This window comes from Lepisosteus platostomus, chromosome 5 (assembly GCF_059453375.1).
Source record: "Lepisosteus platostomus isolate fLepPlt1 chromosome 5, fLepPlt1.hap1, whole genome shotgun sequence".
NCBI lineage: Eukaryota > Metazoa > Chordata > Actinopteri > Semionotiformes > Lepisosteidae > Lepisosteus > Lepisosteus platostomus.
Genome location: NC_142615.1, coordinates 54,054,164 through 54,108,958, shown reverse-complemented (window position 1 = coordinate 54,108,958; position 54,795 = coordinate 54,054,164). Strand labels below are relative to the sequence as shown.

Genomic DNA, 54,795 nt, shown 5'->3' with positions numbered 1-54,795 from the left:
AAAACCAGAACCCATGTTAGTTACCAAGTTAAAGACTTTGATGCATAAAATATTTATGCATAATTAAAATATTTATGATGAAGGTGGAAGGTTGTGTACTTTTGTCCACAAGAGCAATCTTTCTTTTATAAAATATACCTACTTTTTAATGTTTAATGATTGACATTCTGTAATACACAGTTTCAAATTATTAAAAATCTAAAGAGTATGCAATTTAAATTCTTAGTTGTAAAAAGACTGTCCCTCAGCAGTGACTGGGATTCGAAACCAGGCGTTTTCTGGTGACAGCTCAAACACTGTATATGAGATGTTAAGCTGTATATGATCTGTAGGTGCCATTGCTCCAGGTGAGGTGTGAACACACAACATCGCCATGACTCTGCTGTGCACACTGACTGATTGTGCCACTGGGGCTTCGCAAGTCGCAATTCAGTCCAAAGACTTTGAACAAACAAATGGTGAAACAGGGTTTCGTCTGTGGATCAATCTCCACATGGGGAAAGGGGACAGTGAAACAGTAAGGAAAATACAAGAGAAGAAACTGAAAGAATTATAATCACTGCAAAATAGGAAGAGATGGCTGGACATGTTAAACAGTTTGGCGGTTAATTTGTGACATTTTTGGTGACAATCAGCACACGGATTTCTCTTCATGTTCTTTAAGATGTGCAGTATATATTTTCAGTATAGATTGGTTACTTCAAAAGTCCAGTAAAGTGACAGTGGAGAGCTATCCGATACACATCTTAAAGAAGACTCCCTGTAAGTCGATTAAACATTTAATTTTCAAGTCAAATCCTTTACATGAAATAGACACCAACAATAGAAGGGGATGAGAAATGTCTTTTATCAAAATAAACCTGCTATTCACAGACCTCGGCCACAACATCTCCCAGGTACTTCTGCAGGATAAGGTCAAGCTCAGCTTTAGCCTGGCGGAAGCACTTGTCCACCTCAGATAAGTCACACCTGGCCATTGTATTTTCGAAGTAGGATTTCAGCGCCTCTTTCACCTCCTCATAGTTGTCCTGCTTCATGATTCCTGTGCCCTGGGAGAACAAGAAAGGTGAATATTCATCATCATCCCTCAACAATTCTCCAAATTGCCTGACTGCAGACACCACCATGAGGAGGAGCTGGAGTGACATAACATCATCAGTAGGCAGTGAGTCAAGAGAGGGGGAGTCATCCCACTGTTATCCTTATCCATGATCAAGAGTCTCACCCCCTGCTTTATGCTGTCCCTAGTGGTGATCTGTAGACAGTGTGTCTTCCACTTCACCCACCTCCTGAGGCAATAATCTTGAATAAACAGAGGGCTGGAGGCCCAGCCCGGCTCCTGTCTCTCTCCCCTTGGGGACGGGAGATTTTCTCAGAACCATGTTGAGGTGAAATGGGAGTGGGATGACGCAGGTGTCTTGTAGAGGTGAGTCGCCCCTGTGTACCTCAGTGTGATTCAAGCAAGGGGGAGGGGTTTAAGGGACTTACCAATCCCGCGTATGCACCCTCTGATTCAAAGTCAGGCAGGACTTCATTGTACAGCGCCAGGCAGTCCAGCTGGATAGATGATATCATGTTCTGAGCCCAGGTCCGCACCCGTATCTCCTCCTCCTGGAGCAGCCCCTCCAGCTCGACCTGCAGGCCCTCCCTGAGCCGCCACAGGGCCACTGGGGTCAGGCCCGGGTGAGCGGGTGTACCAGGGGGTGTGTGAGGGGGCGAGCAATGGGGTATGTGGGCTGCCAAGGAGGAGGTCCATGCCCTGTCCTTCTGCAGATCCCTCTCCGGGCCCTTAGGGTAGTTCCACAGCTGGGTCTCGGTCTCCTGCCTGGTGATTGGCTGGCTGGCCTGAGGGGACAGGGGCACAGAGAGGGCATGAGGAGGACAGAGAGGAAACTGAGAGGGTCTTCTTTAGGAGGACCAAGCCCTGCCCCTGGTCTCCCAGCAATCACAGTCACCATCATTGCAGCTGAAACCAAACTTTCGACAGATGTCACAGACATATCAGGCTCACAGACTTGCAGCTCTCGGCTGCCCAGGGTGAGACGCAGGGGGAGTCTGTTCCCTCTTCCTCTGACAGTCCTATCAGATGACAGCGGCAGACCCGATCCAACCCCACCTTTCCTTTCACACACAGCCACACACAGGCATGACTGTGTCACCATCATCAACACCTCCACCATTATAATCTCCACTATCTTCGTCACCATCATCTTCATCACATTTCTAATAAATGATCTCCACCATCTTCATCACCATATCCTTCTTCATCATGACAATCATCATGTCCACCATCGTCATCATCAACACCTTTCTTTACATAGAGGAGGGTGGGGGTGTGGAACAAGCTGTCTAGCCATGTTGCTAAAGCCAATACTCACGTTCCTGTGGGATCTGCCCCAGGTCTCGGTGTGACACCCTTCTCTCTGCTCGGCCATTCCTCTCTCGACTTGAGCGAGTTTCTCCAGGCGGTGCTGGGGAGGAGAAAACAGAGTTACCGGCCAGTCACACAAACACACATCATCATCATGGGCCAAGATGACCCTACATGACAGTGGCCTGTCGTCCTCGATCCAGAAGCAGTGTCCAGCCCTCAGCTATCCAGCTTCATGATCCCCAACATCCCTGTCGAGACCTGTTGAGGGGCCAGTTCTGCTAGACCAGGGGTCTCAAGCCCAATCACAATCCCTGGAGAGCCAGGTGCATCTCCAGGTTTTCTTTCCAAACAGGGCTAGCCAATTAAACAATTAATCTAATTATTTTCATAAGAAGATGTGGAAATAATGTGTTTAATAATATATTTTGATGTCTCTCACTGTTGAAGACTCAAAATATTCAAGGCATAGTTGGATATTTAAGGTCTGGATAAAGGTACAGTATTAGAATATTTTTTGTTTAATTAAAAAATTAGATCAACTTTGTAACCAAGACCTCTGGGCAGGAAACCAGATGATGCACCAGACCCTCTAGGAATGGAGTTTGAGACATGCTCACCCTCTCTCACACACAACCTCACACACACTCACCCTCTCACTACAAATACTACTACCACTACTACTACTACTACTACTACTAATAATAATAATAATAATAATAATAATAATAATAATAATAATAATAATGCAGACTTGCTTTTCTTGGGGTCTTGGGTCTGGCTCCTGTTTTGGCTGAGTCTCCTGTTACCTCCTTCCTGATCTGGGGATGTCAGACACAGTTCTGTTACAGACACGGGCTGGACTAGACTCACAAGCACAAACACCCACAGACACACACTCCCACACACTAACACACACGCAGATGCACACACTGTCAGGTAGAGTCTTTCTCCTCCTCAAGAGAAGACGACAGAGCCCTGCTGCTGCGATGAGCTTTAATTTCAGGAGGAGGAAGAAGAGGAAGAATCACAATATGAAGAAGACCATCAGTGGACTCACAGCTCTCTGGGTCTGGGGCCTGACTCTCAAACTTGTCTCCAGTCTCTGGTGGGTTTGGACATCTCTGTTCACCTCTGTAGACATCTGTGGACAGGACAGTTCATTTAGACAAACAAGTTCGACCAGACTTCACTCTCATAGTCAATCAATCAATCAATCTATTTTTTTCTTATATTTTGCCTTTTAATCCAGAACATCAAAGCACTTTACAAAACATACCTGGAAAATAGAGTATAAATGTGTAATACTGTAGTTCCTGGAGTAAGTGCTTGGATAATTCAACTACCACTGTTGTTACTTCTGCTGCTACTACTATGACCATGACTACAAATTCTAATACTAATTCTGATATTAATACTACTACTGCTGTCATTACTAGTAATAGTGATAAAAACAGAGCACTCACAGCTCTCTGGACGTTGGTCTGGAATCTAGAAAGTGGTTCCATTCTCAGGCGACTCTGGACCTCAACACCTGTTGATGGGTCACTTCTGTCAGACACACGAGTGGAGCCCAAGCCCACCTACACACACACTCACACACACTGACAGATATACACCCACACAATCACACACATTATCACACACTGACAGACACCCACCCACACATATTCACACACAGACATTACACACACACACAGACACTCACACACACTCACAGACACATTCTTACACTGACAGACACACACACATACACTACACCCACTCACAGACACACATTCACAGACACACACACAGACACAACACACACTCACAGACACAACATACATTTATACACACAATCAGACACTCACACACCTACTCGCACACATTCACAGACACACACATAGACTACAAATACTTATAGACACACACCAACACACACACACAGACAAAAACACACACACTCATAACTACAAATACAGTATAACTAACACTAACACAAATGCCACTAACATTAAAACAGTAACACTATCACTAAGAGTTACACTATCATTATCACTGACACAAACTACTAATACACTACTAATACTAATAATAACAGTAATACTATCACTAAAACTAACATGACTACTGGTGTAAATACTCTAACAGTAACTCTATAATTATAACTAATATTAGCATGAATGACTAGCATCAAAACTATCAGAAGCGCAATCACTATTAATACTGACATGAACACTAGCATTAATATTAAAGCTACCGATTGTACTCTCACTAATATTAAATATGAATACACTCGCATTAGTATTAGTCCGTGACGTCAAACCACTCTTTGTGACGAAGGCGAGACACCTAGCCGGACACAGTGATGTGGCACGTGTCGCCGTGGTAACCATACTTATAATTTGTAAACAGTGGAAAAATGCATTTAAACTGTTACCTACACAAATTTATCAACTTGGAATATAATTTTCAAGCTCTAGAATACAATTTCTAAACAATCATTTGAATAATCATTCTTTAATTTGGGATTAAACAATATGAACACTAAACGCACTATGGTATTTGATCGATACAGGCTGTATTGACTGTTTTATAGATATTTAAATAATTTAAAGAAAGAAAAAAATCAGTACTCACCAATCGGTGAAGTTAATCGATGATTCTAAGGTTTTTTAGTTGAATTAATAGGTTGTCGATAGATAAGTGATCAATATCTCTCCTTAGTGCGCTCCGCGCTCCTCCCGCGGTCTCGCTCTCTGATCCTGGCGCTCTGGCTGGTGTCTGTGACGTCACAGCGTTCTTTCTGACAGAGCATAGCGAGTCTCCGCTGTCCGGAGCCCGGGGGGTTTTTCTTACAGATATACTGTAACATCTCCAAAAGAAAAAACACCAGGCTGTGAAGAGAGGCGATTCATAACAGCTTGAGAAGGAGACCGACAAACCGAGGAATACAATTTATTAAACAAAAAAATAGTTTACTTCACAGATTAATGCGTTGTATAGCATACTCCCGTAGAGCAGAACAGAAAGGGCACAAATCCCTGTAAAAAGCTTTTCTGTTCTGTGGAGATTCGTTTTACACGAATCTCCACAGAACAGAAGCCAGGAGGATCAGACTCCTGATCCTGGAGGTTGAAGAGTATCTCCTGGTTTTATTTCCACTCGAGCTCTCAGTTCCTCAGCCAGTTTGGTGATTTAATTAACTGTATAAGACTCCGTGAGAGACGTGTGGGAGACGCTGTATCCCAGGGCTGGTGTGGAATCACACACAGACAGGTCTTCTGTGTGATTTGAGTCCCACTGCTCAGAGGTACAGACTGGTCAACTGGTCACTATTGTAGACAAGACCATCGGTCTGCTGCTGCTGATAATCATATTACGCTTATAAGAGTAGCAATACTGCTGTTCATTAAATTAGTAAAAATAATAATAAGAGATAAACACATATTGCTCAATTTTCAGTCAAACACTTCTGACAGAGGGTTGGAGGCTGACTTACAGTAAAGACAATGAATCAGGGCAGTAATACTGAGGGGCTGGAGGTTCTGGAAAGGGTTAATAGAAGCTTCTTGATTCTGATCTGGAACAGAGCCCACAGCGGCCAGATTAGTGACCCCTGAGCCCAGTTCACAGAGAGGAGAACCAGGAGCTCTTCTCTGTCTCTAAGAGGCTGTGAGGAAGGAGAAAAGGGGGAGATGTGACCTGAGTCCAGGCTGTTCTGTCTGATATTATTCATGTAGCAGCACTGATTGTCTGAATGTCCTCTGGTTCTGGATTGTCAGGATAAAGAGAAGGATGGAGATGAGCTTCTGTTTGTTCAGGAGGTAGGAATTTGGGTAAAGTACTGAGTGACCCAGAGCTCTGTGTGTGTCTGAGCTGTGAATCTGACTGAGAGGAGAAAAATATTTTTGTTTTATTCTGCCTCTGAGAAGTCTTTTCCTTTGCCAAGCAATGTTCCATCCCCTTCAGATACTCTGCACAGACTATCAGAGTAAGCAGAGAGGAGAGAGAGAGATGGACAGATAAGAGCACACACTGCGAGAGAGACAGGAAGGGGGAGAGAGAGGAGAAGGAGCAGGAAGACAGTGCAGGTGTTCAACCACACTGTGACCACAGGAGACAGGAGGCTTTTCTCAGCTGCTGAGGAGCTCAGTGCTCATGGCCACTCAGGCTCAGAGGCTCTGGCAGCAGTCAGGTCTGAGGGCTTCTGCTCATACTGACACTGGAGCTCTGAGAGTCACCTTCCTTTTTGACAGGAACAGCCCCTCCTGTTCAGCCCTGAGAGACACCATGAGAGAGCTGTGTGGGGAGAGGACCAGTCACCCTGTAGAGCTCTGAACACTGGACTCTCCTGTGTCTCCCTGTGCAGCACTAGAGCTCTGAACACTGGGCTCTCCTGTGTCTCCCTGTGCAGCACTGGAGCTCTGAATATTGGGCTCCCCGTGTGTCTCCCTGTACAGCTCAGCTCTCAGCTGCCTCATCACACTGACACCCACAGCCTCACAGTACAGCCTGGTTTCCTGTGCTGGAAGAGCTCGGAGGAGCAAAAACCACAGACTCACTGCAGAGTCTGACCTGAGGCTCCAGTGAAGCTCTGCCTTAAATCACCGTTGTATTAACAAGGACTGAACTTTTTTTTATTATTTTGTTGCTTTTTCTAATTTGAAACTGACTCCTGCTCTGTGGCTCCTGCTGCTGCAGCTATTATGGTGAAGCTGTAACACAAGAACTCTGCTATATTGAACAGGTGAGTTTAAATACAGCATAACTGCTAATACTACTACTGCTACCACAACTGCTGCTGCCACTGATACTACTGCTACTACTAATACTTTACTGCTCCTCCTAGTGCTGCTCCTACTACCTATAATAATAAGGAAGAGGATGTGAGCAGTGCCCTCACACTGTTCAGACTGGGGGTGTATCAGTGTATCAGTATCAGTTCAGCTCCACTGTGCTGTTAGAGAGTCTCAGTCATGCAGTCGGCTCCACACAGAGAGACACTGGGGCCACAGCTGGAGGGGTTGGAACATCTGTGTGGACTGGAGCTGCGCAGGGACAGACTCAGGGTCTGAGGGAGAGCTGCTGTCCAACAGGCTCAGTACATAAGGGACAATCACTGCTGAGCTTTTCTTTCTTTTTCATTTAAATTATTGATCACAGTCACAGGACAGCCAGTTCTTATTCAGTCCACCTTGTCTCCGTATTCCTGTGCTGACCTGAATGACCTCACTGCCACCTTGATCCCAGGCTCTCCTCACACTGCCCTTGACCAGGACCAGAAGACATTACTGTCTGGAGACACAACAACTCTGTGACTCACTGCAGGACACCAGTCACTGGACACTGCCTTACACAGACAAAAAGACAGGACCTCGTTCTAGACACTTCCTGATACAGACTGCAAGAATTACAGGACCATATATACATAATTGATTATCTTGATACTGATTTAAAAATATAATACTTGTCTACAATTTTTTTTAGTTTAATATCTGATCTCTTCCTGCCCCTGCAGCACCTACAGCCCTGCTGTCTGTATCTGTATCTGTGTTTCCTCCAGTGAGACACAGAGCCGCTCCTGTCTCTCCTCTCCTCCGCACTGCTGGGAGTGTCTTCAGGGAGAGGAAACAGTGATGTGTTTCTGATATATATGGAGAAGACTGAAAGGGCCCTGTGTGATTGGCCGTCCCGCCTGTGTGAGAGGTTCCTGCTGTCAGTCTGAAAAGGCAGTGCTGTGTGTGATTGGCGGGGCGGGGGGCTGTGTTGTTACTGGGGGTCTGGGGTGCGGAGCAGCAGCTCAGTTGCCCTGTGGGCTCAGGGGTGAAGACAGGGGTCTCAGCTGCGCTCTGTCCTGATGACAATGGAAGGCTGCCTGTCCATCTTCTCTCTCGCTGTCCTGGTGCTGCACAGCTCAGCCAGTAAGTGTTGAGTCTTCTTCTGTTCAGACACACAACAACTGAAATTAAAGTTTGGATGAAAAAAGGATAAAAAGTATTTTGAAATGAGATTGCCTTGAAAAATATTAATGTTCTATTATAACTTCTATAGAAAAATATGGGCTTAGATATGTTAATGTTTTATTTTAAATTCAGGTTTCTGGGTATTTGTCCAAATTTATTATAACTGCATTTTAGGGGTTCTATGAGTCAGGAAGAATTAATTGCTAGTGTTGAAAAGCTAATTCATGAATAATAATTTTACCTCATCTGATTTGCTGACATAAAACTAAAGTTTTAAGTGGAAAAACACAAATCTAAATTGAAAATGAGCTTGGGTTGAAAAATGTTAACATTCTTTTTAAAATTAAGCTTTCTGTGTAACAAAATTGTCATAATTGTTTATTTCTGAGTATGTGAATAATAAAAAAGCAGTACTAATAAAATAATTCCTTATAGCTCACACTTCAGTTGATATCTACTGTATAATTGTCTGTAAACATTATTTTAAGATGTTGCCATCAGTGTTATAAACATTCATGAGCTATTACACACCCTGAGGACAGGGCTGGGGATACAGGACGGGGTTCTGTTACTTACAAGTTATCAATCTACAGCAGAGGCTGGTTATCATCGGACTTTATTGATACTTTCTAAAATATTTGATATATAAAATATATATACTATCTATATAAAGTATTTACAACTCCTAATCTGTCACCGTAAAAATAAAAATATGTAAGCTATTTCTTAGACATAGAAAAAAATGAAGACAAAAAAGTATCTATAATAGTATAATATTGTGATTTGGAAATAACGAACACTGTGATTTTTAGTATTTTTATTGTTATTTTATTAATTAAAATCAATATTTATTATTTTATTATTACAGACTAATGTATGAATAGAAATCAGTGTGTTATTAATGACTGAAGTATCATTAAGACTGACATTTTATTATTAGGGAATGGTGTTTTCATAGAAATAATTAAAAGCCTGATGCATTAATAGAGGTAAGTGTATTGTTAAATACTAGTACATTTCTGAGACATATATTATTATTACAGTCTGATGTATTAATAGCATTGTGTAATTAAAGACTGGAATTTTATTGAGATTTTAATATTAAAATAATATTTTAATATTACAGAGTGATGTATTCATAGAAATATGTGTAATTATAGACCAAAGTATTATTGAGTCTGATAGACTGATAATTATTATTACATACTGATATATTCATAGTGATAAGCGTGTTATTAACTAACAGGAGGATTATTGAGACACTGGTATTTTATTATTAAATACTAATGTATTAATAGGTATACAGTAAGTTTACACTGGATTTTTAATGGTGCCAATGTATCGCTTGTGTGTTCAGACAGTCCAGGTTTCTGTCATTAAGCCCTGCGAGATTCAGTTACCGTAAAACCATGTATTTAATTTTGGTGTTATAAGAAATGTTGTTCCATTATGATAGGTAATTATGGGTTACCCATCTGCAGTTTAAAGATATACAATTGGGTTCTGAAAATGTAAAACACTGAAGCCATAGGACAATTGGCTCTTGTAGTTTTTAAAGTTAAAATAAAATTGATGTTATCATTATCTGGTTCCTATAGACCAAGTTTGCTGTGTTTGACATTGAGCAGGACAGGCTGATAATGGTTACATTCTGTATTGCTTTATCAAACAGAAAATGCAGAATTTAAGATCAATTGTGAGAATTATTATTATTATTATTGGGAAATATTGACTGAGGTGTAACAGCAATAATTTAACAGCTAAAGGACATTGTGACATTACAACAAGAATTTAAAAACTATAGGAAGTTGTGTTATGTTTATACAGGATTTGAGTGCTACTTCACAACTAAATTATTTGTTTTATGTTCTTAGTTGTTGTCTTAGTTACAAAATGATGGAATATTTGTTTGTATATTGTGAAGGTTTAATAAGATGTTTATTTGTTTATTGGAGGTATATAATCAAATACACATATTTAAGTATGGATAATACAAATTAAATTAATCATTACTTTATCACACAATAACACATAAACTAAGCCTTGAAATATTAAATAGGCAAGCACTTAGAGATTCATAACCCAGCAGTTGAGTTTTGAGCAGTTTCTCAGGAAACCACAATAATACAATAAGTGTCAGTATCTGTGTCTGTGTTAAACCTATCCTGTATTTGTGAAAAATAATGTGCTTCAATATAATTTAATTAGTCAAGCATGTGTTAAATATATATATTGACAGGTAAAGGCTAGAAAGAGACAATGAGAATATACCCTTAACATACTGTACATTTTAGAACAACATGTGAAGCACCTGTAAACCACTGACCACTGTAGTGATCCCAGACGTGTCAGTCATTCCAGGCACGATGCACTATAGTGGCCACAGCTCCCAGAAACACATGTTCGAACCCTCTGAAGTCATGCAGTCATTGCAGTTACTTTCCTCTACAGTGAAAGCAGCTCACAGAGTCCCAGTCATTAAAAACACTGTCCACTGTAGTGACCACAGCTTTCGGAAACACACAGACACAAATTGCTTATCTGAAGTCATACACCCTCCACTGCAGTGACCATATGTCCCAGAATCCCAGGGACAAAGTCAATGCAGACACTGACCACTGTCTTGATCACTATACTGAATAGTTTAATTTTAATTATTTTTCCTAAAAAGAATCCATTTGCCTTGCACTTAAATATTTTTATTACAAGATCTTATTAAAGGTGATAAAAGGTCTGACATGATTTGTCTTGATTTCAGCCTTTACATTAACAAAAGCTGAAATTTCAATAAGGGTGTATAGACTTTTGATATTCACTGTGTGCATACAAGTCCAAGCCCTCTGAAGTCATGCAGTCTTTACAGCCACTGTCCACTGTCATGACCACATATCCCAGAAAAATACAGAAACACAAGTACCAGTCTATTGAAGTCATAAAGTCATTTAAGTCACAGATCACTTAAGTGACTGCAGTTCTCAAGGTAGTATCCAGGATAGGCCTGACACATACAGGTGTGAACATCAGGGTGTCGATGTTTGTGTGACCGCTTTGTGAAATAGAGTGGGTTATCTCTAGTGGAGACTGAGTGATCTCCAGTGGACAGTGGTTGATCTCCAGTGAAAAGTGAGTGATCTATTCCAGTGGAAAGTGAATGAATCTTTCCTATGGCTCTTTCAGTCTGGTTTGACAGACTCATGTCTATTGTGTCAGAGTAGAGAGACTGTATTGCACTGATTCACAATTCAAGACTGCAGCTTCTCTTCTCTGTTCTAAATGACCTTTTCTCTGAGTTGGACACTTTGTTTAATGATATTGTGTGCATGTTTGTTGTAAAGTGCAAAAAAAGAAAGAGTGAAAATTGCAAATTTCCTTTTGGACACCTTGAAGAGCTGTAAAAATAGAGAAAACAAGCTCTTTCTAGTCACATTGTAGCAATATTCTAGGTACTGATTTCTTCAAGACCCGGTGTTATTTAGTTTTTATTGATTGATTCATTAGTCGAACATTTTTCAAAAGGTGGGTATTTTTTTTTGTGAGATGAGATGGGAATTTGAGAATTAATCTGTAATTTATGTTTTGGTAATGTATCTGATTGTGTTATAGTATTGAATATATAAAGAAAAGCATAGAAAATTATTTTCCTCTTATTTTGGTTGAGTATGTTTGTTGACTGAGGAACTAATGTTTTACTGAATGTATTATTGTGAATTGTTAAACAAACATGGAGACTAGAGTTAAACCCCTCCCCTCTCTCTGCAGGCAGTGCTGATGTGAGGCTGGTGAATGGTGCCAGTGCCTGTGAGGGGAGAGTGGAGGTGTATCACGAGGGACAGTGGGGGACAGTGTGTGATGATGAATGGGATCTTGATGATGCTGCAGTGGTGTGCAGACAGCTGGGCTGTGGATCAGCTGTTTCAGCACCAGGAAAAGCTCACTTTGGAGCAGGGTCTGGAAACATCTGGCATTTGAGCTGTAGAGGCTCAGAGGCTGCAGTGAAGTTCTGTGGCTCTCCAACATCAGCAAATTCAGCCTGTGGTCATAATGAAGATTCGGGCATCATTTGTTCAGGTATGGCAAGCTAATTTAACTTGACTTAAACTGTTTAAAATATGTATTTTCTCAAATATAATAAGATCAGTAAATAGAGGGTGCTATCATTCTGAAGATTCAGTGGGTATTTGCTCAGGTAGGATGAGCCATTTCATGTTTACCCAAAATGCGTAAATAAATATGATAACAGATATGATTAAGAATTTTACAATTTCCTTTAATTAGTATCATAATTATCAATAGATCACAATTGTGTTTACATGCAATATAACTGAGACTTTACGTTTGCTGGGTTCTTAAACTTTTAATGTCATTTTTACTGATAGATTGTGTTCAGTACACTAAAAAGAGGAAGAATGTGATATATAACTCTCAACGGTTTGGTTGCTGAATATCTTTTATACAGAATAATTTAACTAGAATAATAAAAAATGTCAGTGCCCAGGTCAGACAGTCCTGCTCCAGCAGTGCCAGGCTGTGACAGTCCTGGTCTTGTCCAGAGTGTCTGTCAGTGCCCAGGTCAGACAGTCCTGCTCCAGCAGTGCCAGGCTGTGACAGTCCTGGTCTTGTCCTAAGTGTCTGTCAGTGCCCAGGTCAGACAGTCCTGCTCTAGTAATGCCAGGCTGTGACAGTCCTGGTCTTGCCCAGTGTGTGTGTCAGTGCCCAGGTCAGACAGTCCTGCTCCAGCAGTGCCAGGCTATGACAGTCCTGGTCTTGTCCAGAGTATCTGTCAGTGCCCAGGTCAGACAGTCCTGCTCCACCAATGCCAGGCTGTGACAGTCCTGGTCTTGTCCAGAGTGTGTGTCAGTGCCCAGGTCAGACAGTCCTGCTCCAGCAGTGTCAGGCTGTGACAGTCCTGGTCTTGTCCAGAGTGTCTGTCAGTGCCCAGGTCAGACAGTCCTGCTCCTGCAGTGCCAGGCTGTGACAGTCCTGGTCTTGCCCAGAGTGTGTGTCAGTGCCCAGGTCAGACAGTCCTGCTCCAGCAGTGCCAGACTGTGACAGTCCTGGTCTTGTCCAGAGTGTGTGTCAGTGCCCAGGTCAGACAGTCCTGCTCCAGCAGTGCTAGGCTGTGACAGTCCTGGTCTTGTCCAGAGTGTGTGTCAGTGCCCAGGTCAGACAGTCCTGCTCCAGCAGTGCCAGGCTGTGACTGTCCTGGTCTTGTCCAGAGTGTCTGTCAGTGCCCAGGTCAGACAGTCCTGCTCCAGCAGTGCCAGACTGTGACAGTCCTGGTCTTGCCCAGAGTGTGTGTCAGTGCCCAGGTCTGACTGTCCTGTTCCTGCAGTGCCAGGCTGTGACAGTCCTGGTCTTGTCCTGAGTGTCTGTCAGTGCCCAGGTCAGACAGTCCTGCTCCAGCAGTGCCAGGCTGTGACAGTCCTGGTCTTGTCCAGAGTGTCTGTCAGTGCCCAAGTCAGACAGTCCTGCTCTAGCAGTGCCAGGCTATGACAGTACTGGTCTTGTCCAGAGTATCTGTCAGTGCCCAGGTCAGACAGTCCTGCTCCAGTAATGCCAGGCTGTGAAAGTCCTAGTCTTGTCCTGAGTGTCTGTCAGTGCCCAGGTCAGACAGTCCTGCTCCAGCAGTGCCAGGCTGTGACAGTCCTGGTCATCTCCAGAGTATCTGTCAGTGCCCAGGTCAGACTGTCCTGCTCCAGCAGTGCCAGGATGTGAGATCTCTGTTCCTTGGGTTTATAACGTCTGGAGTAACGCTGCTCTTCTTTTGTGAATTAGATGATAATGATCAGCCATTTCTTCTGTAGTTATTAATTTCATACCTCTGGCTCCACTGAATTGGAAGAAGCAGAATTCATGGATGGATTTGTTATCAGTTTCTGTTTTGATTGATTTCACAGCAGTCTGTGTGCAACATGTAGCACTACTGTCAGCGCTGTAGTAATAGTTATGGGCATGTTGAGCAGCTGGAATGATAGTGATAATTTGGGTACTTTGTAATGTTCCACAGACTGATCAATTTGGTGTCTGTGAGTTTTATTTGCCCCAGTGTACAGCTAATAATGCACTGAGTTTCTTCAGAGACACATTTTAGAGAACAGGTGGAGGTGGAGGTGGAGATTGGTGATTTAGCCTCTTTGATCTTAATATACATCTAAAATTATTTGATTAACATATATCTACATTATTTCTGGAAGAAATTAATCAATTTTACATTCAGTTAAAACATTCAGCCACAAAATATTTTTTGGTTTAACTATTTGACGTTGACCTTTCAGATTTTCTTCCAACACTCCTCTCTTTCATTTAATTTTTATATCCTATTATCTATATTCTTATTGAAAGCACTTTGCATTATTGTACAATTGATTGTTATAGTATATGCATTTATAAAATGTAATTTTCTACGCCAAATTGTAGGTGTAAATCTGTTTATGAATGGAACAATAAGAAGTCAAGATTTAAATTGAGAATCTATTATATTTATTTTTTCACATGAAGTTGGTTTATTTTCATAGGGTAGTAAGTTTAATTCTCACAGGCACCAGGTTCAGTGACAGTGAGCAATGAGCTGCACTGTGAGAGATTACCTGCTCAGACTGACAGCCTGTAGTTCTCTATTGCAGGTTTTGTGAGGCTGGTGAATGGACACAGTCTCTGCTCTGGGAGAGTGGAGGTGAATCTCAAGAACACCTGGACCTCAGTGTGCGACTCTGACTTTGACTGGCAGGATGCAGAGGTTGTCTGTCGGGAGCTGGACTGTGGGGCTCCTGCAGTGATACACAGAGGCGCTCATTTCCGACAGGGCCAGGGTGCAGTCAAGTCAAAGCAGTTCCAGTGTAGAGGACAAGAGTCCAAGCTACAGCACTGCCCCACTGCAGCCAGGCCAGAGCAGAGCTGCTCCCAGAGTAGAGCTGTGAGTCTGACTTGTACAGGTAAAAGAGTCACATCACTGTCCTTCATGGAAACAATTGTTATAGAGTCGTAAATGATACGTATTTTGATTGGGTGATCTCTGAAGTAGACTGAGTGATCTCCAGGGGAGAGTGGGTGATCTCCTGAGGAGTGTCGAGTGGGGCAGCACGCAATCGGCATGTTCTAGGCAGGGTCCCAAGCACACACCCCACACACCAGACTTAATTTAAAACATGATTTGTTAGCTGGAACTTACAGTATATGACCTGGACCTGGCACAGTAGACATAGGAGCTTGTTGTTTTTGAGGATGTCGGTTGGCTGTGTTGGTGTTCCGATTGGCACCCGGTGTGGAACTGCTAGGGGAAGAAAATAACACAGGTGGTTCAGCGTAAGAACTGAGGGGATGGTGCTTTCTGCCTGGGCTGTCTTGTGAAACGTGTATCTACAGCCTGTGCAATGGCGAAAACTGCCCTTCAGCCTTGAGGCTGGGAAAACGAATCAGCCTAGGCTGTGCCAAAGCCTGTTTTAATAGCAGCAGCCTACCCTTCAGCCCACTCAGACTGTGTGGGAAAAAAGTACAGTTAGCAGGTAGTAGGTAGATTTTTCAATTGTAACAAAGCTCCTCACCAATGAAGCTAGGAAAAGTAAGATAAACAGCCAGTGTGATGGCAAGGACTGTTACAGAAATATCAACGCTATTCTTCAGGCCTAAGACTGGAATTGTAGAGATAAAAATATAAGTAAAAACCTTCATCTTGGGGACGGTTTATTAATACTTTATTTCAATATGTGCCAGGCTGAGGCAATTATTGGGGAATTTTTCTGTCTTCTCCAAGTCCATCCTGGTTTTATGTGGCCTAGAGCAGGGTGCTAATTTTCTCCTATGAGCTGCACATCGTTATCTTACGTATGGGGAAAACTTGGAAAAATGAGTCCCCAGGGAAAGTAGCACCCTTTGAGGAAACAATCCCTTATGGCATCACAATATCTGTCCTTATTCTATGCCTGCTATTGGTTTCTCACTCACTATGTGCTGGATCTTATAGTTTTTTTCACTGTATTGGTACTTTAATTTGTTGTATTTCTTGTGGCCTGCTGTGGTGTCATGCTGGTGAAGTTCTCTCCTATCTGCAGGATACACAGGGTTCAGGCTGGCGAACGGCTCTGACTCCTGCTCTGGCCGAGTGGAGTTACAGTGGCTCTTCAAGGACTGGGGGACAGTGTGTGACCTGTACTGGGACCTGAGAGATGCCAGGGCTCTCTGCCAGCAGCTGGGCTGTGGAGAGGCTGTAGCAGCACCAGGACAGGCCTGGTTTGGACAGGGCAGTGGACCAGTAAGGGCTGATGTGTTTGAGTGCAAGGGCAATGAGAGCCGTCTCTCACACTGCGCTGTCTCTTCATGGGGGAGAGCAGTGTGCTCTCATGGACAGGACGCAGGAGTCATCTGCTCCGGTGAGAATCGTGTATTTAAAACACAGTGACACTCCCTCTGCTTGCACACAGAAGCACACTGTTTTCATGATTGAATATCTGCTCTGTTACACACTCCCAGTTATGTAAGAGATGCAAAGATGAAAACACATATTCCTTAAAACGTGAGGGTGTTTTAAACATGTCATATCTATCTCAAATATTCCCTCAAGGTGTTATTAGGTTGTTATTTTCTTTCTGATGGATAGATGCACAAATACACTGAGGACTAAAGCTCAGTTTTATATTTATGTTGATATCAATGCTCTAAAAGATTAAAGAAAGTTCTGTACCTCAGTATCCTGTAATTAACATCTGACCTGCTTAATTAGTTTAATTAATAGAGCCCAATTAAACAGGAGCCTGAAAAGAAAGTGAGTCTCAGAAAGTCAAAGTTTACAGATGTTATGTGCAGTTGAGCCCCACACACAGCTGACATTCCACTGGTGAAACATCACACCTGTGGACAGAAATGAGCTCCTTTCTTCTCTTTTACAGACTCAAATATGACCAGAGATTCACCTGGAGCAGGTAAAGAGAGAATGAGGACTGTCTTAATCACATCAGTGCTGTTTTATTTGTAGTTTCATTTCTGGTGTTAAATTGCTCCTCTCACACAAGGTTAACAGTCTGATTTCTCTCTCTCTGTTTGTTTCACAGACTTCCTTTCTTCAGCTCTTCCCTCTTCCAAAACACCAGGTATGAATAAGCCCCTGTTCTGTATCTCCAGGGCTCTCAGTGTGTGCTGATGTCTCTGTTGCTCAGTGGAATCCCAGATCAGTCAGTGAGGCAACAGCTGTGTGTGTGCAGTTTTTTCTGTGTGTCACAAACACACTCGGGTCTTTGGGATCTACAGGAAACACATCTATCTGAATAATGCAATTTGACACTGGTGGAGCTATTGTCTCTATGCCCAACAGTGGGTCAGAAAAAATAACTAATCTGGTATATTGTTTATGAACAATGTGGAATATGTTAAACTTACTGTATATATTAAATATATATATATAATATTATATATATATACTGCTTATGAACAATTTGTTACAGTAAGTGTATATATTAAATTAATCAAAAGTCAAGAAACACTGTACTTGAACTGTATCTGCTGTGCCTAGTGGGCCAACTTGTAACAGGAGGTCATGGTGATCTCTTAGAACTCCTGATCTCTGACCCCTGACCTCTAATTTTCTGGTCCTAGATCAGCTATCCCTTAGGCTGGTTGGGAGAGGAGATGATTGTGCTGGGAGGCTGGAGGTATATCACAATGGTTCCTGGGGGACAGTCTGCGATGACTCCTGGGACCTGGCAGACTCTCAGGTGGTATGCAGACAGCTCCAGTGTGGGATGGCCCTCAGTGCCCCAGTGCCGGCCTCCTTCAGCCAGGGAACTGGACCCATCTGGCTGGACGAGGTGGGCTGTCTGGGGAACGAGTCGTCTCTGTGGGAGTGTCCCTCAGCAGGGTGGGGACAGCACGACTGTGGACACAAGGAGGATGTGAGAATCCTGTGTTCAGGTAGGGGAGATAATTAAAATTACAATGATTCAGATAATTTAATCCCACATTGTGGATATGGCTTGCATCTAGAGTGCCTAGATATGTTTGACTTGTGAGGATGTGAGAATCTTGTGTTCAGTAAGTTAGTTAAGTAAAATAATCCATATTCTTAAATTCCACGTTGTGGATATGGTTTGCATCTGGAGTGCTTAAATACATCTTGTTGAGGAAAAGACTGAGCTGGATGCAGAATTAATTTTAAAATAAATATTTATATTTATGATACAGTTGTGAATGCACATATTCACATCCCAGCAAAAATAAATAAAGAGAGAAAGAAGATAAATTCACCTCCATTTTAATGGGTATATATTAATCTCAGTCCTCCAGTAAAATCTAGGGTCCAAACTTTAAACTTCTCACATCAATAAGACCTGTTGTCTGTTTGGGTGTATTTGTCTTGGCCATGATCTTTCATGATTTTCTGCTTCAAATGTTTCATTTTGATTTGTTCCAAGAATGGCTTCTGGTCGGATCCTGATGAACCACTTGGTGTTAAATGTCACCCTGAGCCTCGTTTTCTCCACTCACAGCGCTGCACTGCTCACCCTGAGCCACGCATTCTACTTTCATGCCTCAGTCTCTTAGTTGTGCTGCTGCTGAATAGCCAAGCTGATCAGAATTACATTTTGGGTCAGAACCTGATCATGTAATGGGATTTTAAAGCTCTGTGTGATGAACTGTCCAGGTTCTGAATGAACAGAACCACACACTCCTGTCACCTTCATGTCAGCTGTGTTATTGTACAGCTGTCCTTGTTTCATTACGTGAGTCAGTTATAACTGGATTAGTACAGGAAATGAGACTGGTTGCTGTTCACATTGTTTGCTGGTTGTTTCTTACCAGTTCAGATTGAAACGTTGGGCTGTCTTGTCAGGGTTTGTTGCCTTTGACTTTCCCTGCTGTCTTGACAGATCACACTCTCCTGAGACTGTCTGCAGGCTGTTCAGGACAGGCAGAGGTTTACTACAATGGCACCTGGGGCAGCATCTGTGCCAACAGCATGACAGACATCACAGTTGCAGTGATCTGTAAACAGCTTGGCTGTGGAGACAAGGGCACTGTCAGAGAGACAAACTCCAGGCTGAGCCCTGATCCCAAATGGCTGGACTTTGTCTCCTGCCGCAAACACGACTCCACCCTGTGGCAGTGTCCCTCCTCCCCCTGGGGTCAGAATGACTGCACAGACCGAGAAGTGGCTAACATCACCTGCTCAGGTACAGAGGGAAGAGTAATGCTCTGTAAATTAGTGTTTTGCCATATTTAGAACAGACAAAAGCTTTAAACTGAATTCTTAGTAATTTATATCCAAACATGTATAAAATTAAATAATTATTATTAATCTTTGAAGGTCCTAGAAAAGAAGCTGACAGAAGCACTCCAGCCCCTCAGGAAGAGCAGCCTCAGCAGCACTGCCCAGGTGAGTTCAGTGTGTAAAACAGTCAGAGACACTGCAGCCCTGAGCTGAGGAACAGTAACCATACAGCTCTCTTCTAGAGCCACTCAATACCTCGCTAACCTCTACTACAGTCACTGAGCTGAAGACACTCAGTAACCTCTCTGCTCTCATCTGCAGTCACAGATCTAATGACACTCAGTAACCTCACTGTTGTCTTTCAGTCCCATTGGCTCTGCGCCTGGCAGGAGACACTAACTGCTCTGGCCGGGTGGAGCTGCTGTACGAGGGCTCCTGGGGGACAGTCTGTGACGACTCCTGGGACCTGCAGGATGCCCAGGTGGTCTGCAGACAACTGGGCTGTGGAGATGCAGTGAGAGCAGTTGGAAATGCTGAATTCGGAAAAGGCAGTGGCACCATCTGGCCATATAAGGTGAACTGCAGGGGCAGTGAGCACCACCTATGTGACTGCTGGCACTTTCCTCTGAATGAGGCCAACTGTGGACACAAGGAAAATGCTGGGGTTGTCTGTGTAGGTGAGGGAGTCTTGGTTTCAAAGGGCTTGACATCTCTGGGTAATAGCATTATCTAAATGATAGTTCATCTTTGCTTTTGTTTTCATTTTATCAGTATTACCTCTATATTTAATCTGACTGAGCAGGTTAATGAAAGTGAACGCTAATTTGACCTAAAATACGCTGCCCTCTTTATTATACTTTAGCTGAATGACACCGGCCAGAATCCATCAATGCTCTTGAGAGGCTTACCCTGTCAGACCCTGTCAGGTTTATTTGCCTTTAAAATGTATCTGAAAGCCTTAACAAAGGAAATAAATTAATCCTCAATTTTTTCTTCTTCGCATTTGCCAAAGGCAACAGTCAATCCAGGAGTGAGATCAAGTACATAAAATAGTTAATTTTATTTTTCCTTATTTCGTAATTGATTTATCCTCATTGTTAAATTATTGTGCTGCTTCAGGTTCTCACTGTAGATGCTGGGCTTGTTTCTCCTTCCTGCTGTGTGAAGCTCAGTGTGTCACTGGCAGAGGATGTCACCACCTCATTGTTTCTTTTGAGGCACAAACTACCACCTGTGAGACAGTGCCAGGCCAAGGTTATTTCATCCACGCTGAGAACCTGGCTCTGAACCTACCATGCTCATCCTGGATCATCACTTTCTTTGGCAGGTGTACAGACACAGCTCCCAGCAGGCCTGTCTATCAGTGCAGTGGTCCTCCTGCTGTTGGGGCCTCTGTTCTTCGTGCTGCTGTTACTGTTAGTGGGGCAGCTGATCCAGAACAGGAAGCTGAGGAAAGGTAGAGAAATAACAAACCTGAACCATGTTTATCCTGGAAATAGAACTAATCAAAACTGTGGATAGAAAATACAGCACTGTATTATTAAAGCAAATTTTGAGATTAAATGGATAAATTAGGTACTGAACACTCTAGAACAGTTAGAAGCAATTCCTGCACTAGAAAAACTCGTTAAACCTAAAATCACCACAGAAGAAAAAAATATTTATATTGACAAAATCGTAAAAAAGAAACATAAATAAAATTTTACTTAGAGTTCTAAGCACAGCTCTTAGATGGTGGTTCAGTGTCTTTCCACTTAATCAGCCACATTACAGAAGATAAAATTAAAAGGAGGAAGGTAAATATCTGTTGTTGAACACAAATACAGCTGCAATTTTCTGTTTTCTTTCCCCAAAGCCTCAGCAAAGACACAGTTTTTCAGGGGGCATGAAGCTCTTTATGAGGAAATAGAGTACAAACTGGCCAGAGAGGGAACCTACAGCGCTCCCAGGATAGGTGAGTGGACAGAGTCTTCAGACATGATTGGTCCCAGCAGAGGGTCTGTATAGCCCTTCATAGCAAAGACTGTCAAATACAGACACATACTGCATATGCAGAGGGCAATCACCTCAATATCACAAACTACTCAATTCTAGATGTAAATTAATTAAACAATTCAGTTTTGAAGTGCTAAGTCTCTTGCTGCTCCTTCCTTTCAGTCACACATCTCTCACACTAGTAATTCCATAGCCACGCTCTCGAAACGAGCAGAGGAAAGAGTCAGGACAAACCCAGTACAGCATGTAAAGTACAGCCATGACCTCATGTCATGCTGATATGAGGTTTTAGTTTGCTTACAGTGAGCAAAAATAGCTCCTGACCTGCATTATCAGTCCCAAACTCCCAGTGGGTAAAGTAAACAGAAGACAGTGCGGCTGCTGTCTGACTGCAGGTAATATTGATCTGTCCTCCTGTTCACAGAGACATTCCTCTCTGCCAAGTTGCCCTCTGGATACAATGACATGGAGGACAGTGAGGGAGACCCAGTACCAGGTAAGAGGGGGTGGAGTCACAGGTGTCAGTATGGGAATGGGGGATCTTCAGTCCAGTACTCACTCTCATCTCAAACCATTTAGAGAACTCCTGTAGAAAATCCTGAATCTTTCAAATATAACCACATGCGTTTGATAGCTTATAACTTCTGCTCTTTGGTGTTGCCTCAGCAGATCACAGAGGCTGAGCAAAACTAGACCTGGTCAATACTGGGATGGAGACATTTAAGGGAAAGTCAAGATGCTTCTCTAATAGTGTTGATTGAGCAGGAGATGGAGCCTCGAGTCCAAAGTTCAGTAGAAGTGTCCCAGTATGATGACTGGGGAGTAGTATGCTATGCAGTAGAAATTGTCTTTCAAATTAAATTATACACAACAAATAATTTAAAATTGCACTTTACAATAACCAAATAAAAAACAAGTTTTAGTTACAGTACTTTTTAGTTCACATAAACATCAAAGTGTTATGAAAGACTAAAGTTATTGCAGCACTGTGGTCAAGTAAGTCAGAGTCCTAAAGTGTAAATTCTTTGTCTATCTGTGTGATGCAGGAGAGTTGATGTCCTCTGTGAAAGAAGAGGCCCCACAGTACTATGATGATGCTATAACTATACTTCAGAGTCCAGATGCTTTGTCAGGTGGGTTATTTTAGTCCAGTGCAATGGGGAAACTCTGCACCCATCCCAGTGAGTCTGACTCTCTCTACTCTCTTAGTTTGAGCACAGCCTCTGATTACTAAGTCTGTGTGTTATTCTGCACCCGTTATATGAATCTGACTCTCTCTGTGTGATCTCAGCCCTGCATACTCAGTCTGTGTTATTGTGCTGTCCGGCTCCCTTTCTGATATCTCACAATGCGCACAACACCACTCTCTGTCCAAATACAGCTATCATTCACTGTTCAAAATCTAGGCATAGTTTTAAATTAACTACAGAAGTGAATAATAGTGGAAATCATGTTCCTTGATCTCCTGTATTTAAAGTCTGGTGTTTTAGTTCTAGCAAGATGTTCAGTTAATCAGTGGGTTCTGAGGAACTCCAGCATGTTCTGATGTGTGACAGTGAATCTGTGCTCTGTGTTCTTCAGATGAGCTGATGTACCCTGTGACAAAAGAGATCCCAGAGTACTATGATGATGCTGTAACTGTGCCCTTGAGCCTAGATACCTTGTCAGGTGGGTTATTTCAGTCCAATCACATGGGGAAACCTTGCACCAAACCCAGTGAGTCTGACTTTTTTTCTCCCTCTGTGCACTGCACAGCACATCACACTGAGTCTGAAGTATTCTCTGGGTTATTCTGCTGCTGGTGTCCAGCTCCCCTTCATATATTTCACAAGGGTTCACAGCATTGTGCTCTCTGTCCTGATACAGGCTGCACTGTTTCCATCTCAATAAATAATAAAAAACTAGAATTAGTTTGAAATGTAATATATACTGAAGTTCCCTAATTGTCTGTATTTAAAATCTGATGTGAGACAGTAAAACTGTCTCTGTGTTTCAGGAGACCTGATGTCCTCTATGGAAGAAGAGGCCCCAGATTGCTATGATGATGCCATCACTGTGCCCCAGAGTCCAGACACTGTGTCAGGTGGGTTATTACAAATAAGACTCAGTAGTATCAGCCTGCATAAGCCTTTGTCATTAGAAATGAGTCTCGGACTAATTTCACACCAGAAAATAAACACTAACTGGAAGAGAGGTCTCTTATTGGACCTGCTCTTCTGTTTACAGGGAGACTCCTTTCTGATGAGACACCCTCTGGATACAGTGATGTGGGGGACAGTGAGGGAGACCCCACTTCAGGGAAAGGGGGCTACAGACAGGGGGCTCAGTGTGGGTGAGGTAGTTCAGGGATGGGGATTATCCCGAGTAATCCATCTGCAGAGATCAATATTAGCCAATAAAGCTGTCAGGTGTCACGGACGTCCAAAGGGACTAACCGTGGGGAGCAGGAGAGCGGAAAAAGACCCATATGCGTGGCGGCGAGACGGGAAAAAGGCCCGGGCTCATTAGTGCAAAGAGTTCAGGAATGCCGTATAGAAACCTATGCCCTCAGGGAGCGGACGTGGGGCGCCCTGGTGCTAGGCGGGTATCAGGACATCCGAACCTCAATGCTGAGCGAGGACAGAGTGCAAGACCCGGAAATATATAACCCAAGGGAAAGAGAGGGACAGGAAGGACAGCAGACCGGAAACTAGGGACAGGACAGAGAAGGAGCGCCCCCTGGCTGCAGAGGGCGTGACATCAGGGAACCTACAGGTAGAATTGGAGGATCCTCATGCGTGACCGGAATCCCACAGAACGCAGAGTAGCAAAGAGATGATCCGAAAGACGAAATCCAAAGGCTGGGTCGATAAGGGAGGCAAAGGGTCCAGTAATGAGAGATATCCAAAACAATCCAAAAGTCAAAATCCAGAAGGCGAGGTCAAGAGGCGTAAGCAGAAGATCCGTAACAGGAGATCAGTCAAAAGGCTTGGAAACGCGCACTGGAGAATACTACAAGAGGCTTCTCATTGAATCCCGTTTCGTGAGAGCCTGGGGTCCTGCTGCATCTGGCTCCTTTATGCTTTAAGTTTCCTGTTCCTGATTCCCTGCCCCGCCAGTCCCGACCCGGTTCTGGTTTTTAATTACTTTGGATGGATCACCTGGTCTTGGACTCTGCCTCCCGTATTGGATTTCCCTTTTGGATTTATGCTTGGATTGTTCTCCCCAGACTCACTTCCCCTGGACACCTGCTCACCTTGGACACGCCCCCCTGTCTCCTGACCAACTCCTGCATGATATTTTTCCCTATTGTTTCTTCACCTTCCGGATCAACCACATAGGGCCTGGAAAGAACTGTTCCTGACAAAAGCTGTTAGATCCCATAGATCAGAGTCTCATTGAAGCCCACCTACTGACACACCCAGCCAGTCAGATGATTTAAATTAATCAGCTGCTGATCAATAATGAGCGAGTGAGATCTTGGCAGAAAAAAGCTTTAGTTTCTTTATGAAGTTAATTAGTGAGTGATCAGGTGTTCATGGGAATGCAATGGTGTCTGCATGCCTCTGTGTGCTTTGTGACATCTCTGTTCAAATACTGTACATCCGTACTTTACTGCCCTGTTGTCCCTCAACATCTTAATTTAGAATCTAGGATTAATTTTAAATTTATGAAAGAAATGAATAGGAGAGGAAATCAGGTTCCCCGATCTCCTGTACTTAAGAGTCTGGTGTTTTAGTCGCAATGTGATGTTTAGTTAATCAGTGTGTTCTGATGAGCTTCAGCAGTCCTGCGCTTTAGATGAGTCAATGCTCTGATGAGTGACAGTAAAGCTGAGCTCTGTGTGCTTCAGGAGAGCTGATGTCCTCTGTCAAGGAAGAGGCTATAGAGTACTATGATGATGCCATCACTGTGCCCCAGAGTCCAGACACTGTGTCAGGTGAGTTATTATAAATAAGATTCAGTAGTACACCCTGTACCAGCCTGCACTAACCTTTGTCATTAGAAATTATTCTCGGCTTAATGTCATATCTGCAAATAAACACTACCTAGAAGAGAAAAGGTCTCTGACAGGCCAGTCTGTGTCAGAATGACAGAGCCATTACTGACCTGCTCTTCTGTTCACAGGGAGACTCCTCTCTGATGAGACACCCTCTGGGTACAGTGATGTGTTTAGCAGTGAGGAAGACCCCACTTCAGGTAAAAGGGGCTACACCCAGGGGGCTCAGTGTGGGTTAGGTAGTTCAGGGATGGGGAAGATGACCCCCCGTAATCCATCTCTGTTGCACTCTCATCCAAGACAGGGGGGAATCAGGCATTTTGCAGTAGCAGTGGCTTCACTCTTGTCCTACAAGGATCAATAACAGCCAATAAAGGTGGAGAGACATGAATGGTACAAGGTTAGATTTCAAAGATCAGAGTCTCAAGAAAACACACCTACTGTCACACCCAGCAAGTCTGATTATTTAAAATAATCAGCTGTTGATCAATGAAGAGGGAGTGAGATCTTGGCAGAACAAAGCTTTAGATTCCCAAAGACCAGGAATTCTGTTCTCTGACTGCAGAGAGAATTACTAGGTTCAGAAATTATTAGGTCTTCATTACTGTGATTTTAGAGACTTAGTACTTCATAAGCATAAGTGAAATCTGCACTGAATCATCAATTCTTTTCAAAAAGATAACATTTTATTTGAAAAACTATTGAAAAAACTATTCTGTATACTATAACTGTTAGTCCGCTAAAAGCCATTGATATCACACCAGATCACTCCTCAGATATGTTCTATTATGGTTGTTGTTTGTTCTGCATGTTATTGTTATATCATAAAATTGCATATTGTTTATTTAGATTGGTTCATAAAAGTCACCAAGTACTCTTTCAATTTACTGTTACAGTTTCCTATTGTTACAGCAAGTTTTAAACATCCACTGTACTATTGTGACTATGGAAGTGTTCTTTTTAAATGTTGCCTCAAGCCAGGTGTATCTACTGTACATGTTTTGTTCTCAGGGGCTTGTTTGCTGAGATGTAGGCATGTGAGATTCAGTGATCAAATCAACTATAAAGTTTACTTTTGTTTAGTTATGTTAAGATTTGGGTAAGTGAAGTAATCAACAGTCCTGTAAAGACAGAAGGGGAGAGGTACTTTTCCAGATCAACCAGAAAGACCAGATTGGAGATTAGTATTTGAACCTCATTAAGAGAGATTGCCATTCTGTTGTTTTTAGAAACTTTAAATTATTATTTAGAGATTCCCTTGGCTAAAAACAGCATCTACTGGTGAGTTGGAGCATATTTAGAACAGGGAGATAGGTTACCATTCAATTTGTAGCATACAGATTCACAAGAAAAAATTTAACTGTAGATTTTGTTCTGTTTGATTTAAAAAAATCAGCGATATCTCTTCTTTTGGCCTGTGTAGGTGTTCTGTAAAAGTTGAGTACTTGGTAGCAGTTTGGAGTTTTTCTGGATGGTTAGGATGTAGGTCTCTAAAACGCCTTAGTAAATTTGTAAATACATTTGTACATGTGTGCTGTATATTTATGCCATGTATTGTCATTGCTAGCAAATATTTGTTTAACTAATTGTGCCTGAAATACTTATTTTTTTCTCCCAAAGAACAAAGAATCCATGTGCCCCATAAGCCTGGGTATATTATTGGCAAAATCCTTACAAGTTGGGGATCATGATTATTGTAGTAATACTGATTCTTTCAATTATAAATTTATCTACTGAGTCATTTCTGATGTTCACCTTTTTATAATCCCTATTTGTAGCACTATTATTTTAGTAACTGAATCATTTGACAAACCATATTTGTCAAGGGCTGATTTAATTAAAACATTAATTTTGTGACACTATCTATTTTCAGCATTGTTAATAAACAATTACTTCTTATAGAGAAATCACACATTTACAATTTTGCAATACAAACTGTACCCATGACTAAAAAGTCATGAATTCAATTCTAATGACCTCCTAAACCACAAATATCAGCTAAAAGTCTTCCCTATCCATCAGCCTGTCCACTGCCTGTCCCTGACTCTGTGTCTCTGTGTCAGGTGTCCCCCACACTGGCCCTAGAGTGGACAGGGTCCTGCCCACACTGCCCTCTGAAGAAGGAGCCCCTGCCCCTGACAGGACTGACTATGATGATGTTGGGGATGAGTCTCAGGGAGAGGATGGGTGCTGTGAGACTGATGGGGCTGTCTGGGAGAAGCTCCTCCTGCAGGTCTAGACACAGATGAGCTTCATCAACAGAGTCACACAGTCTTACAGCAGCTCTGAGCACTGAGACTGTCTGAGACTGTCTGTGGCCTGAGTCCACGTCTCTCCACTATTTACACGTTGACACGGTCTGTGACCTGAGTCCACTTTACTCCACTGTTTCCGTACTGTCCTCAGTGTCTGTGTCTACAGTACCTGCAGCTTGTGTTTTAGAAAAGGGAGGCTTTAACATCCCATTTCTGCTCAGTCTTTCTTTTTTATAATTTCATGTTTCAGAAATTAGAAGAAAAAAAAACATTCATTGATGTACAATTCTGAATGTACCACTTTTTTGATGGGAATTTTTTTTAAATAAATTATATTAAAGTTTTGTTTTACAATAAACTTTTTAGAAATTTTATTTGCTTGTAATTTTTAAAGTATGGAATTAAAAGTATCAGTTAAAAAATTAAGGAGCCCTTGGCCACTCTCAATGATAAAATCGAACCCAGAAGAAGAGGAAACTTCAATGTTTGTTTCTTACAGATAACTACAGCCACAAAAGCATCTGGATTCAAATGAAAGGAACACAGGAAAGATAAATGTTTACTCAAACAATAAACACTTTGACAGGTGTGACAAACTGACATTAAAAAAAATCATCATGAAAGAATAGGCGTCTGAGCTCACTTCCTAAAATAATATTAGAATGTTTTTGGACTGTGGGAGGAAACTGATGCACCTGGAGGAAACTCATGCAAACATGGAGACAACATACAAACTCCACACAGATAGAACAACAGGTCAGGAATGAAACACAGAGCTCCAGCACTGCATGGTAGCAAACTTAACCACATTGTCACCTGTAAAATAAGTATACTTGCATAACGGGAAGATATTGTGTAAAACAATGTTTCATATATTTTCACTATGAACCCTTAAGAACTCATTTAACCTTTTGTCTGCTGTAAATGTTAGGATGCCTGCTTTTTGGGGGGGGGGGGGGGAATTTTCCAAATTAACAAGTAATTATTAACATTTCCAAATATAAACACAATGATAATAAAATATACATATATATTTCTTAAAGATGTGAGTTCTACAATACTGTTACAGTATTGTACTGAATGTTATAGTCTGAAGAATCACCAAAGAACAATGTATCGATTTGGAAAAAGTAAAGTTATTCCATGCTGAAAAGAGAAGAAAGGAAACACGACGTTTCATATCATCTTCCTTTTATAACTAACCTCATAAGATCCCTCAACTCCAAATCTTTCCAGTTTCTCATTTCAGAGAAGGATAAGAAACTCAATCATCCTCTACAGAGAAAAAACATCAACACCCCTACCACCTCCACCAATCCTAACCTTGTTGTTGCTATACCTCCTGACCTTTCCCTTTCACAGGATGAGCAATCTCTTCCCAGCAAAGGCCTCAGTCCCCAAGAAGCTGGACATCCCATAAACCCAAGTCGACCTCAACCTCTCTTACCGAAAGATTATTTTTGCTGACTGCACCTGAAGCAGGCTCCACAAAATTGTGTTTTCTTTCTTCTCTTTTCAAAATGGAATAAAACTCATCATTTGCCAATGTATTCTCTCATGCAATGTTCAGAGGGTAATATTTTAATAAATTGTACAGTAAAATTTCCTGAAGGTCAGGATTTTGATAGTCTGCTACATTGTCTCTCACACCTCGGTGTGTAAGATAATTTTATAATCAGGAGGGAGGGCCATAGTAATAAGCAGAAAGTACAATCACCTTTTTCCAGTGTAAGTTCATGTTATTGTGAGTTTTTAAAATTATTTTCTGGTTTTCTGAAATATATTCCATAGAAAAGTGTAATTCAGACAATCGCTATTTATTTTGATATTCCCTTTCACTGAGGATGTCTACAGGATGTCACTGAGGATGTCTTCATCAATTTCCCTACGGGATTAATAAAGTATTATCTATCTATCTACAGTATTCCATCCGGATTAGTACTGACCAAAGAGAGCAATCTACAGGCGAAAGGCGATATAACGTCACTGCAGCAGCATTTAAGGTGGAACGAAAAACATAAAGATGCTAGTGAATAAGAAGCCAACTTCAGCCTCGTTGCAAACAGCAGGTATGAAAAGAGTCAAGGTTCTGTAGAGAAATTCAATCATTTCTTTTGCAGAGATGTTTACTATAAAGAGATGAGTTTCTCTGGGCAGACTCAAACCACCAACCTGTCAGATAACAGCCAAACATGCTAACCAATTGCACCAATGTGACTCTGACATTTTAATTATCTCCATTTGCAGGTTTTTGATTAAAGAAAAAAACTCACTGCCATTTTTTCCAACATCATAAGCAAGATTTGTATTTCATTTTTCACAAGCTGTATGAATTTCTTGAAAAACAAGCTGTTCAACAAAGGAAATGAATATTTGCATTAAACTAAATTAAGTGGTATGTGATTGTCCGTGATGATCAATTCTGTTTGACAAGGCAGGAACTCCTGTTTAGCAGGTAGGAACTTTAACCAACTAAGCCACAGCACCAGCAGATTACTGCCCTTTTACAGACACTTGGACACACCGCTCTAAGAGATCTGCGTTCTTTGTGTGCTGAGCTCTTTTGTGCTGAGAAGATTGCTCTTTTCAGTCTTGGTATGCTTTCTTTTCTCTTTTGCTCCTGTATTAGAGCAGTAATATTTCTATCAGTGGCTGAACAAGGTATGAGGCTGGTATGAACATGTAGGCTGACAGCAGGGACACGTGGCCCACAAGCAGTGCCAGTATCAGTATCAGACAAGGCTGCAGTATATTGTGTTGGGAGCTGCAATAACCTTCCTCTGGAGACAGGTGCGCCTGCATTAATACAGCTCTTTCAAGTGGAAAGAACAGACAAAGTCCACAGTTACTCTCAGTTGATAAAGATATAGACAATGCTGCTCCAGGTAAAATTTGAACTCTCAACTTCAGGATGACTCTACTATGCACTGCTGTGCACTGCTGTATAAGCACCACTGGAGCTGCACAAGTTGCTCTCCTCATACAGACTGACGCCACACAAACACAGGGTGAAAAAGAGGTTTCGGCTGTGGATTCATCTCCACATGGGGTAATGGATAGTAAAATAGCAAGGAAAATACAAGAGAAAAAACGAAAAGAATTGTGCTCACTGCACAATTTGGAGGGAAAGAGGCGATCGGACAGGTAGAACAACTTGTGTGGCTAATTTGTAGCAACATTTGTTGTCTCAATTAGCACACAGAGGTCTCTTCATGTGCCTTAAATTACACAATTTGTGTGATCATTGTATGAGATTGGTTTCTTTAAAAGACCAGTAAATTGACAGTGCAGAGCTAGCCGATGCATACCTTCATGAAGACTCTATCTAAGGCGATACTATATAACAGTCTGGAGATATTACAATGTTTGAGGGGACATCATTCCAGATAGAACTTGTGGTGTCAACTGCTGCTGCTTTTACTATTAATACTATTAGTTCTACTACTACTGCTAACATTACTACTAATCATGATGAAAGCAGTGGACTCACAGCTCTCCGGACACTGGCCCGGACTCTAGAAACTGGTGCCACTCGCAAGTGGCTCTGGACCTCAGTCATCTCTGTCCACTTTTGCTGATGGGTCAGTTCTGCCAGACACACCACTCACATACACACACTCACAGACACAACACACACATGGACACTCACAGGTACACACCCTCACACCCACTCACAGACACCACAAACACACACACACACTAACACACCTCAAACACTCACTGGTACAGTAGCAGTAGCACTATAATTATCACTAATATTAACATGAATACTACATTAATACTAAAACTAACAGTAGCTCAATCATCACTTGAAAATTAGCATTGATACTAAAACTGTTACAGTTTCATTAATACTAACAAGAATACTAGAGTGGTATAAAGCAACACCTTTCATCAAACGTTTTGACAGGTACCAAGCCCCCTTTTCAGCCAACAGGAGGCCGCTATGAGCAGATGTCCCACCCCCTTTTCAGACAATGGTGCGTTGTTATAGGTGGATGTCCCGCCCCCAATCCAATGGTTCATCGTTATGAGTGTTGTTGTCCTGCCTTTCCCCCGAGCGGTCCTGAGCCTCAGGGTCCAAATGACCACCACCACTGTCCCCTGGATTTATAAATAAGTGTATGAAAATGCGTATTAGCGACGAGGGTTGGAAGGTGATCATGACTGCCGCGGCTTTGAGCGAGCTGTATTATAACCCTAGGGAATCGGGAGTTATGGCGGCGTGGGGAGTCTGGTGAGGGCCGCGAGTTCCCGGGGTGTGAGTGCCAGCCGTGGCTGGGTGTCAGACTGGCTGTCTGTGATAGCATGTCTAAAAAAAAAAAACATTAAGCACGCAAGCACACACAAACATTGACCGAGTAAAGTCACGGAAAGAACTCTCAGGACAAATAGCATGTGAACCACTTTATTTCATTCGCAGTTTTTCAAATACAGAAACATCCCAGTATACACTTTTGAACATTTCACACACGTTATAGACTTCTGGTTGCAATTGCCAATTAAATGTTGGTGTGGCAAATTAGTTCGGTACATGTAGCTATTACCCCAACATTGCTCAGAAACTCAGCAGCATCTGAAAAAGCGTTCATAACGCCCTTTCTCTCGCCATTTATATAGCTCTGAACACCGAACTGGGCGACTCTGTCGCAAATAAATTTGCCTTCGTGATCAGAGGGACGGTGTTACCACAGGTTCTATGTAAAATATGTTGTATTTTGGAATACACACTGCTGAAACCGCCAGGCTTCAGTTTCTGATCTGAAAACAGCAGAATCGCAGTCATTTCACTCATGTTCTTTACAAACGCATCTATGTCTTTAACAAATTTATGGGCATTAGCAATCGGTTCATTGATTTTCATTTCAAGCTTTGCAGAAAGAAGAGTGTAAATCACTCTTTGTAAGAATGCAGATGTATACATTCAAAATTCTTCATTCTTCGGACGATGGCTCACCCGTGTCTGTAAAACAGAGTGAAAGGTCTATTCACATTGCGAATACTTCACAGCCCTGGTTTTACATACTGTCGATATTTTTCTCTTCTGTTAAAATAAGTATAATGTTTCTTTTGCAACGCATCAAAAGTCATGTCTAGTATTTTTCCATCTACATTTTCAAGTAAGGAGTGTGCATAGTTGTATGGTGATCGGTTGTCAATTATATTTCTTAGCAAGTGCTTTATACCCTGCTCAGTATCCTGTGTAATAATATATGTACCCAGGCCCCTGGCAATGTACAGAACAGCTGATAAAATTCGGACTAAACTGAGAGACATATAAATTTCCAACGCAGCAATCGACACATCATCGTACGCATCGGCGTACCCGATAGCAAGGTATGTGTGACCCCACTGACCTGGATGATTAATCAAACAGGCCGCACTTTCATCAACCAGAACCCCCTTTAAACAGTGGTGGAAGATGCAACATACTACCGCCTTTACAATCTGATCCATAGCATTGGGCTCATTAGGGCCATTGTACATAAGAATATAATATAAATACACCAAGGGATTGGGTTGAGTTCCCATCACAAAAAAAACTGCGAACCTGCACTACAGCGACCACAGTACAGTATGGAGACCAAGACCTTTTACGGGAAGAGACGGGGTGCTTCCGCCGCCCCAGCTTCCAAAGAGCGAAGGGTAAGCAAATACAGCAGACTTCATCTGAAATACGGAATTACAGCGCATATTACAAGGTATTATTGCTGTATTGAATTATACATTCTATTATAAATATTTCTTCGCAGCCTGTTCTTCAGGAAAACACCACACACGCGAAACGATCTTCGAAGACTACCAGGACAGTTAAAAAGAAAGCGGTAAGACGGATGAAAAGAAAAGTTTATTTTGATAGCTGTTCCACAACTGCTGAATACTACTGTGTGACTTTATTTCTTACATGGATTCTGTTATTTTGCCACAGGCTGTGGGTCTCTGCTCTTGGCTACTGGCCAGGGTGCCAACCTGTAGAAGCAGCACCTGTATGGAGACTTTCAGCAGCAGTACGACATTACTGGGGAGGATTGGGAGGTTAGAGACACTCCTGAAGATGCAGAAGCCAGAGACAGTATGTTAAAATGTTAGGGCAGGTCTCCAAACTGACCCTCATCTCCTGATAAGTGCCTCTCCCCACCATGCAGGTTGCAGTGCATGGCGGAAGGCGTATCTCAACACAGCTCTCTGCCCCCCCCAGAGCACACACCACCTCAGGACACTCCATCCTGGCCTCTATTCTCACCACCACCCAGGACTTGGCTGATGCTGTCCCCACTGTCTATCTCCCCTCAGGAGAGCACTGTCTATCTCCCCACAGGAAGCACTGTTTACACAGCGGAATTCACTGTTGCCCATCAGCCAAGAGAAGGAGGGGGGGGGGGGGTTGTACTTGCAGTGCATCGGTATAGATGGGAAAGCGAGAGCCGACAGCTACGCCGCTACGCCGCTACGCCACCCTTTTGTTTTGAAATCTTGTGACTTTTGAAATTTACTGGGGGTGGACCACATCAGTAAATTTCGATGGGTCCAGAGGCAAAAGTGTCTTGCCTTGCAATCTCCAGGAAACCATTAGTAGCATGGTGAATCGGAGATTCTCAACACTTACTTTGTGCGATTGGAAAAGAATATGTGATCGGATCAACGAAATGCTTCGAAGAAGGAGGCGCTCTTTTCCTCTACTTTAACAGTCTGTCCAGAAACAAAACATTCCTGTTAAACAAGAGTGTGGCATTACTTTTTGTCAATGAAAAAGTGTGTGTTTGTGTGTCTCTCTCTCTGCTGGCGCACAGGGGGGTGCTGTACCAGCTGTACAGAAAAATAAAGTGCCCTTTTTCATTCAACGAGTGTCTTAGTCACTGTGTCCGTCCTATATAATAATGCCACAAAGTTATAAATGCCCCTTAGGATACCATTATCTTACTGTGGTATTATTGCGTTATGACATGCCAAGCACACTGCATTTCCGTGGCGTACCCCGGTCGGTTTGAAGAGCTGCATCTGTATACACCCACACACATTCACACACAGACACTACACAGACACACATTCACAGACACACACGTAGACACAACACAGACTCACAGACACCACACACTCACAGACATACACATAGACAGAACAAACACCACACATATTTGTACGCACAATCAGACACTCACACAAATACTCCCACACATTCACAGACTCAAATAGACACTGCAAATACTTACAGACACACACCCACACACTCACAAACACCATACTCTCACAAACACACTCAACATACACTCATAACTACAAATACACTATAACTAACACTAACACAAATGCCACTAACATTACAACAGTAAGACTATCACTAAGATTTACACTATCATCATCACCACTAAAACTGACACAAACTACTACTATACTACTAATACTAATAATAACAGTAATGCTATCACTAAAACTAACATGACTACTAGTGTAAATACCCTAAAAGTAACTCTATAATTATCACTAAAATTAACATAAATACTAGCATTAAAACTATCATCATTAATACTCACATGAACACTGGCATTAATATTAAAACTACAAGTTGTACTCTCACTAATATTAACATGAATACACTAGCATTAGTACTAGTTGCTGTCCGTGACGTCACACAGCTCTTTGTGACAAGTCGAGACCTAGCTGGGCACAGTGACGTGGCACATGTTGCCGTGGTTACCATACTTATGATTTGTAAACAGTGGAAAAATGCATTTAAACTGTTGCCTACACAAATTTATCAACTAGGATACAATTCCTAAATAATAATTTGAATAATAATTCTTACATTTCGGATTGAACATTATTAACACTAAACGCACCATGGTAATTGATCGATACATGCTGTTTTGACTGTTTTCTAGATATTTAAAACAGGGTCAAGAATGGGAAAAGAATCAGTAGTCACCAATCAGTAAGGTTAATCGATTATTCTACGGTCCTTCAGTTGAATTAATTGGTTGTCGATAGATAAGTGATCAATAACTCTCCTCCGTGCACCCCGCGCGCCTCCCGCGGTTGCTCTCTGATCCCGGCTGGTGTCTGTGACGTCACAGCGCTCTTTCTGACAGAGCAGAGCGCGTCTCCGCTGGAGGAGACTCCTGTCCGGAGCCCGGGAGGCTTTTCTTATAGATATAACATCTCCTCCACAAAAAAAAAAACACTGGGCTGTTTTGAGAGGCGATTTATAATAGCTGGAGAATGAGAGCGACAAACCGAGGAATTAAATTCATTTAACAGAAAACATATATAACTTTACAGACTAATGCGTTGTATAGCTTACTCCCGTAGAGCAGAAGAGAAAGAGCACAAGCCCCTGTAATAAGCGCTTTAAAGCGTACTGAGCGCATTTAAGCGTTTTACACGAAACTCCACAGAATAGAAGCCAGGAGGATCAGACTCCTGATCCTGGAGGTAGAAGTCATCTCCTGGTTTTATTTCCACTCGAGCTCTCAGTTCATCAGCCAGTTTGATGATTTCATTAACTGTATAACTGTTATCAGACACTGTACTGTATATTTATAATACTCTATCTGAGAGATGTGTGGGAGACGCTGAATCCCAGGGCTGGTGTGGAATCACACACAGACAGGTCTTCTGTGTGATCTGAGTCCCACTGCTCAGAGGTACAGACTGGTCAACTGGTCACTATTGTAGACACGACCATCAGTCTGCTGCTGCTGATAATCATATTACACTTATAAGAGTAGCAATACTGCTGTTCATTAAATCAGTAAAAATAATAATAAGTAGATAATCACATATTGCTCAATTTTCAGTAAAACACTTCTGACAGAGGGTTGGAGGCTGACTTACAGTCATTCAGGGCAGTAATACTGAAGGGCTGGAGGTCCTGGAAAGGGTAAATAGAAACTTCTTGCTTCTGACCTGGAACAGAGCCCACTGTGGAGAACCAGAAGCTCTTCTCTGTCTCTAAGAGGCTGTGAGGAAGGTGAAAAGGGGGAGATGTCCAGGCTGTTCTGTCTGATATTATTCATGTAGCAGCACTGATTGTCTGAATGTTCTCTGGTTCTGAATTGTCAGGATAAAGAGAAGTATGGAGATGAGCTTCTGTCTGTTCAGGAGGTAGGAGTTTGTGTAAAGTACTGAGGGTCCCAGAGCTCTGTGTGTGAGTCTGAGCTGTGAATCTGACTGAGAGGAGATAAAGATTTTTTTTATTCTGCCTCTGAGAAGTCTTTTCCTTTGCCAAGCAATGTTACATCCCCTTGAGATACTCTGCACAGACTGTCAGAGTGAGAGAAGAGAGAGAGATGGACAGATAAGAGCACAAACAGCAAGAGAGACAGGAAGGGAGAGAGAGAGGAGAAGGAGCAGGAAGACAGTGCAGGTGTTCAACCACACTGTGACCACAGGAGACAGGAGGCTTTTCTCAGTGCTCATGGCCACTCAGGCTCAGAGGCTCTGGCAGCAGTCAGGTCTGAGAGCTTCTCCTCATACTGACACTGGAGCTCTGAGAGTCAGCCTCCATTCTGACAAGAACAGCCCCTCCTGTTCAGCCCTGAGAGACACCCTGAGAGAGCTGTTAGAGCCCTGAGACAGCTGTGTGGGTAGAAGACCTGTCACCCTGTAGAGCTCTGAACACTGGGCTATTCCTAATACTGCAGTTATGAAGGTGAAGCTATAACACAGGAGCTCTGTTATATTGAACAGGAGAGATTATATACAGCATAACTGCTAATACTACTACAGCTATTACTACTGCTGGTACCACAACTGCTGCTGCCACTGATACTACTGCTACCTACTATTACTATTAATAACTTCTATTAATATTTTACAGCTCCTTCTTCTGCTACTACTACCTGTAAGAATAAGGAGGAGGAGGTGAGCTGTGTTCTCACTGTGTTCAGCCTGGTGGTGTATCAGTTCAGCTCCACTGTGTTGTTAGAGTGTCAGTCACACAGTCAGCTCCACACACTGGGGCCACAGCTGGTGGGGCTGGAACATCTGTGTGGACTGGAGCTGCACAGGAACAGACTCGGGGTCTGGGGGACTCAACTGAAAGAGCTGCTGTCCACCAGGCTCAGTACAGAAGGGACAGTCACTGCTGGGCTTTTCTTTCCTTTTCATTAAAATTATTGATCTCTGATCACAGCCACAGGATAGCCAGTTCTTATTCAGTCCACCTCTGTATTCCTCTGCTAAGTGAGTGACCTCACTACCCCCTTGAGGACAGGTTCTCCTCACACTGTCCCTGACCAGGACCAGAAGACACTGCTGTCTGGAGGGACAGCAACCTTTTTGTTACTCACAGCAAGACACCAGTCACTGGACACTGCCTGACACTGACATGCAAATTGTATTTACCTTTTTTTGTTGAACATAATTAGTTAACTTGATAATTAATTAAAGTTACGTAATGGTGCAATTTATTTTTATCTGATCCTTTCTTGCCCCTGTAGCACCTGCAGCCCTGCTGTCTGTATCTGTATCTGTGTTTCCTCCAGTGAGACACAGAGCTGCTCCTGTCTCTCCTCTCCTCCGCGCTGCTGGGAGTGTCTTCAGGGAGAGGAAACAGTGATGTGTCTCTGATATATATGGAGAAGACTGAAAGGGCCCTGTGTGATTGGTGTCCCGCCTGTGTGAGAGGTTCCTGCTGTCAGTCTGAAAAGGCAGTGCTGTGTGTGATTGGCGGGGCGGGGGGCTGTGTTGTTACTGGGGGTCTGGGGTGCGGAGCAGCAGCTCAGTTGCCCTGTGGTCTCAGGGTGAAGACAGGGGTCTCAGCTGCGCTCTGTCCTGATGACAATGGAGAGCTGCCTGTCCATCTTCTCTCTTGCTTTCCTGGTGCTTCACAGCTCAGCCAGTAAGTGACCAGTCTTCTCCTGTCCAGACAGACAGACAACAACTGGAATTAAATTAATTAGATGTTTTATGTAAATGTAGCATTAAGTGGGTTGAACAATTTTTAATGTTTATTTTACATTCAGCTTTGTGGGTATTCATCAAAAATAAGACTTGGGCTCAGGATCAGGGTTGTGAGGTATTGTTCCCAATATACTGTTTGTATAAAAACTGTAAGTAATATTTAGATCAAAAGGAGTCCAGATCCAAAAAAAAACTATTTTATTTTGGACTCAGTCTTGTTTATCACGGATTGTATTCTGGGTTTCTTAGTTAAGATAATTTATAGCCTAAAAATATATTAGTCTTTAAAAAATAGCAGTGACAATTCTCTTCTGAGAAAGTGGGGCTCAGCATCCGGGTGTTTATAGACTCCTCAGTTGTTACTGATTACTGTAAAAAAATAATTAATCTGTAGATGAAAAGGAGCGGAAAGTAATGTGAACATGAACAATGATTTTACTGTTTTATTTTATTAATTGCGGCATTATGTGTTTTTTATTATTGACTGTTTTCTTTGTCTGTTAGTAGGGAAAATATTAAATTGTCTGAAACAACATTGGTCTGTTCTTTAAAAAACTTAACAGAAGTGATAATAATCACATCTCTGCTAAGAGACGGGGGCTCAGGATCATGGTGTTTAGAGACTAATCAGTCACGTTGATTAACTGTATAGCAACTGGAATTAATCTGTACATGAAATTAAGCCCAGGTTGAGAGATTTACTGTTTTATTTTAAACTCAGTTTTGTGTGGTATTTATCACTAATTGTTTTTCTGGGTCTGTTTACAAAGAAAATATTTAATTGCTTAGAATAATTTACTCTTTTCTCTTGAGATCGGGATAAGGAGGTTTAAAGACTAAACAGTCTTCTTGATAAACTGTTGAAAACTATAATTAAACCATACTCCTGATGATATCTCTCAATGGCACATTTACATAAAGTAATGAAAAAATGTAATATTTTCATTTTTAATTTTACTTAGTGGCTGTTTATTAACATTATTATTTTCTAATCTAGCAAGTCAATTTTAGTTTCTCTGCTGATTCTCCTGAAAGTCAGAATCAGGCTGTTCACAGACTCATCAGATGGCTTGATTAACTGCAGAAAAACTGTAATTAAACGCAAAATCTATAAGGAGAGCAAAATATTGTGAAAATGAGCCTGGGTTAATATAATTTTCTATTTTATTTTAAATATGGTTTTGTGAAAATGTATCAGATATTATTATAAATGATTATTTTGTGGTTCTATAAGTAATTACAGAAATTGTATTGTCTACAACTATTTTAGATTTTTTAAAAATAATAAATGCTCATTTGCTGATGTACATGTTCTTCATCATAATTATCCCATAAACCCTAAAAAAGTGGAAATGAGCTCTGAGATTGGTAATCTTTTATTTTTATTCTGTTTTGTGGTAACTTAATAATATATATTTTTTCAGGGAGTCAGGAACAATTTTTTTTGTAAAGGCAGCAGTGTTAATAATAGTGCCTCTGTTAATGATCTTCAGAGACACTGGGAGTCAGGATCATGGTGTTTAGAGACTCAACAATCACTCTGATTAACTTCAGAAAAAAAAACTGCAATTAATCTTCTGATGAAAGGGAGAGATGTTACAATTTTTAATATATTTTAATAGAGCTTTGTGGCAATTAATTAGAAATTGTTTAAGTGATAAGTTATAGCAAAATCATAATTATGGCATAAATATCTAAATAAAAAGTATGTAAAGTTAATGCATTTTTTAAAATACATTAAATGTTTAGCCTGGGGAATTACTACAGACAGGTGTATTATCAGGGATAAAGGCTTGCTAACAGACTGAAGTATTTATTGAGACAGGAATGATTTTATAATTATTTACATGTATATAATTATTACAGCCTGGGACACCATTGGAGGTAAAAATGTGTTATTAAAGACTGAGGTATTTTTGAGACTTACATTTTTAGATTAAAGAACTATTAAACTATTAAAGTTTGGGACACCGTTGGAGGTAAATGTGTTATTATAAAACTGGAGAACTCTGGAGTCAGGGATATTTTTAAATTTACAAATGATTACAGTGTTTTCAAAAACAGAAAAATATCCTGTGAACAAGGAAATAAGTATTTTTTTTCCCTCTCCTCTTTCTGCAGGCAGTTCTGATGTGAGGCTGGTGAATGGAGCCAGTCCCTGTGAGGGGACTGTGGAGATTCACTATAAAGGAGAGTGGGGGACAGTTGGCAGTAATTGGTGGGATCTCAAAGATGCTGCTGTCGTGTGCAGACAGCTGGGCTGTGGATCTGCTGTTTCAGCACCAGGAGGAGCTCACTTTGGGCCAGGGTCTGGATCAGTCCTGCTGAGCTGGGTCGAATGCAGCGGGTCAGAGTCTGCACTGAGGGACTGTAGAAAAGATGAAGTGAAACAGTACAACTACCCTCATGAAGACTCTGGAGTGAGATGTTCAGGTAGATAAGACATGTCTTTGATGCTGGAATGAGGTGGTCAGGCAGGAGACATGGAGCCTCTCCAGTCTCCAGCACTGAGGACATTTAAAACTCCTCCAAAGATCTAGACCCAATCCTCATGATCCATCTGTCCATCCTTCCATTCCCACTGCTCCTGTCCTACTGAGAGCTGTGGCAAAAATAAGTCAATTTAATTGCCAAATCGGCACTTAGGGTTGTAAGGAATGTTTTGCAGTGCACTTTAAAAATAACAGAGTTACAAAGTGGAGAATGAGAAATTATAAATAACATACACGTGTTACAATACAAATGCTACATTACAGTGAATCCACAAATGTGCCAATAAATCTGTTAATAACTTTTATACAGTAACAGTGTTGAGTTGCAAGTGTGAATAGCCTAAGGATAGGTGTTCTTCTAGATCCGATACACCTGAGTCTTCTTCCTACGGGAAGGAGCTCAAACAGGGGAGAAGCTGCGTGGGAGTGGTAGTTAATAATCTTCAACAATCTTCAATAATCCCCAGGGTCACTGTGTACAGAACAGATCTACAAACAAGATCTCATTCTCAGATTATGAATTTGGAAAACTGCAACCAATTAACCTGTCCTGAACAAATCAAAATCTTGAGAAAACAACAAATATCAGATTTGTCTGTCAAGGGCTTCAGAAAAAATGATTTCTGAAAATCCCTTCAAATTTGTTAAAAATTCAGTATGGCCACCAAAATCAAAATCTACATTATATTTGTATTCCTATTGTTACAGTGTTGTTGAGGAAAATAAATCTGGCTTTTTCTGATGTATTTACAAATTTCAGAATAATAGCCAGCACTGTATGAGACAGGGTTATTTAAAAAATATTAAAACCAATCACATCTAAGATCATTTAAACACTACAGAATATTTAAGCACTATAGAACCTTGATAGCCAGGTCTGCCTGTGTCCAGTTTCTCTGGCCAGGCTGTGGTCACTCTGTTCTGTTATCTGTTACTCTGTTCTCTTATTGCAGCTCATCAAGGGGTCAGACTGATTAGGGTGTTATTGTTCTCTGTTATTGTTCTGATATTCCAGCTCATCGAGGGGTCAGGCTGGTTGGAGGCAGTGATCTCTGCTCTGGAAGAGTGGAAGCGCAACATGGAGAGACCTGGGGTTCAGTGTGTGACTCTGATTTCGATTGGCAGGAAGCAGAAGTTGTCTGTCGACAGCTAGACTGTGGGGCTCCCTCACAAGTCCTTAAAGGGGACCAGTTCAGGAAGGGGGAAGCAGATGTCCATTCTGAGGTGTTCCAGTGCCAGGGCAATGAATCTCAGATTTTCTTCTGTCCAAAGTCCACAAAAACACAGGGCTGCACCCATGAGAACTATGTGGGACTGAAGTGTTTTGGTAAGAGCAGGATCATGTCTTTTATCCCACAGAGTTTTGGAAAGAAACAGACCCCTCCTATCACAGCGTCACTGCTGTCTAAACACTGGTCATCAGAGTGTCCTTCCCAGCAGTCTTTGCCATAGTGGTGCCATAGTGGTGCTCCACTGACCTCAGTGTTGATACAGTAGCCACCATGGTTTGGCCATGATGCTCTTCAAAAGAGCCTTCTGATTCACAATTATGTGTTAGCGAGTTATTTCAATAATTCATAAGGTCAAGATTGTAAATATACGTGACGGGTAGTCAGCATGAGTAACTAATTGAGGCGAATCAGCAAGCAGTTAATACAGTTCCGGATCATTTAAATTCCAGCTTGTAAGCAGGTGTATGAGGTATCTGAAGAGAAGGAGAACACCCGGTCTCTCCAAGAGACTGGTCTGCTTTGTTTTTCTGTTGTTTCTTTGCTTGAACTCGAAAATGAAAAAAAGTGTAATCAATTTGATGAAAAAAACACAAGTGAACCATCACAATGGATTTGAAGGTGAAGTTGAGAGTTATAGCCTGTTGTTTTGTTGTGAAGCTGGGTTTCTGCTCTCTCCCCTGTCCCGTGTGCAGTTTTTTTTCACTGTATTGGTACTTTAATTTGTTGTATTTCTTGTGGCCTGCTGTGGTGTCATGCTGGTGAAGTTCTCTCCTATCTGCAGGATACACAGGTTTCAGGCTGGCGAACGGCTCGGACTTCTGCTCTGGCCGAGTGGAGTTACAGTGGCTCTTCAGGGACTGGGGGACAGTGTGTGACCTGTACTGGGACCTGAGAGATGCCAGGGCTCTCTGCCAGCAGCTGGACTGTGGGGAGGCTGTAGCAGCACCAGGACAGGCCTGGTTTGGACAGGGCAGTGGACCAGTAAGGGCTGATGTGTTTGAGTGCCGGGGCAATGAAAGCCGTCTCTCACACTGTGCTGTCTCTTCATGGGGCAGAGCAGGGTGCTCTCATGGACAGGACGCAGGAGTCATCTGCTCTGGTGAGAATCGGGTGTTTAAAACACAGTGACACTCCCTCTACTTACACACAGCAGCATACTATTACAGTACTGAGTACATTTAATTAGTTCTTTAACCCAAGAACTAATTAACCAAGAGGCTGAAGAAAAAGCAAGAGTCAGATAGTGAAGATTCATAAATGTTGTTTCATAGCCCCACACACAGCTGACACTCCACTAGTGAAACATCACTCCTGTGGACAGAAATGAGAAAAAAATATATTCCTTAAATCATGTGAGGGGTTAATTGGTTGTCATTTTTGTTCAGACGGTTAGATACACTGAGGACCAAAATCAGTTTTATATTTATATTGAGATCACTGATGATCCTAAAAGATGAAAGAAAGTCCTGGACATCAGTGTCCTGTAATTAACACCTGACCTGTTTAATTAGTTTAATTTATATAATAATAACATTAAATATAATAATTAGAGCCCAATTAAACAGGAGGCTGAAGAGTCAGAAAGTGAAGGTTTACAGATGTTATGTACAGCTTAGCCCCCCACACAGCTGAAATTATCTCCTTCCATCTCTTTTACAGCCTCAAAAAACAACAGAATTTCACCTCGAGCAGGTGAAGACTGTCTTTATCACATTAGTGCTGTTTTAAGTGTAGTTTTATTACTGGTGTTAAATTGCTCATCTGACACAGAGCCCACACTCTGATTTTTTCTCTGTGTGTTTGACAGGTTTCCCGTCTTCAACTGTTCCTTCCTCACTAACACCAGGTATGAACTGGCTCTTGTTCTGTATCTACAGGGCTCTCTGTGTTGACGTCTCTATTGCTCAGTTCTATCCTAGGCTAAGCTTCAAGGCAGCAGGTGTGTGTGAGCAGTTTGCACTGTCTCACACACACAGTCTGGGTCTTTGGGATCTACAGCAAAACATGTGAAGCTATTGTCTCTGTGCCCAACAGTGGATCACAACAGTAACACATATGGCATAGTGCTGATGATCAGCATGGAGCCTGTTACAAGTATTGGATATATTAAATTACTCAAAAATAAAAAAAACACTGTACTTGTACTATATCTGGTGTGCTTGTGCTTGTACTGTATCTGCTGTCCCCAGTGTCAAGAGGTGATGTTCAACTTCTAACAGTAGACTGTCTCTACCTAGAGGTCATCATTGTGATCTCTTAGTACTGCACTGACTTCTGACCCCTGACCTCTGACTCTCTGCTCCTAGACCAGCTGTCCCTCAGGCTGGTTGGAGCAGAAGGCGACTGTGCTGGGAGGCTGGAGGTTTATCACAATGGCTCCTGGGGTACAGTCTGTGATGACTCATGGGACCTGGCAGACTCTCAGGTGGTATGCAGACAGCTCCAGTGTGGGACGGCCCTCAGTGCCCCAGTGCCGGCCTCCTTCAGCCAGGGAACTGGACCCATCTGGCTGGACGAGGTGGGCTGTCTGGGGAATGAGTCATCCCTGGGAGAGTGTCCCTCAGCATGGTGGGGACAGCATGACTGTGGACACAAGGAGGACGTGAGAATCCTGTGTTCAGGTAGGGAAGTTAACTACAATTATTCTACAGTTACAAGGATCCAGATTCTTTAATCCCACATTGTTAGAACCATATGACTTTCACCTGGAGTGTCTTGATTGTTTTACTGATATAACAAGCTGGATTTAGGATTTTAAAATGAACGTCTGTATTTCAGACACATTTGTCACATTTGTTCACACATTGTTGTGAAATAAACAGATAAAGAAATTCAGGCACTGAAACTACTAGCTTCAGAAACTTCCCTCCACCAGCAACTGAATATGTTGAGTGAACAACTCATAATCTCTGTCCTCTATGATGTCTAGGACTCAAACTGTAAACTCCCCCATCAATGTGACCTGTTGTCCTTAATCCTCAAATGTTTCATCTTGATTTGGTCCAGGAGTCTTTTTCTATTGGTGTTGAATGTCAAGCCAATCTGCAAGTTCTCTTTTCACAGCGCTACCTCAGACACCCTGACTTGTGTTGCTGCTGAATGGCCAAGGTGATCGGAATGATGCTGATGATTTGCAACATTTAATTAAGCTTACAGTCACTTAATTGTTCCACATCGTTTCTCATCTTAGATAGCACTCCATTTATGCTGTCCAGGTGCTGAAATCAACATTGTACTCCTTGTACCTTTTTGTCAGCTGTGAGCTGTCATTGCATGAATCCTGAATTACTGGAAGTACACAGCAACTGGTACTGTTTATTGGTCCTATTGTTTGCCTGTTGTTTCTTACCAGTTAAGAATGAAACTCAGGATTCGTTTCCTTTGACTTTCCCTGCTGTCTTGACAGATCACACTCTACTGAGACTGTCTGCAGGCTGTTCAGGACAGGCAGAGGTTTACTACAATGGCACCTGGGGCAGTGTGTGTCAGAATGGCATGACTGACTCCACAGCTGCAGTGATCTGTAAACAGCTGGGCTGTGGAGACAAGGGCACCGTCAGAGAGACAAACTCCAGGCTGAGCCCAGACCCCAAATGGCTGGACTTTGTCTCCTGTCGCAAACATGACTCCACCCTGTGGCAGTGTTCCTCCTCCCCCTGGGGTCAGAATGACTGCACAGACCAAGAAGTGGCTAATATCACCTGCTCAGGTAGAGAGTGAAGAGTGATGCTGCCTTCCTCTTAAACAGCTCTGCAGTGATTGTCTTTATCTCGAGCAACTCTGTGGATTAGTGTTTTGCCAAGTTCAGAACATAATAAGAGCTTTCAATTGAATTATTATAAATTTATATCCAAACATGTATAAAAATGAAAGCAATGTCATTGTTATTCATTTTATAATAATAATGTTTTTATATGACTATTAATTCTTGAAGGTCCTAGAAAAGAAGCTGACAGAAGCACTCCAGCCCCTCAGGAAGAGCAGCCTCAGCTGTACTGCCCAGGTGAGTTCAGTGTGTAAAACAGTCAGAGACACTGCAGCCCTGAGCTGAGGTACAGTAACCATACAGCTCTCTTCTAGAGCCACTCAATACCTCACTAACCTCTACTACAGTCACTGAGCTGAAGACACTCAGTAACCTCTCTGCTCTCGTCTACAGTCACAGATCTAATGACACTCGGTAACCTTTCTGTTGACTTTCAGTCCCACTGGCTCTGCGCCTGGTTGGAGACACTAACTGCTCTGGCCGGGTGGAGCTGCGGTATGAGGGCTCCTGGGGGACAGTCTGTGACGACTCCTGGGACCTGCAGGATGCCCAGGTGGTCTGCAGACAGCTGGGCTGTGGGGACGCAGTGAGTGCAGCAATAGAGGCCTCATTCGGACCAGGGAGTGGCACCATCTGGCTGGACGAGGTGAACTGCAGGGACAGTGAGCTTCACCTGTGGGACTGCTGTCACTCTGGACTGAATCAGAGCGACTGTCGACACAAGGAGGATGCAGGGGTTACCTGTACAGGTGAGGGGAGTCTTAGCACTGTAGATGAACAAAGTAGCAGATCGATGGAGAAGATACACTGTTACACATATTTTATCACTGCCTAATATCTAACTGAACCAGCTAAGATCATCAGTCACAAGATTAGGATGTTTTGTAGCCCTGTGTATGTGTCTTTAATTCAGAACAAGACACCTTTCATCCTGCAATCCTACATTTGACCTCAAGGAACAAATGTAAAGATTTTTTTTTATTAAGACCACTGTGGATTCAACCTGCTGTAAAACCAAAGGCAATATATTGACAGCTCTCCTATCTCTTTTACAGGTTTGTCAGAGACAACAGCCAGTCCAGCAACAGCTACAGGTGAACAGAAATCTTCCTTGTCATTGATAACTCCTGTCTTTCTGTCACTTCAGATTCCCAGTGTAGCTGTAGTGTCTCCTCTCCTCCCTCATTGTGAAGATCAGTGTTTTCAGTTTCCCAGTGTAGATCTAGTGCTAGTGTCCTCTCTTTCATCACTGATTTACTGACAGTCCTGGTGGTTTAGATTTGGAATTCTTAACTATTCTTCGTTGATCTTGGGTTCACCCTGAAGCCATGATAGCCCCATATGGGAACATGAGGAGAACAGGACATTCCATCTGTCGAAGCATATATGAGCCCAAGAGCACCTCTCCTGATCCCTGTTCATCCATTGTCTCCCCCTCTTTCAGGCAGAACCAGGACAACACCCCAGACACAGCCGCTGGGAGGCCTGTCTGCCTCGCCCCTGGTCCTCCTGCTGCTGGGGGCTCTGCTCTTCGTGGTGCTGGCTCTGTTAGTGGGGCAGCTGATCCAGAACAGGAAGCTGAGGAAAGGTAGGGAGGGAACTCTCCATCCACATAGTGACCTCTAGTGGTCAGTTCTGTCACTCACATGGAACTTATATTTACATAATTACCTTGAGGAATAATTCAATTCAATTCAATTCAACTTTATTGTCATTAAACTTACACAGGTGCATAGTATAATGAAAAGTGTTTCTCATTAGTCACTCAGGTGCAGTATATAAATAGGACAGAAGATGAGACAATAGACAGTTACACAATAAGACAGTTACACAATAGCAATAATAGTAACATGTAATAACATAACATAAATAACATGTAATCAAGTAATCGAAAACTGTGCAAAATTCCGCAGAGAAAATTTAACAGGACAAAAACAGTGCAAGGTAATTCTTGGAACAGTGCAAAAAAATAGTGTGGTTAAAAGCAGTATGGTTAATTAATATTGAATATTATTATGCCTGTTACAATTTTACTGGGCTATCGAGGGGACAGTACAATTTTGGCTTACGTGTGTGTGGTGGTGTAGGAGTACAGTGGTTGTGGGTACAGGAGGATGTTAGGAGAGATCATAATAAGGTGGAAGGGAGTGGGGGCGTCACCAACTTGACAGCTCTGGGGAAGAAGGTATTTTGGAGTCTAGTTGTGTGCAACTGGAGTGACCGGAACCTTCTGCCAGATGGTAGGGGAACAAACAAGTTATGACCGGGGTGAGTGGGGTCAGACATAATTTTGGTGGCTTTTTTCAGACTCCTGGTGTTGTATATTTCCTGGATGGATGGTAAGGCACTGCCGACGATGTGTTGGGCAGTTTTGACCACCCGCTGTAGTGCCTTACGGTCGGATGCGGTGCAGTTGCCGTACCAGACTGTGATGCAGGTGGTCAGTATGCTCTCCACCGTACATCTGTAGAAGTTGGTGAGGATCAGTGGGTGTAGGTGTATTTTCTTCAGCCTTCTCAGGAAGTACAGCCGCTGTTGTGCCTTCTTGATGAGACTGGAGGTGTTCAGTGTCCATGTAAGGTCCTTAGAGATGTGAACGCCTAGGAATTTGAAGTTATTCACCATCTCCACCGCAGACCCTTCTATGTAGATGGGGGAGTGAACTTTTCCTTGTCTTCTGAAGTCAACAATCAGCTCTTTGGTTTTGCTGATGTTGAGACATAGGTTGTTGGTTCGGCACCAGTCTGCGAGTTGTTTTATCTCCTCTCTGTAGGCAGCCTCATCGTTGTCAGTGATCAGGCCCACGACTGTGGTATCGTCTGCATACTTGGTGATGGTGTTTGTGCTGAACTTAGCAGTACAGTCGTGGGTGAACAGGGAGTAAAGCAGTGGGCTGAGCACACAGCCTTGAGGGGCACCTGCTATGCCCTGGTAGAGACCTGGTAGAGAAAACCATTTAAAGTTTAAAAAAGATTATCAACAATTACAGATGGAGATATCAGGAAATTTGCAAATCCAGAAGCATAACATTTATGTGCTGTAATGTCCAAAGAAGGTTTAGTAGTCAATGTTTGATCTTGTACTCCTCTCCCTGCATGTTAACCCTGAGTGTCTATTTTCTCACACAGCCCTATCTAAGGGAGCACTCGCATCCTATCATGATGCCGTTTACGAGGAAATAGAGTACAAACTGTCCAGAGAGGGAACCTACAGCGCCCCCAGGAGAGGTGAGTGGAGAGAGTCTTCAGGAGTGATTAGTCTCCATCTTCTGAGGAAGATCTGAGGACTTAACACTTGTAGAAAATCTCACCATACTGGTTTTAAATCTGTAGAGTTTTCTTTCTCAACTGCTGTCAAAGTAAGTGAAGAAAAGCATCATAAACTCTGTGTTTCTGTTGACAACCTGGCTTCTCTCCCAGTAAGAGACAGTGCTGACTGACTGTAGGATTGTTTTTTCTCAACTGGTGTCAAAGTAACTGACACCACAGTTCACAGTTCCTGATCTGCCTTAAACACACAAACTCTGAGATACTGTTCACACCCTGGCTTCTTCCACAGCCAGTGGAAGACAATGAGTCTGCTCTCTGACTGCAGGTAATATTGATCTGTTCTCCTGTTCACAGGGAGATTCCTCTCTGACGAGCTGCCCTCTGGATACGATGATGTGGAGGACAGTGAGGGAGACCCAGTACCAGGTGAGGGGAGATGGAGTCAGGGGGCTCAGTGTGGGAGTGAGGAGGTCTTCAGTCCAGTACTCACTCTCACCTCAAACCAGGATGCCATTTAGAGAACTTATGTAGAAAATCCTGAATTATATAAATATAACCACACGTGTTTCTTCAGTGTTGCCTCACACTAGCCTTATCTCAGCAAATCATAGATGCCGAGCAAAACTAGACCTGGTCAATACTGGGGTGCTCTCATTGGTTTTGATAGAAAAGGAGACTGCGGAACAGCATGCTGTAAAAACGGTCTTTCAGATCAGATTAATCAGCGACCCTAGAGTTTTGGCTTAACTATACACCACAAAACATTTAAAATCACACTTTCCAATTACTTTGCAGCTCTATGGTCAAAGTAAGTCTGAGTCCTGAAGTGTAAATTCTCTGTCTCTCTGTGTGGTTCAGGAGACTCAATAACCTCTCTGAAAGAAGAGATCCCAGAGTACTATGATGATGCTGTAACTGTACCTCAGAGTCCAGATGCCTTGTCAGGTGGGTTATTTCAGTCCAATCACATGGGGAAACTCTGCACCAATCCCACAGAGTCTGAATCTCTCTACTCTTTCTTGGATCTAAGCCTCTGAATACGGAGTCTGTACTATTCTGTACCAGTTACATGAATCTGACTCTCTCTCTGTGATCTCAGCCCTGCACACTCAGTCTGGGTCACTGCTGCCAGTGTCCGGCTCCTCTTCAGTATCTCATAGGGTTCACATCACCACCCTCACTGTGCAAATACAGCCAAACTTTCTCTGCCCTGTTTTCCTTCAACATCTTAATTGAAAATCTAGGAATTGTTTTACATTTATTACAGTTGTGAATAGGACTGGAAATCAGGTTCCCCCTGATCTCCTGTACTTAGAGCCTGGAGTTTTAGATCCTGTGTGATGTTCAGTTAATCAGTGTGTTCTGATGAGCTCCAGCAGTCCTGTGCTCTAGATAACTCAGTGTGCTGATGTGTGACAGTGAAGCTGTGCTCTGTGTGCTTTAGGAAAGCTGATGTCCTCTGTGAAAGAAGAGGCCCCTGAGTACTATGATGATGCCATCACTGTGCCCCAGAGTCCAGACACTGTGTCAGGTGAGTTATTATAAATAAGACTAAGGAGTACCCCCTGTACCAGCCCACAGTAGCCTTTGTCATTAGAAATTAGTCTCAACCTAATTTCATATCTGCAAATAAACACTACCTAGAAGAGAAGAGGTCTCTGACAGGCCAGTCTGTGTCAGAATGACAGAGCCATTCCTGACCTGCTCTTCTGTTCACAGGGAGACTCCTCTCTGATGAGACACCCTCTGGGTACAGTGATGTGTTCAGCAGTGAGGAAGACCCCACTTCAGGTAAAAGGGGCTACAGCCAGGGGGCTCAGTGTGGGTTAGGTAGTTCAGGGATGGGAAAGATAACCTCCAGTAATCCATCTCTGTTGTCATCCAAGACAGGGGGGAATCAGGCATTTTGCAGTAGCGGTAGCTTCACTCTGTCATGTCCTACAAGGATCAATAACAGCCAATAAAGACTGAGTGACCTGAATTGTACAAAGTTAGATCACAAAGATCACAGTGTCACTGAAACCCACCTACTGACACACCTAGCCAATCAGATTTAAATTGATTTAAATTGATCAGCAGCTGATTAATGATGAGGGAATGAGGTCTGGGCAGAATAAAGCTTTAGATTCCCCAAGACCAGGAATTCTGTTCTCTGACTGCAGAGAGAATTACTGGGCTCAGAAATTACTAGGTCTTCCTCACTGTGGTTTTAGAGCATTGATAGTTCATAAGTATAAGTGAATTCTACACTGGATCATCAATTCTTCCAAAAAGATACAATTTAATTAAAAAAACCTATTAAATGCTTTTGAGTACAATATTGTAACATCTATTCTGTATACTATAACTGTTAGCCCACTAATAGCCATTGATATCAAAGCAGAGTACTTCTCAGATACAGTATGTTCTATTATGCTTCTTGTTTGTTATGCAAATTATGATTATATCAATAAATTGTATATTGTCTGGTTAGAATACATGTGTGAAACTATAGATTATTATGTTTGATTAGTTCCTAAAAGTCTACAAGTACTCTCAAAATATACTGCTATAATTTCTGATTGTTACAGAAAATTAAAATCCCCATTCACTACACTATTGTGACTATGTAAGTGTTTTAAAAAATCTAGGTACACCTGGGTAATGTCATCAATTCCAATTCCAATTACAGTACATGGCTAGGGGCTGCAAAGCAAGGAGATGTTTGCTGAGATGCTGAGGTGTGAGATTCAGAGATCAAAGCAACCATAAAGTTCTGGGTAAATGATTGTCAATCAACTGTCCAGGAATGATAGAAGGCGAGAGCTACTTCTTGCTTCTACTACTTGTCCAGATCAACTGGAAAGATCAGACTGGAGTTTAGTCTTTGACCCTCATAAAGAGAGCTTGCCTTTCTGTTGTTTTTAGAAACTTTTATTTCTTTTTTATATAATCCCTTAGTTAAAGAGTGCCTCTCCTGGCTAGTGGGAGCATCTTTAGAACAGGGAGATAGGTTCCCATTCATTTTGTAGCAATTGGGTTCACAAAGAAAGAGATTTAACTGTAGGTTGTAATGTCTTTGGTTTAGAAGGTTTGGTTTATCTCTTTCTTTTATGTAGGTGTTCTGTAAAAGCTGAATACTTGGTAGCAGTTTGAGGATTTTCTGGGTGTTTAGGATGTAGGTGTCTAAAACACCTTGTTAGCAAATTTGTAATTGCGTGTTGTATGTTTATGTTGTGTGTAGTGTTGTTAACAAATATTTAACTAATTGTCTCAACTATTACTTTTTTTCAATAAAGCTGTTCCAAAGAACAAATCTCTTATGTGCCTTTAACTATACCAAATGCTTGGGTATATTCTTGGCAAAATCTTTAAAAGTTGGGGGTTATGATTAATGTATTTTTTAATTTATCTACTCAGTCATTTTTTATATTCACAATTTTCATAATCCTAATATGTAACAATATTATTTCAATAACTGGCTCATTTGACAAATCATGAGTCTGTCTCTCTGTCAGGTGTCCTCCAGCCTGGCCCTGGAGTTGACAGGGTCCTGTCCACACTGCCCTCTGAAGAAGGAGCCCCTGCCCCTGATAGGACTGACTACGATGATGTTGGGGATGACTCTCAGGGAGAGGATGGGCACTGTGAGACTGACAGAGCTGTCTGGGAGAACCTCCTCCAGCAGGTCTAGACACAGAAGAGCTTCACCAACAGTCACACAGTCTTACAACAGTTCTGAGCACTGAGACTGTCTGTGACCTGAGTCCACTTCACTCCAGTGCTTCCACACTGACACTGTCTGTCACCTGAGAGCTCTGACCAGTGAGTCACTGTCCTCATTGACTTTGTCTACAGGACCTGCAGTTTGTGTTTTAAAACAGGGAGACCTTAAAGTTCCCTATTCCATTCAGTCTTTTTTCTTGTACAATATGATAGGTTTCTGAAATAAAACTATTAATTGATATAGAATTCTGAATGTAACATTTCTGATGTGCAGAAATGTATAGACATTTTCTTAACATTTCCTTTTTAAAAATAAACTTTTTAAAACCATTTTGTCATTCATTTGTAATTTCTTAATTTTGTACAATTAAAGACTTTTAATTAAATATATAAGGAACCTTTGGCCACTCACAATGATAAAATCAACCCCAGAAGGAGAGAATGCCTAAATGTTTGTGATCAATTCATAAGTATGATTTAATCCACACAAGGAACAAAAGGCACTGTCGACAGAGCCAGATACAACACAACCAAAGAGACAACCTGGCTGTTATTTACATTCCCTTCAAATCAAAAGGTTAAGATAGATAGATACTTTATTGATCCCATGAGAAGAAATTGCATCTATCTATCTAAGACTCCTTGTCCTGCCTTCAGGAGCTGCTCAATTTAAAACACAGCATCCCACAGCACTAGAGACACCCCAATATTCACTTTATACTGCACCTCAAACCATAGGTATTTTATAGCACCCAAATTGACCAGTACAGAGCACTAGATACAGTAAAACATCTTCATATTTAAAAGAAATGTGAGTGTTTTGCACATTTCAAGCTACACCAAGTAAACATTTGAGGACCTAAGTCAATATCACCTGGAATGATCAATAATGACCAACATCGGCAACTTCCAAGAAAATCATTTTCACTCATTGAATTTGATCTTCATACTCACCTTGCATTCTTAGCTATAATACTTCAAAATTACACTGCAGATTTGGTGGAAAACTTCACAAATCTGTACAATTGTATTTTAATATCTTGGTATATGTACCTTCATTTTAATATACATGTAAGCATAAATGCTGTTCAGTATATTGTACTTTTGTTGTACTTTTTAAAACATTTTACCTGAGGACGCAAGGGGACTGTTATATCTTGTGATACATGCAAGACATCTGTAAAAGAAGGTGAAATTTTAATAAAATTGGTGATTAAAAGAAAACCACAACTTGTATGATATTATCCCTCGATATCGAAGATCAATTGAAGGATTTGAAGAAACTATCAAAGAAACAACAGCAATAGCAGATGATTTGGGTTTTGAACCAATGATTACACCTCAATAATCAATTTGTCCTAAAAAAATGAAGAGACAGGCATGTTTTGAGCCTCATAATGATCCTCTTCTGGATCCACAAGAAACGTGTTTTGGATGTACTTATAACTTCCATCGAAGAGAGATCTCATCAGTTGCATACAATTGAAACTTGACTTTTTGGATGGTATTGAAAATATTTTTAAAAAATAAAATAAACAATTTTCCAACGAAGATCTCACGAAGGATTGCCAGGATCTATTCTTAGCGTTTGGTAGTGATAACACTGCTGATATTGATGGAGTAGAAACGTACGATGCGTTGACAGGATTTCTGAAGCGAGAAGTCCTAGAATGCCGCCTATAAA

At 42.1% G+C, this 54,795-nt stretch overlaps 3 protein-coding genes across 6 annotated transcripts; 2 read left to right on the top strand and 1 right to left on the bottom strand.

Moving 5' to 3' along the window:
* Nucleotides 1–828: 828 nt before the first annotated feature.
* On the bottom strand, nucleotides 829–5,118 carry LOC148669369 (uncharacterized). 4 transcript variants are annotated; one of them, XM_088632572.1, is made up of 7 exons: nucleotides 4,994–5,118; nucleotides 3,838–3,905; nucleotides 3,432–3,515; nucleotides 3,130–3,192; nucleotides 2,379–2,471; nucleotides 1,489–1,845; nucleotides 829–1,049 (listed from the first exon to the last, which is right to left on the bottom strand). In XM_088632572.1, exons 2-7 carry the CDS (start codon nucleotides 3,877–3,879, stop codon nucleotides 864–866), a joined length of 825 nt encoding a protein of 274 aa, XP_088488698.1. In that variant the 5' UTR covers nucleotides 3,880–3,905; nucleotides 4,994–5,118; the 3' UTR covers nucleotides 829–863. The 4 variants fall into 4 exon arrangements, with proteins under 4 accessions (XP_088488698.1, XP_088488701.1, XP_088488702.1 ...); XM_088632575.1 differs by lacking the exon at nucleotides 4,994–5,118 and adding an exon at nucleotides 4,585–4,615; XM_088632576.1 differs by lacking the exon at nucleotides 3,130–3,192.
* Nucleotides 5,119–17,805: 12,687 nt separating this feature from the next.
* LOC148669368 (antigen WC1.1-like) lies at nucleotides 17,806–28,119 on the top strand. Its single transcript, XM_088631004.1, has 12 exons — nucleotides 17,806–18,219; nucleotides 19,176–19,478; nucleotides 19,882–20,193; nucleotides 20,844–20,972; nucleotides 21,372–21,470; nucleotides 21,936–22,007; nucleotides 22,558–22,644; nucleotides 23,093–23,179; nucleotides 23,508–23,594; nucleotides 25,344–25,430; nucleotides 25,619–25,690; nucleotides 27,554–28,119. Exons 1-12 carry the CDS (start codon nucleotides 18,051–18,053, stop codon nucleotides 27,727–27,729), a joined length of 1,680 nt encoding a protein of 559 aa, XP_088487130.1. The 5' UTR covers nucleotides 17,806–18,050; the 3' UTR covers nucleotides 27,730–28,119.
* A 10,084-nt stretch (nucleotides 28,120–38,203) lies between these two features.
* On the top strand, nucleotides 38,204–43,857 carry LOC148669367 (scavenger receptor cysteine-rich type 1 protein M130-like). The gene is made up of 4 exons (XM_088632542.1): nucleotides 38,204–38,585; nucleotides 40,769–41,080; nucleotides 42,155–42,466; nucleotides 43,153–43,857. The coding sequence occupies exons 1-4, from the start codon at nucleotides 38,522–38,524 to the stop codon at nucleotides 43,497–43,499; spliced, it is 1,035 nt and encodes a 344-aa protein (XP_088488668.1). The 5' UTR covers nucleotides 38,204–38,521; the 3' UTR covers nucleotides 43,500–43,857.
* The last annotated feature ends 10,938 nt before the right edge of the window (nucleotides 43,858–54,795 follow it).

Coding starts and splice junctions, on each gene's coding strand:
- LOC148669368 (XM_088631004.1), top strand. CDS start 18,051: ATGGCCCTCAGTGCCCCAGTGCCGGCCTCCTTCAGCCAGGGAACTGGA. Junction 22,008..22,557: donor TGAGGGAGACCCAGTACCAG/GTAAGAGGGGGT, acceptor TGTGTGATGCAG/GAGAGTTGATGTCCTCTGTG. Junction 23,180..23,507: donor GAGCCTAGATACCTTGTCAG/GTGGGTTATTTC, acceptor TCTGTGTTTCAG/GAGACCTGATGTCCTCTATG.
- LOC148669369 (XM_088632572.1), bottom strand. CDS start 3,879: ATGGAACCACTTTCTAGATTCCAGACCAACGTCCAGAGAGCT. Junction 3,193..3,431: donor GGCCCCAGACCCAGAGAGCT/GTGAGTCCACTG, acceptor TGACATCCCCAG/ATCAGGAAGGAGGTAACAGG. Junction 1,050..1,488: donor AGGGTGCATACGCGGGATTG/GTAAGTCCCTTA, acceptor TTGTTCTCCCAG/GGCACAGGAATCATGAAGCA.
- LOC148669367 (XM_088632542.1), top strand. CDS start 38,522: ATGACAATGGAGAGCTGCCTGTCCATCTTCTCTCTTGCTTTCCTGGTG. Junction 38,586..40,768: donor GGTGCTTCACAGCTCAGCCA/GTAAGTGACCAG, acceptor CTCTTTCTGCAG/GCAGTTCTGATGTGAGGCTG. Junction 41,081..42,154: donor CTCTGGAGTGAGATGTTCAG/GTAGATAAGACA, acceptor CTGATATTCCAG/CTCATCGAGGGGTCAGGCTG.